The 70,585-nt window shown below is 44.2% G+C and overlaps 20 non-coding genes across 20 annotated transcripts in view; 12 read left to right on the forward strand and 8 right to left on the reverse strand.

Annotated features, from left to right (window-relative positions):
- Positions 1-14,647: 14,647 nt before the first annotated feature.
- Positions 14,648-14,719, reverse strand: trnag-ucc (transfer RNA glycine (anticodon UCC)). Its single transcript has one exon. It is a non-coding gene; the product is annotated as a tRNA-Gly (tRNA).
- A 2,246-nt stretch (positions 14,720-16,965) lies between these two features.
- Positions 16,966-17,107, forward strand: LOC148633256 (U4 spliceosomal RNA). Its single transcript, XR_015934050.1, has one exon. It is a non-coding gene; the product is annotated as a U4 spliceosomal RNA (small nuclear RNA).
- Positions 17,108-21,703: 4,596 nt separating this feature from the next.
- Positions 21,704-21,774, forward strand: trnag-gcc (transfer RNA glycine (anticodon GCC)). Its single transcript has one exon. It is a non-coding gene; the product is annotated as a tRNA-Gly (tRNA).
- A 561-nt stretch (positions 21,775-22,335) lies between these two features.
- On the forward strand, positions 22,336-22,409 carry trnai-aau (transfer RNA isoleucine (anticodon AAU)). Its single transcript has one exon. It is a non-coding gene; the product is annotated as a tRNA-Ile (tRNA).
- A 4,544-nt stretch (positions 22,410-26,953) lies between these two features.
- Positions 26,954-27,035, forward strand: trnas-uga (transfer RNA serine (anticodon UGA)). The gene has a single exon. It is a non-coding gene; the product is annotated as a tRNA-Ser (tRNA).
- A 1,548-nt stretch (positions 27,036-28,583) lies between these two features.
- Positions 28,584-28,656, reverse strand: trnar-ucg (transfer RNA arginine (anticodon UCG)). The gene has a single exon. It is a non-coding gene; the product is annotated as a tRNA-Arg (tRNA).
- Positions 28,657-29,782: 1,126 nt separating this feature from the next.
- trnan-guu (transfer RNA asparagine (anticodon GUU)) lies at positions 29,783-29,856 on the forward strand. The gene has a single exon. It is a non-coding gene; the product is annotated as a tRNA-Asn (tRNA).
- Positions 29,857-36,299: 6,443 nt separating this feature from the next.
- On the reverse strand, positions 36,300-36,441 carry LOC148633262 (U4 spliceosomal RNA). Its single transcript, XR_015934045.1, has one exon. It is a non-coding gene; the product is annotated as a U4 spliceosomal RNA (small nuclear RNA).
- Positions 36,442-42,255: 5,814 nt separating this feature from the next.
- trnak-cuu (transfer RNA lysine (anticodon CUU)) lies at positions 42,256-42,328 on the reverse strand. Its single transcript has one exon. It is a non-coding gene; the product is annotated as a tRNA-Lys (tRNA).
- A 4,517-nt stretch (positions 42,329-46,845) lies between these two features.
- Positions 46,846-46,919, forward strand: trnat-agu (transfer RNA threonine (anticodon AGU)). The gene has a single exon. It is a non-coding gene; the product is annotated as a tRNA-Thr (tRNA).
- An 11,565-nt stretch (positions 46,920-58,484) lies between these two features.
- On the forward strand, positions 58,485-58,601 carry LOC148633265 (U5 spliceosomal RNA). The gene has a single exon (XR_015934079.1). It is a non-coding gene; the product is annotated as a U5 spliceosomal RNA (small nuclear RNA).
- Positions 58,602-58,831: 230 nt separating this feature from the next.
- LOC148633266 (U4 spliceosomal RNA) lies at positions 58,832-58,973 on the forward strand. The gene has a single exon (XR_015934033.1). It is a non-coding gene; the product is annotated as a U4 spliceosomal RNA (small nuclear RNA).
- A 1,327-nt stretch (positions 58,974-60,300) lies between these two features.
- LOC148633267 (U4 spliceosomal RNA) lies at positions 60,301-60,442 on the forward strand. The gene has a single exon (XR_015934040.1). It is a non-coding gene; the product is annotated as a U4 spliceosomal RNA (small nuclear RNA).
- Positions 60,443-61,462: 1,020 nt separating this feature from the next.
- Positions 61,463-61,535, reverse strand: trnar-acg (transfer RNA arginine (anticodon ACG)). Its single transcript has one exon. It is a non-coding gene; the product is annotated as a tRNA-Arg (tRNA).
- A 1,170-nt stretch (positions 61,536-62,705) lies between these two features.
- On the reverse strand, positions 62,706-62,779 carry trnak-cuu (transfer RNA lysine (anticodon CUU)). Its single transcript has one exon. It is a non-coding gene; the product is annotated as a tRNA-Lys (tRNA).
- Positions 62,780-63,158: 379 nt separating this feature from the next.
- On the forward strand, positions 63,159-63,240 carry trnas-gcu (transfer RNA serine (anticodon GCU)). Its single transcript has one exon. It is a non-coding gene; the product is annotated as a tRNA-Ser (tRNA).
- Positions 63,241-66,227: 2,987 nt separating this feature from the next.
- On the forward strand, positions 66,228-66,369 carry LOC148633271 (U4 spliceosomal RNA). Its single transcript, XR_015934034.1, has one exon. It is a non-coding gene; the product is annotated as a U4 spliceosomal RNA (small nuclear RNA).
- A 545-nt stretch (positions 66,370-66,914) lies between these two features.
- On the forward strand, positions 66,915-66,988 carry trnai-aau (transfer RNA isoleucine (anticodon AAU)). Its single transcript has one exon. It is a non-coding gene; the product is annotated as a tRNA-Ile (tRNA).
- A 3,271-nt stretch (positions 66,989-70,259) lies between these two features.
- trnag-acc (transfer RNA glycine (anticodon ACC)) lies at positions 70,260-70,330 on the reverse strand. The gene has a single exon. It is a non-coding gene; the product is annotated as a tRNA-Gly (tRNA).
- Positions 70,331-70,543: 213 nt separating this feature from the next.
- trnas-aga (transfer RNA serine (anticodon AGA)) overlaps positions 70,544-70,585 on the reverse strand; it is an 82-nt gene continuing 40 nt past the window's right edge. Inside the window, exon 1 of the tRNA in view lies at positions 70,544-70,585. This exon is cut by the window's right edge and continues 40 nt beyond it. This is a non-coding gene — a tRNA (tRNA-Ser).

The raw sequence follows: 70,585 nt of genomic DNA on the forward strand, positions 1-70,585 counted from the left end.
GGCACTCGTACACACTGGCCGTTCCGTGGTTGTCCGGGCTGAGTCTCAGGATGGTCAGGAGGCGCGCTGCGAGAATGTCCTGCCCTTGGGAGCCTTCTGCTCCTGGGCCGTCCTGCCCTGGAATTCTCCTTTGAATTCCCTTTAGAATTGTCCACAGAATCCTCTGAATCCTCCCTTCTGAATCTTACTGAATCTCACAGGCTCTCTGTGTTGCCTGTTTTTACCTGGAGGAACTTCAGCTCATTGATTGGCTGAAAGTTCCATGGGCATCAGAGTCCCACGTGGGTTACTCGGCCCTACCAGTCCCTGATTGATTGATCAAGGTGAGATATGAGTCACTTAGTCCTGACACTTAGTAATGCAGTCCAGATGTCCAACTGGCACTCCCTAGACAGATAGGCGCCAATGGATGACCATTGATCATGATAGCCAGGCTTAGCTAAGTGCATCCCCCTTTGGGAGCTGTCCTAGGACCTTAAATCACCCTGCAGAACAGTTTCTCTGTGGCTGCACCACAGAGATGAACAGAGAAATGGGGCCTCATTTGGGAAGGCTCAGAACACTTAATTCTGCCTTATTAATAAGCCTCGCCGCTACATATCCCCCCTTTTTGAAGGTCATGAGGTCCTGAGGCGTTGTTGCCTTCAAAACAAAACAGAGTTAAGTGATGTCCCTTGCCATTAGAACATTAATCTTAAATGTCCACATTACTCCTCGAGAATTCATACCGGAACCAGCGTTGGATACAAACAGGATGAATAACATCTGGAGTATGTATAAACACGGTAGGAGACATTATCTAAGTCTAGGAATTACACATCAGGAAGTTCACTGTCAATATCTGATACCTCTGTAGTACATATTTGGGGAGAAATCACTTCCTTTCTTTTGACATGCTACCTTTGACTCATTCATGCTACCCAGATTACATTTTGATGCAAGAGTACAGCATTCAGAGTACACTGTCAGTCATGATCCAGCTTCCCAGCAGCAGTGTTACAATAACAACAGTTCCTGTTCCCAGCCCCGCGATAAACCACAACACCTGTGTTGGGTATCTGCTTGGGTGGTTTGGAGGTTTGTTCCATTAAAGCAAACTAACTACCTGTACCTCTTCAGGGCTTACTGTTTCTTGGATTTCTATCCAATTCAATAGTGTGGCACCTGAAGGCATCCATGACCTCAAGTTTGGTCTTATGTTGTCTGGTTCCAGACCGTACAGTGTTAAGTTACCATGCTGTACTATGGCCTCCTCGGGAACTTGCAGGAAAACTGTTTGATTAGGTAGCTGCATTGTGGTAGCTGTATCATGCCTGTCACAAGTCATAGTGTCAGTTAAATGTGGTGTGCTGACCAGCCATTTACTTCCTACCTGCTCTTCATGGGGTTCATTAACCTCCCTCTGCTCGTTAGTAGCTTTACACCCTTCATTGGTGAATCGTTTAGACACAGCCAATGGATAGCTTTGGTGGCCATACCCATCTCAAGATTTGGAACCAAATTCAATCTTGGATTGCCTTCTGGGTGAGCTATGAGCGATGGGGTTAATGTCACATACTCCTCTACTGAGAAGAGTGGAATCAAGTGGGTTGGGAATCGTGCCGTGGTTAGACTAGCTACAGTGGCACTAAGCTCCCTTAATAGGTCTTGTGTCAACATTCTGGCCTGTTGCACACAAGCATAAACCCACTGTATAACACCAACAATCATGTCCACTGGTTGGGGAATAAGGTTTAACCCTGTTGCATAGGAAATTGCCTGTAGGGTTTTCCCTAAGCTTTCCAACTTTTGCTGCTGTCGATACAGTCTGTCACTACCCTCCGGCATCTCTGACCCCTGCCTTCTTGGGGCAGTCAGGGTGAGAGTGCCAGTAGCACACAAACCTACCAGAAAAAAGCAAACGTGCAACAGTGGCGGCAGCAATCAGTCCTCCCAAAAGTCTTTTCGGGTGGCTGATCCCAGTCATCTCCTTCTGAGTGACTGTCGCCTTTCTAAGCTGGCGCAGCGTGTACATGGTGTCTTTCTCAGTATGCCCTGTGGCATCTTGGGCACCAACATCCTGGAAATATGGGGAGATCTGACGCAGCTGCTGATGCTGCTCCTCCTTTTCCAGGGCATCTGCTTTTTCGATTTGTTCATGCCTGTGCTCTAGGAACCCTGCAGGGGGTGGTGCAGCGGTAGAGCATGCCTGACCCTCGGCTGAGTGGTCATCTGGAGCACCTGAGTGATCTGGGATTGTTACCCCATTCTCACTGTTCAGGTCCACCCTGCACACTTCCTGATTGAGGAATCCCTCTATCGGCATGTTTACAATCGTTCGCTGGGCGTGGGTGTAGGACACCTGCTCGCTCCCCCCTTCCCTTGCTAGGGGTTCAGGGAGCTGCCCCAGCACTGGGATAGCTAGTTCACTGTCTTTGAACTTACTATCACTCACCAGGCCCATGTCAGTGCAGGCGGGGATTCTGACACCCCTCTTTGCGATGTCCTGCACTGGCAGGCGGGTGACTTGACCATCCAGCTCCAGTCTGGCTGAACCACTGTTGGTCAGACTCAGACTGACAGACTGAGCTGGTGGCTGTAAGAAAACCGGCTCGGCTTTCATTCCCTGTCCCTTCTGGGGGACTGGGTGTGTTGGCAACCCTGCCGTTGAGGCAGGAACAATCAGGTCAGTCTCACTCACTACCTGGTAGTTGTGAGAAATAATGTTACCTGACTGCAGGTTCCCTGGGTCACAGCAGAGGGAATCGGCATCTGGGATCAGGTGTGTCCACAGCGCAGTAGTCTCAGCGTCCAGCTGGACCTCCTGTCTAACCTGTGAATGTTGCACCAGGGGCACCTGGCGGTGGCCCTGTGACAGCTGCTCAAGCAGATCCTTACTAATAGAGGACCTCTCAGGGCTAAGGGTGAGGGCTACATCACCAACCTGCTCTCCTGCCATCTGGATCCCTTCCACCACTGCAGGGTGGTGTTCCTGACCCCTCTTGGGTGCCAGGGTGCACAGGGAAAGCTCCTTTTCATCGCCAGGTGGGGAGATCTGCTCCTCTTTAGGGATGTAAAAGGTGTGTGCTTTACCTGGTGGATCAGGCGGCTGCTTGGAGCACCGCTCCTGTGGCATGGAGGCTGTTGGGACCTTGGCCGGGACACGACTTCCCTGTACAGTGCCTTGCGAAAGTATTCGGCCCCCTTGAACTTTTCAACCTTTTGCCACATTTCAGGCTTCAAACATAAAGATATAAATTTTTTATTTTATGTGAAGAATCACCAACAAGTGGGACACAATTGTGAAGTGGAACGAAATCTATTGGATTTTTGAAACTTTTTTAACTAATAAAAAAATGAAAAGTGGGGCGTGCAAAATTATTCGGCCCCCTTGCGTTAATACTTTGTAGAGCCACCTTTTGCTGCGATTACAGCTGCAAGTCGCTTGGGGTATGTCTCTATCAGTTTTGCACATCGAGAGACTGAAATTCTTGCCCATTCTTCCTTGCAAAACAGCTCGAGCTCAGTGAGGTTGGATGGAGAGCGTTTGTGAACAGCAGTTTTCAGCTCTTTCCACAGATTCTCGATTGGATTCAGGTCTGGACTTTGACTTGGCCATTCAAACACCTGGATACGTTTATTTGTGAACCATTCCTTTGTAGATTTTGCTGTATGTTTGGGATCATTGTCTTGTTGGAAGATAAATCTCCGTCCCAGTTTCAGGTCTTTTGCAGACTCCAACAGGTTTTCATCCAGAATGGTCCTGTATTTGGCTGCATCCATCTTCCCCTCAATTTTAACCATCTTCCCTGTCCCTGCTGAAGAAAAGCAGGCCCAAACCATGATGCTGCCACCACCATGTTTGACAGTGGGGATGGTGTGTTGAGGGTGATGAGCTGTGTTGCTTTTACGCCAAACATATCGTTTTGCATTGTGGGCAAAAAGTTCGATTTTGGTTTCATCTGACCAGAGCACCTTCTTCCACATGTTTGGGGTGTCTCCCAGGTGGCTTGTGGCAAACTTTAGACGAGACTTTTTATGGATATCTTTGAGAAATGGCTTTCTTCTTGCCACTCTTCCATAAAGGCCAGATTTGTGCAGTGTAAGACTGATTGTTGTCCTATGGACAGACTCTCCCACCTCAGCTGTAGTTCTCTGCAGTTCATCCAGAGTGATCATGGGCCTCTTGGCTGCATCTCTGATCAGTCTTCTCCTTGTCTGAGCTGAAAGTTTAGAGGGACGGCCAGGTCTTGGTAGATTTGCAGTGGTCTGATACTCCTTCCATTTCAAGATGATCGCTTGCACAGTGCTCCTTGGGATGTTTGAAGCTTGGGAAATCTTTTTGTATCCAAATCCGGCTTTAAACTTCTCCACAACAGTATTACGGACCTGCCTGGTGTGTTCCTTGGTCTTCATGATGCTCTCTGCGCTTTCAACAGAACCTTGAGACTATCACAGAGCAGGTGCATTTATACAGAGACTTGATTACACACAGGTGGATTCTATTTATCACCATCAGTCATTTAGGACAACATTGGATCATTCAGAGATCCTCGCTGAACTTCTGGAGTGAGTTTGCTGCACTGAAAGTAAAGGGGCCGAATAATTTTGCACGCCCCACTTTTCATTTTTTTATTAGTTAAAAAAGTTTCAAAAATCCAATAGATTTTGTTCCACTTCACAATTGTGTCCCACTTGTTGGTGATTCTTCACATAAAATAAAAAATTTATATCTTTATGTTTGAAGCCTGAAATGTGGCAAAAGGTTGAAAAGTTCAAGGGGGCCGAATACCTTCGCAAGGCACTGTATATCCGGAGAACAAGGAAATATTTTTATTTCTTGTCCAGAGGGAACAGAAGGAATCTCCACATAGGCTTCTGTGTTCGGTGGGCACTGTGTGAGCACAGTCTGCCTCTTGGCCCCCCTTTCCTTCTGTACAGAAGGCTTAGGAGCCTTGACCTGTTTCCACACTTTGCCTTTCTGGTGATCCACCAAAGGTTCCTCTCTGAGTCGCATGCCCTTTTCTTTTTCAACCCGTTTGAGCTTGCCGTGTGACATCAAACACCTTTCAACCTCAGTGTCAATCAGTGTCTCACAGTGTAAGACATCTCCCATGGCAGCCTTGAGGTAAAAGCTTCTTGCTTTTCCTCTGTGTTTTACTGCCTGCTCTGTGACTTCAGGGGTGGAGTCAGCACTCACTTGGGAGTGGCTGAATTCATCCAGGCAGGAACCCTTCTGCTCAATCAGATAGACTGAGGGAGGGAGAGGGGGCGGGTCTCCGCCTCCTCATGGAGAGTATCAGCTCATTCACGCTTCCGGCAGCCTTGGGGAGCGGTTGTCCCTGTCCTAATAAAGCTTGTTCAAGCCTGGCCAGGCGGGTGGCTACTGAATCCTTTTGTTCAGCTTTATCTAGCCCTTTCCCTCCCCCGGTGTTCTCATGGCACTTAGGACGCTGGGTGTGGTCCTGTGTGCATGCTTTGGAACGGGGCTTAGCCAGCTCAGGAGCCTGTGCTCCTTCGAGCAGGGGGGAATTAACCCTGCTGGCTCTGACGGCAAACACAGTCACTTTAACAGCTTTTTGCTCAGAGCGACTTTGGACATCATACTCCCAGGCTTTCTGCACGAATCTCTTAATATCAGTCATTTTCATGGTCTGTGCATCTGTATGCATTAAGATCATCTTTCTGACTGACGGGTGGAGATTCGCAATGAATAAACCCTTGAAATGTGTGTTCTCTTCGCAACCCTCATCATTTCGCCCTGCAAAATAAGTTCGTCTAAGTCTCTCGTAATATTCGCGAGGGGACTCTGCTCTCTTGTGCTTAATGTTAAGAGCGGCGGCTATCGCAGCAGTCGGGTCAATAAACGCACTGTTTTCTTCGATAAGTGCTTGACAAAGCTGCTCAAAATCATTACAGACTTCTTTCATCTGCCTAGCCATCCACTCATGTACAGCTCTGCTGGTAGTTTTCCTGACCAGAAACACTTTCTCCTGTTCTGTGGCGTTTGGCAGATACTGCAGGGTATACCTGAGGTCCTGAATATAACTCTCGATATTATTCTTTGACACTGCGGGGTCAAATCTCTCTATGTCCTTCGCTAGCTCTCTCAGAGAATGGAGATTTATCCTTCTAGCTTCTCCGCTGACGGAGATATGGAAGAGATCGTGGTCAGACCTGTCGCTGCTAGAGAGAGTGCTTAATAGCGACTCGAATTCAGACCTTTTAGCAACCATCGTTAAACTTAAAGAGTATTACTTTTAAGTACGAAATCACAGTTTTACCACAGAAAACCACAAGATCAAGTATGCAATCAACCCGGTAGATCGCAAAAGATCACAAAACAATCAAGCACTGCTTAAAGAGCAAGGGGAACTTTTTTTTCTTTCGGCTTTCAGCACACCGTATTGTTGTGTATGAAACCCGCGGCGTTTTATATTGAATTATTCCGCTTGGTTGACTCATTTCAGTCTTGCCACGCCCACCCAGGGACGCCAAATAATGTAAGAAAACCGGTTCAGGGACGCCAAATATGTAATGTTGCCATAGCAAAATTAAATGTAGGGGGTCTCTGAAGGCACCAGTTCTGTAGGGTTTGGGCATTTACTGAGACAATTATTAATTGTAGCAGTAAATCACAAAGTTGATTCTTTTGATAGCTTTAGAATCCAACCATGTGACATAACTCAAACAACGCGCACACACAGGTACTAATACACGAGGATACATTTATTAATACATAAAATATGCATGTAAACCTAACAGATCTTATCAAGAGGGTTATCAGAATACAAAAGATATATATTCAGTCAGTTACGAAGTGTTACACATATCAAGAGGACATACGTTCAGTATATCATTCATTAAGACCGTTTCGTTAATGAACTTGGTTATAACTTCTACATTAGATACTCAAACAAGTACATAACTCTTAGGAATTAAATTGATATCAACTGGTTGGGATAACAATTGAATTCTCGAGCTGTAATGCATTGAAGTTGAATACTCATCCAATCTTTGGGGATTCAGATCTTCCTGCGGGTACAAAGAAACAGTTGCAGGCTGTTGCTGTCCAATCCGCGCTCTCTGGCTCCGTGCCAGGCTGTGCTGTGCGGCTTGCGACGCTGCACTGCTGATGCTCACTGTGGGCTTTAACTAGCAAAGTTTGTGCACAGGAGAAAAGATGACTGTGGGTCCCAGCAAGTCAGGAAGAGGACCGGTTCGTTTCTGATGAAGAGCTAGTTCTGAATAGTGATTCAGCTGTCCACAGTTCCGACCTGTTCACAAGGCCTGCTGCTGGTGCTAACCTCGGGTGGATCCTCTGGTTATTCTCTGGCAACCTCCGCTCTAGACTCTTAGAACAAAGGAAAGTTCTGGCACTCGTACACACTGGCCGTTCCGTGGTTGTCCGGGCTGAGTCTCAGGATGGTCAGGAGGCGCGCTGCGAGAATGTCCTGCCCTTGGGAGCCTTCTGCTCCTGGGCCGTCCTGCCCTGGAATTCTCCTTTGAATTCCCTTTAGAATTGTCCACAGAATCCTCTGAATCCTCCCTTCTGAATCTTACTGAATCTCACAGGCTCTCTGTGTTGCCTGTTTTTACCTGGAGGAACTTCAGCTCATTGATTGGCTGAAAGTTCCATGGGCATCAGAGTCCCACGTGGGTTACTCGGCCCTACCAGTCCCTGATTGATTGATCAAGGTGAGATATGAGTCACTTAGTCCTGACACTTAGTAATGCAGTCCAGATGTCCAACTGGCACTCCCTAGACAGATAGGCGCCAATGGATGACCATTGATCATGATAGCCAGGCTTAGCTAAGTGCATCCCCCTTTGGGAGCTGTCCTAGGACCTTAAATCACCCTGCAGAACAGTTTCTCTGTGGCTGCACCACAGAGATGAACAGAGAAATGGGGCCTCATTTGGGAAGGCTCAGAACACTTAATTCTGCCTTATTAATAAGCCTCGCCGCTACACACATATATTAATGTAATAAATGATTGCTTATGCTTTATAAATAAATCTAATTAAAATAAAAGCTTAAGTTTTGTATTTATCTTGTACCATAGAACATGATTTTCTTTGTATTTCAAGCCCACAAAGTGTCCAAATGTTCTATGATCATTTCTTTCATCATTAGGGACTAAATATACCAAACGTATGATGCTAAAATCCTGAAAAAAGGATAGGCTCCATTTCGTCAGTAGATTGGAGTCCAAAACTGATTTGGGTCAATATACATTACCTTTGAAGATAAGGTACAGTCTACTGTAGGGAACCATCAACTTAGAAAGCATTGGCCTTCCCTGGGGGTCAGGTAGGTGCAAAAGATAAACCTTTATCCTATCTTTATCTTAAGATAAGTGTCCAAGCAGTATTTTTCCAAGTTTCACCAAGCTCATCATGTTGCCATAGTAGACAAAGTTCTATAAAATGTTAAATAACTTTAGAAAAAAGCATCTTGGTCTTTCAGTACTGTACAAGGTGAATTAAACTGTCCCTGGTAATAAAAAGTAATTAGAAGCATCCCAGAAACATCCCAGCATCCCAGAAACATTCTAGAAACATTCTATCTCTAGAAACATTAGCTGTTTTATATCATGTAATTTAGTGTGATGTTGTCAGAATTCAAGGACATTATCACACACAGAAATTGGTTCAGTTAAATCTAAAAAACACAGCTAAACATGGGTTTAAATGTAAAATAGAAGTCTTACCTCTTGTCAAAAGATTTAATTCAAGAAGCGATGTAATAAATGATTGCTTATGCTTTATAAACAAATCTAATTAAAATAAAAGATTAAGTTTTGTATTTATCTTGTACCATATAACATGGTTTTCTTTGTATTTCAATCCCACAAAGTGTCCAAATGACGCACTACATGATATAAGGAAGATTATCACATGCATATCGGTATTATCTTTCTTATGAAAATGCATTCCTTTCATTACATTTTACTTTTTAAAATGAACTCAAATTGTGTATAATGTAATAATGTAAGTAGAATAGATTCTAATAATATAATGATCCAGTGTGTTGCACTACTTCACTGCTTCACCGCTCTATGCCGTCTGGAAATAAATCCTCAGACTGCTCACTGCCCTGGGCTTGTACCAATAAATTACAGGAGCACATCTATATATCACTGCGTTGAAGCAGGAGACACACAATCACTTCAAACACATCCTAAATACAGTGTTCCAGCACCTTTGACCTCATCCAGAGCGTATCATTTCTTGAAAGGGATTCCTGTCCGAATGCACATCTGAATCCCAAACAGAATCTCTAGTAAAATACGATCATTTGTGAAACAGGCAAATGACTGTCTCAGGGGCCCATTCCTCATTGTCAGACACATGTATGCAATGCTTTCACCGTGCATTGAGCAATAGGGATTAAAAACACCGCAGGTAAAGTTAGATGTCATGTTCTATGATCATTTCTTTCAGCATTAGGGACTAAATATACTAAACGTATGATGCTAAAATGTTATTTTCACATATATTAATGTAATAAATGATTGCTTATGCTTTATAAACAAATCTAATTAAAATAAAAGCTTAAGTTTTGTATTTATCTTGTACCATAGAACATGATTTTCTTTGTATTTCAAGCCCACAAAGTGTCCAAATGTTCTATGATCATTTCTTTCCAGCATTAGGGACTAAATATACCAAACGTATGATGCTAAAATCCTGAAAAAAGGATGTGCTCCATCTCGTCAGTAGACTGGATTCCAAAACTGATTTGGGTCAATATACATTACCTTTGAAATTAAAGTACAGTCTACTGTAGGGAACCATCAACTTAGAAAGCATTGGCCTTCCCTGGGGGTCAGGTAGGTGCAAAAGATAAACCTTTATCCTATCTTTATCTTAAGATAAGTGGCCAAGCAGTATTTTTCCAAGTTTCACCAAGCTCATCATGTTGCCATAGTAGACAAAGTTCTATAAAATGTTAAATAACTTTAAAAAAAAGCATCTTGGTCTTACAGTACTGTACAAGGTGAATTAAACTGTCCCTGGTAATAAAAAGTAATTAGAAGCATCTCAGAAACTTTATCTCTAGAAACATTAGTTGTTTTATATCATGTAATTTAGTGTGATGTTGTCAGAATTCAAGGACATTATCACACACAGAAATTGGTTCAGTTAAATCTAAAAAACACAGCTAAACATGGGTTTAAATGTAACAGAAGTCTTACCTCTTGTCAAAAGATTTAATTCAAGAAGCGATGTAATAAATGATTGCTTATGCTTTATAAAGAAATCGAATTAAAATAAAAGCTTAAGTTTTGTATTTATCTTGTACCATAGAACATGATTTTCTTTGTATTTCAAGCCCACAAAGTGTCCAAATGTTCTATGATCATTTCTTTCATCATTAGGGACTAAATATACCAAACGTATGATGCTAAAATCCTGAAAAAAGGATAGGCTCCATTTCGTCAGTAGATTGGAGTCCAAAACTGATTTGGGTCAATATACATTACCTTTGAAATTAAAGTACAGTCTACTGTAGGGAACCATCAACTTAGAAAGCATTGGCCTTCCCTGGGGGTCAGGTAGGTGCAAAAGATAAACCTTTATCCTATCTTTATCTTAAGATAAGTGTCCAAGCAGTATTTTTCCAAGTTTCACCAAGCTCATCATGTTGCCATAGTAGACAAAGTTCTATAAAATGTTAAATAACTTTAGAAAAAAGCATCTTGGTCTTTCAGTACTGTACAAGGTGAATTAAACTGTCCCTGGTAATAAAAAGTAATTAGAAGCATCCCAGAAACATCCCAGCATCCCAGAAACATTCTAGAAACATTCTATCTCTAGAAACATTAGCTGTTTTATATCATGTAATTTAGTGTGATGTTGTCAGAATTCAAGGACATTATCACACACAGAAATTGGTTCAGTTAAATCTAAAAAACACAGCTAAACATGGGTTTAAATGTAAAATAGAAGTCTTACCTCTTGTCAAAAGATTTAATTCAAGAAGCGATGTAATAAATGATTGCTTATGCTTTATAAACAAATCTAATTAAAATAAAAGCTTAAGTTTTGTATTTATCTTGTACCATATAACATGGTTTTCTTTGTATTTCAATCCCACAAAGTGTCCAAATGACACACTACATGATATAAGGAAGATTATCACATGCATATCGGTATTATCTTTCTTATGAAAATGCATTCCTTTCATTACATTTTACTTTTTAAAATGAACTCAAATTGTGTATAATGTAATAATGTAAGTAGAATAGATTCTAACAATATAATGATCCAGTGTGTTGCACTACTTCACTGCTTCACTGCTCTATGCCGTCTGGAAATAAATCCTCAGACTGCTCACTGCCCTGGGCTTGTACCAATAAATTACAGGAGCACGTCTATATATCACTGCGTTGAAGCAGAAGACACACAATCACTGCAAACACATCCTAAATACAGTGTTCCAACACCTTTGACCTCATCCAGAACGTATCATTTATTGAAAGGGATTGCTGTCAGAATGCACATCTGAATCCCAAACAGAATCTCTAGTAAAATACGATCATTTGTGAAACAGGCAAATGACTGTCTCAGGGGCCCATTCCTCATTGTCAGACATATGTATGCAATGCTTTCACCGTGCATTGAGCAATAGGGATTAAAAACACCGCAGGTAAGGTTAGATGTCATGTTCTATGATCATTTCTTTCAGCATTAGGAACTAAATATACTAAATGTATGATACTAAAATGTTATTTTCACATATATTAATGTAATAAATGATTGCTTATGCTTTATAAATAAATCTAATTAAAATAAAAGCTTAAGTTTTGTATTTATCTTGTACCATAGAACAAGATTTTCTTTGTATTTCAAGCCCACAAAGTGTCCTTTGATCTCTTATCTGTGGTAATCCACAATGACCCCGTTCTTCAGGTGATTCATCATGTCCTCCCTCGTCTGTTGAGAGGCCATCCCGATCTCTTCTGCCGTGGCATGCTTCATACACGCTCTCTTGAAGTGAGCAGGAAGCTGATCAAAAGTATTCAGGCACATCTTGCACACCAGGGGAATCCTCGCGGGTTTCCTTTGAAAATAAATAATACCATCTGTGTATAGAAACAAGCTAAGACTGATTTCTTAAATTATCCTTAAAATTCTCTCTCATAGTTTGAGCATAATGATTTTATTGCATTTATATAAGAATTGCTCATTGCTCCAAAATAAATAATGGTTTCATAAAAAAGTGAACACTTACTTGGTCTCAGTCACAGACTTTCCAATAGAAGCCATTGTGGAGTTCAGCAACTGCAGGTCCTAGAAGTGGGGAAGGAATTTTAAAAGAGAAATTGAATTACAATACAGAAGGAATGGCTGAGGGTTCACTGAAATATATAAATATACAAATTCCAAAGACTGAGTCCATATAGAAACAACTACTTTTCATTTTCAGTATAAGAAAAAAAAAACATTATCTTCCAAAGCATCATAAAATTGTCCCTTCTTCCAGACTCTACTTCTCTCTTGTAGTAGTACAGCAGACCTTTCCAGGTGAGCAGATCACAGAGTCCGAAATAAGCTTCCTCCATCAAACAAAGTACCTGAACATGACTCTGTCTTCATAAAAGCGCCCCTGTAATAAAGAGATTAAATCCAAAATCAAGAGGGCAGTTGCCTACTGAAATACAAGAAGTCATCAATTTTAACCTAGCAACACATTAAAGGCTGCATCTATACAAGTGCGATTCTAGAAATGCTCACCAGATTACGTTTTAAGAAGGAACTGCACCTCAGGTTCCGCTGAGATCTTAACTCGGATGGCAGGATTCAGAGTCCGGAGTGCGGACTGATGGCGAACGGAGGGTCCACATACTGTGGATCCCTCAGTGATCTTCCGCGTATTCAAACCGCCAGCGTGTGACTCCCCTGTCCCTGTGACCTCATTGGTCTGCTCTCTCCTCTGTGCAGCCGAGCCCGACTCACGGTAAAGTGAAAAAAAAGATGCCCTCAACGTGAGATTTACTCTGGAGCGAGGATAGATGTTACCTTTTTATCATTGAACAGGATGTATGTGATGTGGCGACTAGGTTCAATTTTGTATCCTCTTTAAAAGATTAAGGACTGGGGTGAGTGTGATTTACCACCCTTTCAGCTAAGAACCCGACTTGCGCATCGTTTAAGCTGCATTGACTCGGTCATTTAACTCTTCTCCATTAGCAGGGTTAAGGTTAAAGAAAAAAACATTGCTGACTTCTTTTTTTTTTGCCAGCCGCTAGCGCTGATTAGCAAGGCTTGTATTTCATGTTTTGCAAGTTGCATCCATTTTAAGAAAAACAAGTCGCGTTAAAGACAGGAAATGAATACTTGCATTTAATTAAGTCTAGCCGTAGGCGGTTGTCTGTAATGACCAGTTCTGTTCGAGAAGACACAACAAAGAAGGCACCGCTGGGATTCGAACCCAGGATATTCTGTTTACTAGGCAGGCGCTTTAACCAACTAAGCCACGGCGCCCCAGGAGTGCTGTTCTTTTGCAGCCACTTGGACACACCACTCAGACACATCTGCATTCGGTGTGTGCTCCGCCTGCTTGCTGAGCAAGTTGCCACCTTTACATACAATAGCAACATCGACACCAAGAGAAAGGATGACAAATGGCTCTTATCTGGAACTTTTCATGTCCAAGGAGCTCAATATGCTTTCTGTGTACAACAGGGCCACTGAACTCCACACTGGCCACTGAACCACAGCAGTGGCTTGCTGGCTTGACATCTCCCAAGGAAAATGTTGAAATCACATGTGGAACAGGAAAATGACCCTCGAGTACGAGGGAAAAAAAAGAAAAAGATCATCTGGAGCGCGCCAACCCATGTCCGGACAGCCCAGTTTCGTCGACAAGGTGGCTGAGTGGTTAAGGTGATGGACTGCTAATTCATTGTGCTCTGCAGTCATGGGTTCAAATCTCATTCTCGTCGCTCTCCATGTCTGACACATGTGCCTGTTTGACGTCGGCCCTCCTGTTGCTTGCTCCGGTGCTAGAGCCGTACATTTTCTAGCGGTGGCTGAACATGGTATAGTAGGCCAACGTCGGTATCGAGCAGTGACAGTAACAGTACTTACTGCGCCCCATAAGAAATCGTTTGTCCCTGTTCAAAAGAGATTGTGCGATGTCCTGCGGCGTTCGTAAAGCAAACCTTTGACAGTTTGAAAAGAGGAATTTATTCTGCTTCCTGTGCGTGCAGTAGTTACAAAGTTGAACGTCTTTACACGATCTGCTGCAGTTTTCAGTGGGCGGGCTTTGTCAGATGGCTTGAAAAAACGCACTGTGTTTCGGCTGAACTCCACACGCATGAGCAGTGTCCTGCATGTTTTCTGTGTATAGCTGTCTTTTAACGCATACAGAATTCATTTGAAATCATTGATTTCTCCAATTAACAAGGGTCCCTTTTTGAACCTGCGAGAAGCATTCTTTCAATGTAACAGATTTACTCCGGGGAAAGCCAGCATGACATTGAGAGTAGCTCAAGCTTTCAGCACCCATATTGGACTGCGTGTATGCAGACACCACTCAGAATCCCCTGTAAGATTCTCCCTCAATTCCGTTTTTCAGTGCTTTAGCTCTTTCAAAAGGCTTCGCTTTGCTAGTCACAATCCAAGGCTCATGATAGCATTTGAAAACATTCACCACTGCGTTGGCCGGGAATCGAACCCGGGTCAACTGCTTGGAAGGCAGCTATGCTCACCACTATACCACCAACGCATGCCCACAGGAAGTCTGCAGGACACCACCAGAGAATGCTTTTTTTAAAAAATTTTTTATTAAACATAGAATTTACAAATACAAATACAACAAGAGGATCAGAGTCATGTACAAGAGAAAAAAAATGCAGCAGAAAAAAGCATTTAACTACCAGAGGTAATTAAGTAATTATGTGATCAAATTGTATATTTTACATGTATCATATTTTCCTTGCTTTAATATTTCTCAATTATTTATAAACTTTAGTTTCAACATGCATGCGTTTCCTGTAAAAAATAAAACTCAGCACACAGTTTTTCTTTTAACAACATTTCGAGTACCTCTGGCATTCATGAAAAAGACATACACAAAAGCAAATAACTAACTCTAAGACTGTCTAAACTATTGAGTTTTTCAAAGAACCAGAACTATAACAGTCCTTAACACTTAACTACACCATTCCAAACTAACACTAAAGAAACACTAGTATATACTGGTATAACAAATAAAACCAAACATAATCATTAACTGAGCAGTCACTGGGAGCAAATCTCCTTCCCGTCCACAAAGGCCCTCGCTCCCACAAAGTAGGCTCTCCTCCCCTCTCTTCTGGCAGCTTCAACCTGGGGCCACAGCTGGTTCCTGGTACTCCTGTCCGCAGCAGACAGGTCCTCTGCAAACCTCAGTTTGTTCCCATTCAAATACTCATTCCCCCTCGCCGCTTGCCACAGCATGTCCCTCGCCGTCCTCTTGGTGAACTGTATTATAATCGATCTGGGGAGCACTTGCCCAGACATGTTCGCTCTCCCGAGCTTGTGAACAAAGTCAATGGCCGATATTACGTCCTCCTGGTCCGGCAGGGTCCTTTTACAGATACCCTTCACTGTTGCAACAAGGTCCTTATCACGTTCCTCTTTAACTCCAAATAATTTTAAATTCCATCATCGACGGTATCTATCTACATCGTTCACTTTCAATTCAAGTTCTTTAATATGCTTTTCTTGTTTGGTATTTACTTGTTTAAGAACTTTTACTTCACTCTTTAAGTCTTCAACCTCTTTAAACACACAGTCCATGGACTTTTTAAGACTTTCGATTGCGACTGTATTAGATCAAGTCATTTCCTTCAGCTCACCCATGCTCTGTGCCATCATGTTGAAGATGTTGGTCTGGAGCTCCTCCAGCGTCAGGTTGCCCCTTCCTCTCTTGGCTGCCGGGGTTTTCACAGGTGTGCTGGGCAGGGACTCCGGCTCTTCCTCTGGCAGCTGAGTCTCACTTGGGCTGCGAGCGCTCGCGTACGAGCGCATCTCCAGCACTCTTTCCACGTCCCCTCCAGCTGCTTCACTTTTCCCTTTAGTTGCCATCAATTTTCTTGTAGTGCTATACATATACGATTGAGGTATCTTAGAGTTCTCCTTCGAAGACCCAGCACTCTCTTTTCTTTTCCCAGTGTTACTCATATCGAAATTCTTAAACCTAAAAAAAATAGTTTTTTTTTCTTTCAATTATAACTGAAGTTTAAACAAGTAGTGTTAAGTCCTTATTTTTCTGTAGTCAAAAAAAGCAAAAATTAACATTCAGGTCATGAAAAACTCAAAAAAAATCCTCAACCACTAAACTTTACCTCCCACCTGAGCGCCATCTTGAACGCCCCTACCACCAGAGAATGCTCAAGATTTCGGAAGCTGTCTCCGGGACGTGCTGATTCCACACATCCTGAATAAATCATGATATTGTTAGTTGCTGTAGCTAGACGTTCAAATGAGTTTCATGGCCAGATGGACTGTTTCCTCCAGCGGTATAGTATTGCAGTGAGACAGCACGATGCCTGCAAGACTATGTCACGCTAAACGCCACAGATTGTGTTTGTCCGTTCGTGTCAGTCATCCTGCAGCCACGGGAAGTGGGACACAAACATGCCTCAATGCTTTCAAGACGTTAGGATTTGTTTGTGCAACATCCGAGAAGAGTACTTGTGGCTTGAATGTGAACTGTACGTGCCCACCCCCTTTCCTCTGTAGTGCATGAGTTCCTCCCGGCATGCCCTTCGTCATTGTTCTGTCATCTTGTATTTAAAGGGTTGTATTTCTGCTGCTGAAAAGAATCAACGGGTTTCTTTGTTCCCAACGGAGCCCTTGTCTGTCATGAAATTCTTCAAAACCTCAAGCTAGAAGAAGACGACAAATATGAAGCGTTACAGCAACGACATGCCATGAGACGATTGATAACGATTTCCATAGGATCCCCGCGGTTGCCTGGCAACCGTCAGCTTTGCGCAGTGGCAGTATCGTAGCCTGTGAGGTTTAGCCGAGGCGGGATTATTGCTAGTTGAAAACTTTTCCCAATACCCCGCTTCCGCCGGTTTGCAATACAATCAGCGAAAGCTATTTTTGACAGTCTCGTTAGAGACTGAGCAAGGTGTTTAAAGACAGATTTGGTCATGGTGACATCATGGTAGAAAGAAGCGAGCTTGTTCCCAGTGGGCATTGATTCGTCGAATATACGTATATTTACGGCGAAATTACGGCTATACGTATATATACGTCGCCTCGACGTATAATCAACGTCGAATTGCAACCGTAAAATTGACGACATTAACAAACGCATATATAACGTCGAAAACACATCTAACACAGTGCATGAGGCTTTTTACTGTATGTATCGTGTGTGCCGCAACTAGGAGTATACGGCACTCTGCACAGTGTACGAAGTAAATTATTTTCGCAGCAATTAATTTACATGTGTATAATAAATATAGTAAATATAATAAATTAATTACTGCGAAAATAATTTACTTCGTACACTGTGCAGAGTGCCGTATACTCCTAGTTGCGGCACACACGATACATACAGTAAAAAGCCTCAGGCACTGTGTTAGATGTGTTTTCGACGTTATATATGCGTTTATTCATGTCGTCGATTTTACGGTTGCAATTCGACGTTGATTATACGTCGAGGCGACGTATATATACGTATAGCCGTAATTTCGCCGTAAATATACGTATATTCGACGAATCAATGCCCACAGCTTAGCATACAAGGGTTTTGCTGAGGGGTCTTGCCACCTGCCTGAAAAAAAACAGTAAAATGTTTGAGTGCCTATAGAGTTTCTATTTTTATTTTCTTGACAAAAGTTGATACCATTTCCTGGACACCCCGTCCCCCATCAGTGTGCGGTGCCCGAGGAAAAATCTGTAGGGGGGCGTCTGAAATTCTGAGGGGGGAGTGATATTTCGGTTGAAACGGAGCTGTTCGGTGCAGCTACCCAAATGAAATCTCGCAGCTATGCCATTGATTAGTGCTTCATGATAGAAGATAACGACTAGCAATCTGGTATTTGCGATGAAGTTCAGTTTCACATTTTTCGTCACTCTCACGGTTTGTATTGCCTGGAGCAAAAAGTACCATAAGCGTTCATTTTTGCAGCTACATGGACGTTCTGAATCGTTAAGAAAAAAATGTTGTAAAACCAACAGAAAGCACAGACTGCTATAACTAGTCCTAGTTATATAACAATTTTAAGTATTAAATCGTTACTGCAAGGAACTACTGCAAGGAATCGGTCCACCTGAGCAAACAGGATCGTAATGTTGACACTCAATAATATGTGCAGTTCCTGGACGGATAGCCCTCCTGCCCATCAAACAGACTGAGTGACTGTTCGTGTCATTTAGTGTTGTCTGACCATTGACAAAGTACAACTATTTTTTTAGGGCGCAAATTAAGTTAGGTAAAACTTTTTGCCCAAAACTGAAGGGGCGACATTCCCCCCTCCCCCCGTGATGCCAGGCCTGTCCCCATCCTATTCCATAATGTAATTATATATAATACCATACAACAGTGACCGATCCTTACTAACTGCATGCGTTAAAATTGCACATCAGCTCATAGCAGGGGGCACATAGCCGCGATGTATTATCAATGTTAAATTTCAACCATAATATCGACAACATTAATAAACGCATACGTTGAGAAAATATCGAACCCAGCATATTTTCCGGTTATATACCACAATGCATTGCTAGTATTCGTTGGTCACCATTTTGGACACGTTTTTCAAACGTAGAAGTATATCCGCAAATATCTCAGCAATCCTCTTTTGACGAGTAAGTATGAACAATAATAATACTATCTGAATACATACAGATCTTTCTTAATATTATTTTGATTAAAATAGTATGTGAATAAGCAAAAAAATGGCACATAAAATAGTGTGAATGGGGAAGATGACACAAAATCGTTTTGCCATTTCTCTTATTCTTATTCTATGTTGTACTTTCAAACTTTGGGTACTCTTTAATTAGGATAGACTTTATTGCTCAACTGCTATGATGCAAGCCAAATTTTATACATTGATTTCAGCTTTGAGCTTAGTAAACCGTTCATTTTTTAGATTATACTAAAGAAGATATTAATCATCATTTATTTGGGAAGTAATATTATATAATTTTCTCCTAGCTGCGGTGCTGAAGTCCCACCCTACATCAACAGAAAAAGAAATAAAGGAGCACACAATGTGTTACTTGAAGAATGCATATGCAAGGCAGGGGGCCAGGAGATCTGGACTCTGAAAATAATAGGTTTTTGGTTCTAACAGGACAATTAGACAGGGTTTGCAAATAGTGGACAAAAATCGTCTTAACTTCCATTGTAATATTTTTTTTTCTTGGAAATATAGAAGTTGTACATTTTAAAATGTATATTTGAATCAAAATGTGGTTTTGAGTTAGTGTGTTAATGTAATTAGTTTTGTGTTTGTCATTACTATACTGTATATTGCCATGTTACCAGAATTTGTAGGTGAAGTTTAAGACTAGTTGTGTTTTTTATGATTATTGCCCATATGTTGATTGTTGATTGATTGTATACAATGTATAATTTGAAATACATATGTTTCAGGTGTGAATGTGTATTTTCAGAATAAATTTCTAAACCTAATCATTGGCTTGGTTTACTTGTTTCTACACCTATAAAATCTATCTTTGATGTATAATAGACCTCTACCCATATACGTATAATAGACCTCTAAAATTATCCGTATAAAAGACCTCTAACCATATACGTATAATAGACCTCTAAAGTTATGCGTATAATAGACCTCTAACCATATACGTATAATAGACCTCTAAAGTTATCCGTATAATAGACCTCTAACCATATACGTATAATAGACCTCTAAAGTTATACGTATAATAGACCTCTAACCATATACGTATAATAGACCTCTAAAGTTATACGTATAATAGACCTCTAACCATATACGTATAATAGTCCTCTAAAGTTATCCGTATAATAGACCTCTAAAGTTATCCGGAACTCCAACCATATATGTATAATAGTCCTCTAAATTTATCCGTATAATAGAACTCCAACCATTTATGTATAATGAACGTCTAAACATAGACGTATAACTTTAGACGTACATTAGAATTTCATTCTAGACGAATTGTAGACCACATTTAGACGTCTAAGGTATGCGTTTAATAGACGTATATTATACGTCTTTTGCCCACTGGGTTACGTCTCAACAGAAACGCTCTTTAGCTCTTTCAGCGTTATGCAGAGAACAGCGTCTGTCGAGATCACTTTTGAGTCAGCGCGAAACGTCGTGTGCTGTCAGTTTGATTTCATATTGCTCGTAGCGGCGCCCGGCTTTTGTCTGTCAAACGTTAGGTTGCGCTTCTTCATGCTGCATCGTCGGCATGAGTGGAGCTTTATAAACGTCTGTACTTACTGCGCCCCATAAGAAATCGTTTGTCCCCGTTCAAAAGAGATTGTGCGATGTCCTGCAGCAAACCTTTGACAGTTTGAAAAGAGGAATTGATTCTGCTTCCTGTGCGTGCAGTAGTTACAAAGTTGAACGCCTTTACACGATCTGCTGCAGTTTTCAGTGGGCGGGCTTTGTCAAATGGCTTGGAAAAACGCACTGTGTTTCGGCTCGGGAAACATCATGAGCAGTGTCCTGCATGTTTTCTGTGTATAGCTGTCTTTTAACGCATACAGAATTCATTCGAAATCATTGATTTCTCCAATTAACAAGGGTCCCTTAAAGGATGAGTCAAAGTAACGTCTAATCGGATTAGTTTCCTTAGAGCTGGTTCAGAGTTTGCGCAAGAGTTTACCTTTCACAGATGCGCAAAGAAGAACGTTGGGGGTGCACGCTTCAAGGCGCCTTACAGCTGTAGGGAGTGATTCGAGGCGATTCATGGCGTGTGCTCGTTCCCTTATACCGTACGCCCCGGGGTGCAGTGCTACGATGACGTACAATACCGCTTGGGCACGTAACGGCGTTATATGCGAGTGCGGGACGTGAGGGTTTTCGTTTGTTCGTTTTGTTTTGCTCTGCTTTGCTTTGTTTTGCTTTCCATCGCGTTGGTAAGAGCGTAAATAAAAAGGCGATTCCTGCATCTACCACTAATGTAAGAGCTATTTCAAGTGCGACGTGGTGCGGCTTTCAAATGCTTGTGGGCATTTCTCTGTTGTTGATTCTTTTTTTGTGTGTAACAAAGTGGCATTTTCATGTCCGGACGGGGAGACTTTATCATTCCGACATGAAGCCACCCTTAAGTCCTCTGAGGCGTGTCTGTCTGCAAGGCTTGTATTGTGGAAATGTTTTTTTGAAACGGAGAACGACTTTGAAATAGGCTTCCGCCGGCGCCTCGCGATCCAGGTAAGATTGTAGCAAGAACGCAGCGGCAGCGGGGCTTGCTGTAGTCGTGGCCGAGTGGTTAAGGCGATGGACTAGAAATCCGTTGGGGTCTCCCCGCGCAAGCTCGAATCCTGCCGACTACGTTGTCCGCCTCCAGTTGGTGTGTTCCGGCGCAAGCAAAGAAGCGCGCCTCTTTGCTGTTTCTGGTGGTTTTAAAACACCCAATCGCTTGTACCCGCTGCCTTGGAAATAAATTCTTCAGCGTCCGTGAATGGCATTTTGCAGCTGGAAGCAGATGTCGACGCGTTTTGCACAGAGCACCAAAAAAGCGTCTTTTTTGAAGTCCCAGGCACTAAGCATTGGTGGTTCAGTGGTAGAATTCTCGCCTGCCATGCGGGAGGCTCGGGTTCGATTCCCGGCCAATGCAGTGGCTTTTGCAGCAAGCGGCTCCATCACTTGCATCCCCTTGCAACTCGCAACTCAAAAAACCCACTGAAGCTAAGCAGGTGTGAGCCAGGTCAGTACCCGGATGAGGGTGAGCTACAGGAAAAAACAAAGCTTTCAGCTGGAAGCGGTGTTAATGGTGCCGGCGGGGGGGGGCGCTCACCCTGAGGTCTGTGCGGGTCCCAATGCCCCAGTATAGTGACGGAGATGCTGTGTTGTAAGAGGGCGCTGTCTTTTGGATGAGATGTAAAACCGAGATCACAGCGCTCTGTGGTCATTAAAAATGACCACCAAAACCTTTGACAAAAGCTTTTGGTAATTGATGGTCTTCAATAATGCTTCTCCTTTAGGTACATTTTAAATCAGCTGAAAAATGCTGTGAAATGGGGGGGCAATTCAGGCCAGTGTAGGATTTGGGTTACAAGAACCATGAAAATGCACGAGAAAGCCCGTACACTGAATTACACGGCTTTCTATTCAAAGGAGGGCAAAAGAAATTCCCTGAGATCGATTTTTTGCAGCACAGAGAGGATTACTGTCGTGAGGCCGGTTAGCTCAGCTGGTTAGAGCGTGGTGCTAATAACGCCAAGGTCACGGGTTCGAGCCCCGTACGGGCCAGGTCCTTTTCTCCTCTCTTACCAAAGCTGTTAGGTTCCTTTCCGTGGTGAGATGGGTTGTCATGCAACGCTGCCACATAGTGCCGACAGACAAGAGTGTTGCGGGAGAAGAGAAAAGTGTTTGAAGATTTAAGAGTGTCTTAGGTGGAGCCAAAATCAAGTGTCACAAATGCAAGTGGTTGGATTTCCAATGTTTAATATGGTAAAAATAAGCAGAAGTTATCTGCCGGTCATGGCACAATCTGCCATGCTTTTGTCAGATACTGTAAAGTGGTGTCGAACTGGAGCCTCACCATTTGCATATGTGAGGCTCCAGTTATACATCGAGTGTCACATTAAATGACAAAAATGAAGAGAGTTAAAGCAGCTAGAGAGGTTTTCTTACAAATTTTGAGTTGACACAGTTTTGGAAAATGTTTCCTTCACGCTGCACTGTACAACATAGGCAGCCAAGAGTCTCCAAAACAAAACAGAATTGACAGATAGGAGAAAATTCCCACTCGTCCTGAAGTTCCCAAAATCCAGCAGGTGGATTTTGGGAATGGCATACAGACCCCTGGCACAAGTGGTCTGTGCCAGGGGTCTGTATGCCGTTAACCATGCCGCTTAACCCAGTAGCACCACCACAGTCTTAAAGGAAACCGGTGTAACAACATGTCCGGGTAACTTTTTCCATTCACCCGCAGCCCTTTGTGTAAGGATGTGCCACATATGTGGCGTTTTTATCATAGTTATCATAGTTTTCTGATTTTGACCATTTAGATTTAATTGATTGTTGTGTTGAAAAGTCTTTTATTTTTATCACAGTGTAGTTTTCTGATTTTGAGATATGGAGCATTGGCGTTATTCACACAGCAGCTGTATCGACGAGCGGTGAAAAAAGTGTGGTGGAAACGTCGGACCCTAAGGTGGTGACTGCATCGGAGACGGCTGTTAAGACGCTGATCAAAACCAAACGTGTCAAGCCTTCGGAGAGAAATAATAACACGCCTAAAGACTTGGTGTTTGGTGATGTGGGAGACTCAGTGCGGTATATTGCACAGTTAGTATCAAAGGTGGGCACTAATGAGGTGGATAAAAAGCGGGGTTTAGAGAATCTAAGAGCCGCTTTAGCAAGTGTACATTCAGTGTTTCCAAAACTGATCCAGGTTTACGCCGCTAGACTCTTAGACGTTTTTTTCTAAAGAAGATGCTGATCTAACCTCTGGATTTCGTTACCTGATAATGCTATTTCATGGTGCACTGGCGAAGACCCACCGGGATAAATGACTAAACATGTGCATGGTGCAGTCCAGAGAATATTGGATGAACTTTCTCCAAACATCGGGGCGAATGATTTTGTACAGCTGCGTTTGACTGCGGGTGGTTTTAACAAACCCTTGTTCTCACGCAGGAGACAACCCGGAGAATTAAATGCTGCTGATTTTTTAAGCCACATCTCAGACCTCTTACAGAGCCACACAGAAATTCTCACCGATGACAGCCTCCGATTAGTGGTGACGATAGTTAGGAATATGCAGGGGGGTGCCCGTCGAAGATTTAAATCCGTTCTGGGTAATTGCTCAGAAAAAAGCGCACCTTATCGACTTACATTACACGGGCGGTAATCTGTGTTTCACTGGGAGTGTGTACGGTTTGTTGAATGAAGGTTGTACCAATGGGGAAATGTTACAGGGCGCTAAACGAATGCACAAAGAGTTGGGTTTTTCAGAGAATCAGAAAATTAGTTTGTCAGACATTACTGCTTTTGAAAAACATTTAAAGGTGGTCATTAAAATTTTGTACCATGACCAGGGTGATTGGAAATATTTTACAACGGGGCCCACACCACCTAATTCTAAAATACTTTTTGTTCTACTGCATGAAGAGCATTTTTATGGGGTTTTAAATTTTAAAGCTTTTGTGGGGGCGGCATATTTTTGCACTAACTACCATGCGGCGTATAGCCACAAGAACGCACACGCCTGTGTTAAAACTTGTAAAACCTGTTTAGATCCCCAGTGTTGCGAAATTGATGCAGAAATTCAGAATTGTCCGGCCTGTAAGGTCTTTTGTCGTAGCTCTCAATGTTTGGCGAGACACTTTCGGAATGCAGCGACGGGTGTTAGTAAGTGTGAGCGCAGGGTCTTTTGTGAGAAATGTGAGGTTTATAACCTCTCTAGTCACAAATGTAAAGAGAAACTGTGCTCGCATTGTAACAACGTGATCGACACCCCTGACACACATTTGTGCTACATACTGCCTTTGGACAACCCCAAAATTTCAAACAAGTACATTTTTTTCGACTTTGAATGCATGCAAGAAACGGGGACACACATACCAAATTACATCCATGCCCTTCATATTAACAATAAACGAAGCTGGGAATTTTATGGTGAAACTTGTCTAAAGGATTTTGTGTGTAAATTTATCGATAGACGTTTCAAAAACCATACATTCATATCGCACAATGGCAAGGGATATGACAATTACCTAGTAATCAGACAGTTGTAAGATGAAAAGATGGACGTTGAACTAATTAATCAGGGTGGTAAGATAATGTGTATGACCGTAAAAGCTCTGAACATCAGATTTATCGATTCTTTAAACTTTCTACCTATGAAATTAAGCAAACTGTCGGCCGCCATGGGGTTCCCCGGGGGTAAGGGTCATTTTCCACACTTGATGAACACTTCAGAAAACCAAAATTATGTCAGCCCGATGCCGCCGCCAGAACTTTACGGCGTTAACTACATGCTGCAGAGGGAGAAAGCCGAGTTTTTGGTTTGGTATGAAGAATGCAAGGGAAGTGTGTTTAACTTACAGAGAGAGTTGAAACGTTACTGCCAGTTGGATGTGGCAATTCTAAGAGAAGGCTGTGTCAGGTTTTGGGACAAGGTCATGAATATGACCAGACAGACACGCGTGACTGAGTCAGGGGCCGCCTGCGTTGTGTGCATCGACCCCTTTCAGTTTGTGACCATCGCTAGTGTCTGCATGGCCATGTTCAGACTTATGTTTTTACAGGAAGAGACGATAGCGTTGCTACCCCATGACAATTACCACCACCAGCAAAAACGATTTTCTACACCCAGCATTCAGTGGCTTATGTACATCGAACACACAGAGCCCGTTAAAATCCAACACGTGTTAACCACGGCCGGTGAGTTCAAGGTTGGACAAAGCTGAAAGCTCAAAGCTGAAATAAATGTATAAAATTTGGCTTGCATCATAGCAGTTGAGCAATAAAGTCTGTCCTAATTAAAGAGTACCTAAAGTTTGAAAGTACAACATAGAATAAGAATAGAGAAATGGCAAAACGATTTTGTGCCATCTTCCCCATTCACACTATTTTTATGTACCATTTTTTGCTTATTCACGTACTATTTTAATCAAAATAATATTAAGAAAGATCTGTGTGTATTCAGATAGTATTATTATTGTTCATACTTACTCGTCAAAAGAGGATTGCTGAGATATTTGCGGATATACTTCTACGTTTGAAAAACGTGTCCAAAATGGTGACCAACGAATACTAGCAATGCATTGTGGTATATAACCGGAAAATATGCTGGGTTCGATATTTTCTCAACGTATGCGTTTATTAATGTTGTCGATATTATGGTTGAAATTTAACATTGATAATACATCGCGGCTATGTGCCCCCTGCTATGTGCTGATGTGCAATTTTAACGCATGCAGTTAGTAAGGATCGTACTGTTGTATGGTATTATATATAATGACATTATGGAATAGGATAAACGAAGTAATACTAAGACATGTTCTTATGGATTTGTCTTACCTTGAGATATGTAATTGGATTTCAGGATTAACTTCCTCATTCAATGTAGTGGTGATTCTTTGCCTGGTCAGTACCTGGGTGGGAGACCTCCAGCGAACAATTAAGCTTGCTGCTGGAAGTGGTGTTAAGAGACTCTTAGGATCTTCCAGAGGTCTCTATCCAATAGCACTAGTTGCCTTAGAGCTGGCTCAAACATTGCTCAAGAGTCTACCTTTCACAGATGCGCAAAGATGAATGATGGGGGTGCACGCTTCAAGGAGCCTTCCAACTGTAGGGACCGATTAGAGACGATCCGTAGCATGTGTTCGTTTCCATATACGCCCCGTGTCTCAACAGTAGGACAGAGTCAAATACTGCCTCGACACGTAACAGCGTTATATTAAACCGCAGGACTTGAGGGCTGTTTTGTTTGAATGTTCAAGGCATTGGTAAGAGCGTAGGTCAAGGGCCATTGGTGCATCTCCTGTAACTGGAGCAAAAATGCTATTCAAAGTGCAGTGACTAAAATCGTCGTCCACATGTCTCCGTTGTTGATTGCTTTCTGTCTAAGAACGTTCTGTTTTCATGTCCGAACGGGGAGACTTTATCATTCCAACTTGAAGCCACCCTTAAGTCCTCTGAGGTGTGTGTGTGTGTGCTTGCACGTATGGCGTAAAAGGTTTCTTAAACGGAGAGCGAACTTGAAAAAAGTTGCCTCCGCTGCCGCCGCCGCCTCGCACTCCCTGTTCGATTGTAGCAAGAAGGCAGCGGCCACGGCGCTCGCTGTAGTCGTGGCCGAGTGGTTAAGGTGACGGACTTGAAATCTGTTGGGGTCTCCCCGCGCAGGTTCAAATCCTGCCGACTACAGCGTCCTTTGCATTTGGTTGCGTGCGTGCGTGTAAAAGGACCAGCGCCGTTTCGTTTTCGCTGGGACCTTTAACACTCTAAATCGCCTGGACCCGCAGCCTGTGAAATCGATTCTTCAGCACCCACGAAGGACGCTTTGCCGCTGGACACAGATACCGATGCTTTTCTGCAACGAGCTTTCCAGCTGAATTTTCTCGGCAGCTCCGTACTGAACCTGTTCTCCATTGCAACATAGCGGAGGCTCGTCACGTCTATAGCAAGGCTGTGTAGGACCGCATACGCCACAGTGACTTGTACACAGACCACATGAAAGGCAAGCAAAATACACTTTTAAAATTCCAAAGACTCACAAGGTCAGAGGAACAGCGATGACCTGAACAGATCTGTTACAGAAGTCTAGGTTGACCTTTTTAGAGCTGTAATTGCATTTTTGTTTAATAGAAGATCAAATCTACTCGCATGTACCAGCACCTTACAGTTTATTGATGTTAATTCTGTTTAAGTAATAAGATTGCTAACGATGTTGGACTTTAGCCGGTGTTTTTTAGAACAAATTGCTTACACTTCTGTAAGGAATACGCAGTACGTGCCTTTGTCAGTCATTGCTCACCATACCTGTAACTTTCTTATCTAACTCACTTCCTCAAATAGTGAAGGTCCACAAACATAAATGAAAAAAAACCCTTGTTGTAGATGAGGTGCACAAAAAAGCAGCCCCTGATAGTGTATAACACATTTGTACTATTGCAGAGACACATGTAACATATATATATATACTGTATATATTTATATATGAAACAGAAATAGAAACAGAAACAGGAATCGCGTACTCACCTGGAGAATCTCTGTAGGAATATCTAGCATTTATCAATGGAAATAAAAGCTGCTTTAATACAGTGCATGTTCAAACTCAAACCCTCAGCTGCTGTTCTTGTTTGTTTTGGGACAAATTGCAACTGAGCATCGCATGAGCCGTTACGTACCCTTATCTGTTAGGGAATTTCAAGGGAGGAGTTAGGTCAGAATGGGTAGGCTGCAAAACAACAAGTAAAGATTTATTCCAAGATGAAACGTTGTGGCGGTTTTCTTATCTTTTTAGCATGGACTAAACTTTTACGTGTTCCTTATATGCTATATATGTATATATTAGCACCAATGTCGTTCTTAAAAACTAACATGAAATTGTCAGGGACATTCAGCTATATACAAAGACGAGACAGACAAAGTAATAATTCTGTATTAACGTGCCCTACATATTGACGCAATGATCGAACTAACTGACATGTTCTGATTCAGATCCCCTGCAGTTCATGCCAATTAGAACAATAGCAATGCTGAGTCCTCCCCACCCTACCGAGCACAAATTCAGCTGCTCTGCATGTTTTTTCATTGCAATTGAGCTCGGAGCTGGAGATGATCTCCATACAGTTCTGTGTTCACTAGCCCGCACTTGCGTGCTAATTTACGGGTTGTGGCAAATGCTTTTCTATAGTTCATATACATGACGGCAACCTGTTACCGAGGAACCTGAGAGGTTTAAAAGCCTCACGAGCCAGGCAGGACTCGAACCTACAATCTTCTGATCCGAAGTCAGACGCGTTATCCATTACGCCACTGGCCCATAGAACATGCGCTTGCACTCCACCACAGAGAGCTCTACACTGCTACTAGTAGTACACTTCCCCATCTAAATTTTCACAGCAAGAAACTTGTGTTTCCTACTATTTTTATCAGGTTTAAAATATCATCTCCTTAAAACAGAAAAAGTGTTGATGTGTCGTGCTGAAATTCCGATTGATTTTGAATTCAAAGAAAAAAGGTTTTCTTCCAAAACACCATGAAATTGTCACATCTTGCAGACAATAGGTGTATTCCATGTTGAAAAGAGAAGAAAGAAAACCATGGAGCCTTTTACAGGTGTGAGAAGACCTCACAGTCGAAACGCTGTTTCCGTTCTTCTCTTTTCAGCATGCAATAAACCCATTGCTTGTTCCTTTGCAGCCGAGGCATGCTGACGTAGCTACCCAGCTGAACATCTTGCAGACTCTACAGTACTTCTCTCCTGTAGAAGTAAAGCAGGGCTTGCTGGGTGAGCTTTTGCTCCGGTAAATTAGGTCACGTGTCATGTTAAATCACTTCTTCTAAACACAACATTTGCTGGTGCTAGCTTTCCCCATTAAAAAAAAGAGACATTTCCCTTACAGTACATGACATATCGTTTTTATTCTATCAATAAGTATAGAAATTAAACAAAAGAAAAAATGGTGTTGCCAAAGAATGCACAGCTTGGACATGAAAAGTGCCCGATAAATGCCATTTCTCATCATTTCTCTTGGCGTCAGTTCTGCTATTAAATGGGACGGAGGCAACGGGCTCAGAGAGCATGTTAAGTGCACACCGAACGCAGATGTGTCCAAGTGTCTGTAAAAGTGCGGTGCTCCCTAGTGGCTTAAAGTGCCCGCCTAGTAAGCAGGCGATCGTGGGTCTGAATACCAGTGGTGCCTCTCTCCGTGTCTTGTTGTGCCGAATGTCTCATTTCAGACAAACATGTACAGCTTGGTTCAGTTTAATGCAAGAATTCATTTCCTTTCTGGAATAACTTGTTTTTGAAGAAATCCATACAGCTTGTGAAAGATGAAATCCATTTCTTGGTTGTCAGTGGAAAAAGATTGCCGGCTGCAAGAAGCGCAAGTGATTGTTTTCTTTGACCATAAACCTGCAAATGTAGGGAGCACAAGCGGCCGTCAGTCTCTGTGGCGCAATCGGTTAGCGCGTTCGGCTGTTAACCGAAAGGTTGGTGGTTCAAGCCCACCCAGAGACGCATGTCTCAGTTTTTCCAATGTAAACATCATCACCGCTAAAGAAGATGGCGCAGAAGGCTCCACAGTCGAAACGTTGTGCTTCTTTTCTTCTCTTTTCAGCATGGAGTAAACCTTTGTTTGATCCTTTGCAGCCTAAGCATGCTGACGCAGCTACCTTTCTCTTAACGCGCCTCAATCATTATTCACCAAAACGATCAGCAGAATAAGTCACTTTGTGGTGATGTCACTCCTCTGCTTCACAAATGTCCTTAGTGACGGGCCATTTCTTTCTGCCATTTTTCCGGAGCGGTTATGGATTGCTCCATCATTTCCCTCTTACTTTCCATCACTAGATTGAAAAAAAAAACAGAAACAGGCTGACAGGACGACAATCAAATTGCAAAAACTCATCAAAGCACTCGATAAAGTATTTGAATCCACAAGTAGCTACAGATGTAGCCATTCAAAATGGGTGAGGTATTTCACGGCATACCGCGACACGCCCACCGGGGTATCACGCGGTATCACGTGTGTCACGTGACTAGCTATCCGGCGTCGCCTTGTAAAACCGCCAGGGGGAGCTTAACCTCTCATGTACAGCATTCGAGCCTTTAATTTTGAACTGTGTATCACAGCATGTTAATCATCAGTCATTCAAATGTTGGTATATTTTATGAAAGCAAGATTGCTCAGTTGGACAAAAGTACACAACCTACCTTTATCAGAAATATTTATGCATCAAAGCCTTTACTGAAGATATTACTAATAGTATTAATAATGGATGACTTTGGACAAGCTGTATACTCAAAGTATAATTTCTTTAGCACATTTGTACAAGCACTTGGAATCTGTCCAAGCCATACTTTGTCAGGCATTTTGTTTTACTTCAACGGGGCATAAAACCTTCCTTGCTTTTAACAGGGCGTTTCATAATTTCTACTACGAGAATGATTTAAAATGCGACACCTATCATTCAACTAGAGCTTAAAATATCACAAGGAAAAATACACACCGGTATTCCATTTCTCCCTAAACATTGTAAGCTTCGAAGTCTTTAACTAACGTGATACCGGATACGTCAACAAGCATACTTTTAGAATTTGATTAAAAGGGAATATAATATGGAATCGCGTATCTCAAGAATTTAATAACGGTATGATTATATCCGTGTACTGCGGCAGAACTGTGTAGGGCTGTTTCGCCTGCCTGATCATGCGAGCTGTCTTGTAGCCTCCTGGTCTGGGTGCGTGACTACCAACTGGCAGGTTGTGTGTTCAAATCCAGCTGCTGCTGGACCTTCCAGTTTTATTTATTTATTTTTTAATCGCGTAACATAAACATATTACCGTATGCAAACTGTACTGTATACAATATGTATATGTATATTTAATGTCTTAACTGTGCCCGTTTAAGTATTGAATATTCATATCTAATTTTACCACTGAAGGGAAATCTTAACATAAACATACAGTATATGGCTGGTCTCGGTACTTTAAAGAAAAAAATACACACCAGTATTCCATTTCTCCCTAAACATTGTAAGCTTCGAATGAAACCACTAAATAAAGACATAAATATAGAAATCTTAAGATTTGTTTTATTTAATGTTGGTAGCAGGATGAACTGTCAGAGTGTATATTTTGTCGCAAAGTTGCTACAAGATGTTAACAGTGAAAAAGGTATTTAGAAATGAGTTATTTCAAGATGAAAAAGAAAACATACACGAAACATGGTTTCATTACGACCAGAATCGGTCTTGAGATATTTTTAACTTGATTTACAGTATTTGAGAGGTATGTCTTAACACCGATACTACAGTGCTTAAGTACTGCTCACGTATATGTTTCTAGGTTTATATTATGCATTTCATACGGTCAAATTACTTTTGAGCAACTAATAAGAAGCGCGAAACGGTATGCGTTTTAGTTTCGTTTTGTGCTGGAACCCGTGGATTGATTAGAGATATCAAGTACATACAAGTCATTTTTTAAATGTTGTAGTTCGTCTTGAAAAAATGTTATGAGTACATCATCTATCAACAATTACACAGGTTCTGTTTCCATATTGCGGATTTTGGTTAGGTACAGTATTATCAAATCCAGTGGCGCTGTGTGTTACTTTACTGAGTCCCAATCTGTGATTGAAACCTGTAAAACCGGTTTAATTCGTCACAGCCAGCACTCTTCAGGTGTGAGGGTCTTCTGCTCAGAATGAAACGCTAAAATGTTTGTGTATATTCTAATGGTAGTGGGGGCAGGGTGTGTGGGAACAGGTTTGTTCTTCACACCTGAAACATTTTCTCTGAAAGGATTTTCTTCGAAGTTTAACCGATCTTGTTACAGCATGTTACAGTTTACTATTATTAACCATATTAATTTTAAGTGCTTAATGTAAAATCTTGTAAAAATATATTTTCATTGTTCAAATATACATTAATATACATTAAGTCTGACTATCATATAATAAGTTAAATACAAAACTAAAGAAAAAATAGGGTTAAATATAATTCAAAATATTTTGCTAACAATGTTAACTGTTTATGAATAATAAAATGTATTAACTAAGGAGTAGGATGGCACAGTTGTTAGTATGTTTTTTGTTTTGTTTCTTTTTCATAAATACAACAGTAGTACCTGATGTCTCAGTGGCTTTCAAAATTAAATTATGCATGCAAACCTGTGAACTAGAAAGATAACTAAGATTTTAATACTAATTAAATGACCGCGGGCACTTCCCACCCCCTCTACATTCTCAGAGTAGAACAGACTAACCTTCTAATGAAAGACGGTCCACCCCCCACGGACAGGAAAAGTGCCCACAGGCACTTAAACTTAATATGGTCAGTAACGGTAAACAGTAACATGGTAAGAAGGAGCACGTACAAACGTTTTCGAAATAACCACATGTAAGACTCTGATCCTAAAAATGTTTAGGGAGAAAGTGGAATACTGGTGTGCTTCCAGAAGAATCAGTATGGCTCAGAGATTAAATAAAACTTCACAGACATTAACGAAGAGCATAACGCGTGTACTGTATACACTGCAAGTACTGTACAACCCAACTCTCTGCAGGAGTGCTGGCTGTGACGAATTGAACCGGTTTCACGGGTATTTTCAAAGTAAGAGGCGAGATTTCCAGCGAAAGACACCCCCTCAAAAACCCAGTAAATACAGTACTTACTAGTTAAAGGCTAGGCTCCCGACTACGGCGAAAGGAACCCTTCTTTCATTAGAAGACAATGAACATATTTTAGCCCTGAATGAATTAATAGCAAACATGGTTTACATAAAAGACATTTTTCCAAGAAAGTTTAGCCTTTGTCACTAATGAAACCACTAAATAAAGACATAAATAGAAAAATCTTAAGATTTTTAAAATACATGACTTTGCTAAAATTTATTTGAAAATAAAAACAATTACAACCGCCAGGGGAAAGAGAGAACAGGGGAGGGATGTTGGTTTTGCATAAGGGGCGGGGCTATGGAAAGTAGGTATGTTTGGGAATGTGTAGTTACATGTTCTGGCTGTTTGTGAATTATCGTTGTTGAGTATGGAGTGTTGAGGTATTGATTTTGTGTAATGTTTTATGTTGAAAATTGAGGTGGATTTTGTTTATGATAAACAGGATAAACTGGGATGGGAGGAAGGTTTGGTTTTGCATAAGGGGCGGGATTATGATAATTGGAGGACTTTGCGAGTGTAAAATGGTTTGATTATTTGATTTTGTATTGTGGTTGTTATCTATGTTTTTGGTTGGTATTATGTTTATATGGTTGTTTTTGTTGGTTGGTTGTTATTATGGTTATTAATAATACGATCTATAGTTGAAATCTGAGCCTAAATAAAAAGAAAAAGCAAGTGATTAGGTTTATGAGCAATCTAATTACTTATTCGTTTAAAAAGCTATATAAAATAAAGTTTATTATTAATTTGCTGGACAGAGCGGTGAACATTATTATGCATAAGACAAAGATAACGATCCTGATCAGTTTAGAAATCTGTGTACGCTGTAAGGTTTTTACTTCTTAAACTTTTAAAATACACGTTTTGAATAGAAAGAAATCCTCTTCCTGGTATAGCACACCAGCACGTCTTTTTTCTCCAATCAGAGGGGTGTCAGATGGTGTCAGCCAATCACCATTCTGCGTTGGGTAGCAACGGGTGACTGTTCTCAGGCGGAAGATGTAAACAGCTTAATGTTCGTGTTAAATAATTTTTTTTTTAATTCAATTAAACGGGCACAGTTAAGACATTAAATATACATATACATACTGTATACAGTACAGTTTGCATACGGTAATATGTTTATGTTACGCGATTAAAAAATAAATAAATAAAAATGAAAAGTCCAGCAGCAGCTGGATTCGAACACACAACCTGCCAGTTGGTAGTCACGCACCTAGACCAGTAGGCTACAAGAAAGCTCGCATGATCAGGCAGGCGAAACAGCCCTACATAGCTCTGCCACAGTACACGGATATAATCATACCGTTATTAAATTCTTTAGATACGCGATTCCATATTATATTCCCTTTTAATCAAATTCTAAAAGTATGCTTGTTGACTCCGGTATCACGTTAGTTAAAGACTTCGAAGCTTACAATGTTTAGGGAGAAATGGAATACTGGTGTGTATTTTTTTCTTTAAAGTACCAAGACCAGCTATATACTGTATGTTTACGTTCCAAAATTAATATCGTTTATGGCCTTCACACGCGTTACAGTATGCTCCTATTCTTTTTATGCTCAGCTACTAAGATTTCCCTTCAGTGGTAAAATTCAATATCTACAACGGGCACAGTAAAGACGTTTACAGTAAGTCTTTCTACGACAGACCAACGGACCACGAGTGCCCCTGTCGGTCAACCAATCACGCACCCCGGTATCGCGTGTCATCTTACCTGCGGTACGTGTCTGTACCGCTTACTTTGAATGGCTGCATCTGTACGAGCAACTTTGTCCTGGCTTGCATGAAAGTCGGAAAATGTCAAAAAGAAAAAGATGGTGGCTTTTTCATATTCGTTCTTTTATTTTTAGTTCGTTGGCTCTTCTGTCCACTGTCCTCCTGCCTGGCTCTTGACCTGTGACTGTCTGAACGCACACAGTAAAATTTCATGTGGGGGATTTGTCCTGAGCCTCTGTGAAAGACCCACCCACCCCTATAAATAACTGCTCTAGAAACACATGAATGCAAAACTAAACCACAGCTTAAAGAGGAGCTTGTCATGACCGCCAGGCAGTTAAGACCAACTCATAAGCGATCTAATCAGCACCAGCAGTGGGTGATTATTAACAAACGCCGCCGCACGAGTTAACCCACCTGCACACACTCCACCGTGCGGTACGCAGTGCTATTTTTACCATCTTTACCTGCTTCCCGCTGCTCGGTATTGAGTCTACTCCTTGAGAGCTCTACCTGGCGTTTTTCCATTACCTCGTTTATTCTGGATATTGGACTCCCCTTCTGCCTTTTCGACTTTGGACCTCGCCTCTCACCTCGGACTGTTTGCCACCAGTGTTCTCCCTGGATTACGACTTACCTTACGCCTCTTGACCACGAAACAAAGCAAAGCAGAGCAAAACAAAACGAACAAACGAAAACCCTCACGTCCCGCACTTGCATATAACGCCGTTACGTGCCCAAGCGGTATTGTATGTCATCCTAGCACTGCACCCCGGGGCGTACGGTATATGGGAACGAGCACACGCCATGAATCGTCTCGAATCACTCCCTACAGCTGTAAGGCGCTTTGAAGCGTGCACCCCCAACATTCTTCTTTGCGCATCTGTGAAAGGTAAACTCTTGAGCAAACTCTGAACCAGCTCTAAGGAAACTAATCCGATTAGACGTTACTTTGACTCATCCTTTAAGGGACCCTTGTTAATTGGAGAAATCAATGATTTCGAATGAATTCTGTATGCGTTAAAAGACAGCTATACACAGAAAACATGCAGGACACTGCTCATGATGTTTCCCGAGCCGAAACACAGTGCGTTTTTCCAAGCCATTTGACAAAGCCCGCCCACTGAAAACTGCAGCAGATCGTGTAAAGGCGTTCAACTTTGTAACTACTGCACGCACAGGAAGCAGAATAAATTCCTCTTTTCAAACTGTCAAAGGTATGCTGCAGGACATCGCACAATCTCTTTTGAACGGGGACAAACGATTTCTTATGGGGCGCAGTAAGTACAGACGTTTATAAAGCTCCACTCATGCCGACGATGCAGCATGAAGAAGCGCAACCTAACGTTTGACAGACAAAAGCCGGGGGCCGCTACGAGCAATATGAAATCAAACTGACAGCACACGGCGTTTCGCGCTGACTCAAAAGTGATCTCGACAGACGCTGTTCTCTGCATAACGCTGAAAGAGCTAAAGAGCGTTTCTGTTGAAACGTAACAAGCTCGTTTCTTTCTATCATGATGTCACCATGACAAAATCTGTCTTTAAACACCTTGCTCAGTCTCTGACGAGACTGTCAAAAATTGCTTTCGCCGATTGTATTGCAAACCGGCGGAAGGGGGGTATTGGGAAAAGTTTTCAACTAGTAATAATCGCGCCTCGGCTAAACCTCACAGGCTACGATACTGCCACTGCGCAAAGCTGACGGTTGCCAGGAAACCGCGGGGATCCTACGGAAATCGTTATCAATCGTCTCATGGCATGTCGTTGCTGTAACGCTTCATATTTGTCGTCTTCTTCTTCTAGCTTGAGGTTTTGAAGAATTTCATGACAGACAAGGGCAACGTCGGAAACAAAGGCCGTTGTGAGAAAACCGTTGCTTATTTTCAGCAGCAGGAATACAACCCTTTAAATACAAGATGACAGAACAATGACGAAGGGCATGCCGGGAGGAACTCATGCACTACAGAGGAAAGGGGGCGGGCACGTACAGTTCACATTCAAGCCACAAGTACTCTTCTCGGATGTTGCATAAACAAATCCTAACGTCCTGAAAGCATTGCAGCATGTTTGTGTCCCACTTCCCGTGGTTGCACGACGACTGACACGAACGGACAAACACAATCTGTGGCGTTTAGAGTGACATAGTCTTGCAGGCATCGTGCTGTCTCACTGCAATACTATACCGCTGGAGGAAACAGCCCGGGTTCGATGAGCCTTGGAATGTGACTTGGAAAGTGAAGCCTTTTGAAAGAGGTAAAACACTGCTCAAAGGAACTGAGGGAGAATCTTACAGGGGATTCTGAGCAGTGTCTAAATAAATAAATTCTTCAGCGTCCGCGGATGGCATTTTGCAGCTGGAAACAGATGTCGACGCTTTTTGAACAGAGCACCAAAAAAGCGTCTTTTTTGAAGGTACAGGTATTGAGCATTGGTGGTTCAGTGGAAGAATTCTTGCCTGCCAAGTAAGAGGCTCGGGTTCGATTCCTGGCCAATGCAGTGGCTTTTGCATGCTCACCACTATACCACCAACACACGCCCACAGGATCCCAGCAGGACACCACCAGAGAATGATCACGATTTCGGAAGCTGTCTCCGGGACGTTCTGATTCCACACATCCTGAATAAATCATGATATTGTTAGTTGCTGTAGCTAGACGTTCAAATGAGTTTCATGGCCAGATGGACTGTTTCCTCCAGCGGTATAGTATTGCAGTGAGACAGCACGATGCCTGCAAGACTATGTCACGCTAAACGCCACAGATTGTGTTTGTCCGAATTTGAACTTTCACAAAATCATGCTAGCAGACAAATGCGCCTCAGAGGACTTAAGGCTGGCTTCAAGTTGGAATGATAAAGTCTCCCCGTCCGGTTAGGAAAAGGGAACTTTGTTAGACAGAAAGAAGGAAGTAACAATAACGGAGAATTGTGTGCAAGGATTTTAGAAGCTGCGCAGCCCTGCAGTTTCAATAGCCCTTTTATTCGTGTTAGATGCTGGAATTGCCTATTTTTGACGCTCTTACGAATGCGATGTCAACGAAAACAGAACAAAGCACAAAAAAACCCTCAAGCCCTGCAGTTGGATAGAATGCCGTTACACGTCCAAGCCGTATTTGACTTCATCCTACCATTGCAACACGGGGCGTATATGGAAACGAACACACGCTACGAATTGTCTCTAATCAGTCCCTACAGTTGTAAGGCGCCTGGAAGCATGCACCCCCATCATTAATCTTTGCGCATCTGTGCAAGGTAAACTCTGGAGCAGTCTTTGAAACGGCTCAAAGGAAACACGTGATTGATTCCATGTGCATCTGGTGTTCATTTCTTATTTACATTTAATTCAAGGGAAAGGCTTGGGTCAGTTTCAGACGGCCTCCAACAGCGAGATTCAAGCGCCCCACCTTCAGCCCAATCTGCGCCACCAGAACGCCAACGGCTCCTCTGCTCTCCGGGGTGCGGTTGTGACCCCGTAACCGAAAGTGTTGGTGGCAGACAAATGGAGACTAACAGGTAACGTCCTAGGACATGACTACATTGTGACACTCGGTGGGGATGGTGACCATTGCTTGGAAAAGAGTGCGAGGCCCCTTTAGAAAAACATTTTGTTAACAGGCATTCTGCCTCAGCCTAAACACCTATAGCTTGAAAAGCGCATGCTATTAGACAGGCACCTCTGCAAGACCTTAAGAGTCTCTTAAACTAGTGATAGTAAGGTGTTCCCAATGGGCGATGTTCGGCTTTCAAATCATCTCTCCTTGGAAGCGCCGAGATGCAGCTGTTTAAGGCTTAGAAGCAGCTGACTGTTTCACTACCTAGCTGATCACTGTCAGTCAGGGAGCTCAGAGGTGAAAAGCCTGTCTGAGAGACAATTCGCCGTCGATCAGTTCAATATGTTCCGTACCAGCTCGGCGCACCTGAGATCATCTTGGTAGCCGTGTAGCTCAGATGAGCGAGAGCGTGTGTGTGTGTACCACCGTGATTGGATGCCGGTCCTTCTCAGGTCACAGTAAACCTTCTGCTGCCTAACTTCCCTTATTTTTGGGGATCCCTTTGAAAAAGCAAAGGAAAAAAAAACTGGCTCTTCATCAGCGTGATCAACCTCACCCAGTGTGGCGCAGTGGCCTAATGGCTAAGGCACTGGCACTCTAAGCCAGGGATTGTGGGTTCGAGTCCCATCTGGGTTGCTCCTGTCCCCTTTTGAGAGTACAAATGTCCTTGCAATTTGCGAAGCTGCAACCCCACCTTACTCAGTGAGCGTCTCTGCTTTTCTCTCACATACAGTTGGGAGAAAAACTTTTGTAAACAGCCCTTCGGAATGATGTGGATTTCTGCATGAATGGCTCCTAACATGTGATCTTATCTTTATCTTAGTCATAATAATCAATAAAGAGAGTCTGATTTAACAAACAACACACGCCCAACATTTGACATTGCTGTTTTAACAAATGTTTTAAACAATCAAGGTCATTGATGGAAAAAGTACGTGAACCCTTATATTAAGGAGCTAGTGGAACCTCCTTTATTGACAAAAACCTCAACCCCCACTTTCTGTAGCGGCTGGTCAGACCTGAGCAGCGGTTAGGAGGTATTTTGGCCTATTCCTCTATGCAAAACTTTCAGTTCATGTATATTTTTGGGATGTCTTGCGCTGAACGGCCTGCTTCAGATCATGCCACAGCACTTCAATGGGATTGGGGTCAGGACTCTTACTTGGCCATCCCAAAATACGGAATTTCTTCTGTTTCAGCCACTCTGTTGTTGATGTACTCCTTTGTTTTTGTCATGCTGCATGACCCAGCGTCTTTCGAGTTTTAGATCACAGGCAGACACCCTGAAATTCTGCTGTAGAATTTCCTGATACATCTTGGAATTCATCGGTCCCTCGATGATTGCAAGCCCTACAGCCTCCGCCATGCTTCCCAGGTGGGATGAGGTTTTGGAGTTGGTATGCAGTGTTTTGTTATCTCCAAACATAACGCTGTGCACATTTACCAACAAGTTCAACTTTTGTCACGTCTGTCCACAGAACATTGTTCCAGGAGTTGCTGTGGAACATCCATGTGGTCTTTAGCAAACTTGAGAGGGGCAGTGGTGGTTTTTTTGTTGGGGAGATCAGTGGTTTCCTCCGTGGTGACCTCGGATGATCACCACTCCTGTTCAGATTTCTTCTTATGGTGGACTCATGAACACAGACGTAAGACAAAGTCAACCACCTGTTCGCTAGATCCCATCCCCACTCAGCTAGTCAAAGATTCCCTCGAAGGACTGGCAGGACCTATAATTAGTATGATGAATGCATCGCTTGCGTCAGGCGTTGTACCTGATCAATTTAAGGTAGCAGTTGTTAGACCGCTCCTTAAGAAGTCAAATTTGGATCCACAAGTTCTTAACAACTACAGGCCTGTCTCAAAGGTCCCATTTCAATCTAAAAGTCTTGAGAGAATAGTTGTTGCCCAACGTCAATCGTATCTGGATTCAAATAATATAATTGAGAAATTTCAGTCTGGTTTCTGAAACTGCATTAACGAGAGTCGTAAATGATATTCTCTTAGCTACTGATGCAGGGAATGCAACAGTGCTTGTGCTTCTAGATCTTAGAGCTGCCTTTGACACGGTTGACCTCTCTGTTTTGTTACACAGGCTTGAGTTTGAGGTTGGCTTATCTGGAACCGTCCTTCAGTGGTTTACTTCACATTTTACTCATCGTTTTCATTATGTTCAAATATCTAATAATTGTACTGCTTCATCAACGTCACCAGTTCAATTTGGGGTACCAGACGGATCAGTGCCGGGACCAATATTGCTCTCTCTCTCTACATGCTGCTGCTAGGTAGGATAATACGAAAAAATAATATGAACTTCCATTCATATGCTGATGACACTCAAATAAACATTTTGTTTACACCAAACGACAACTCTTCTATTATCACTTTAGTTAAATGCATTAATGAAGGAAAGACTTGGATGTGTGAAAACTTTTTGTTACTCAACTCTGAGAAAACTGAGGATCTGTTGATCGGAGGCAACAATACTGATAGGACTACTATAACTTCAGCACTTAACTCAGAGGATTTAAACATTTGCCTCAAAGAGACAGCACGTAACCTAGGCGGCATATTAGACACAAGGCTCTTAACAACTTGCATTGTTAAGTGCCTTGGGACAACCTTGTTGTGAAAGGCGCTATATAGAAATACATTGATTTGAACTGAATTGACAATGTAAAATGTTGTGTGTTGTTTGTTAAACAAGACTGTCTTTATTTATTATTATGCGTCAGATGAAGATCAGATCACATTTTAAGAGCCATTCATTTAGAAATCCAGATCATTCGTGTTTTAAAAGTCGCGGGAAAAGCGAAACGGGTGCTTTTCCTTTGTTGCGCAGACACACGACGACACCGTAGGCGGCAGGACTTGAAGCTTCGCGGGGAGACCCCGACGGCTTTCTAATCCATCGCCCTAACCACTCGGCCACGGCTGCAGCACGCGCTGCCTTCTTGATACAGTCTAACATAGAGTGCCGGGCGGCGGCAGAACCCTTTTTCAAAGTCGCTTTCGGTTTAACAACAACAAAAAAAAATTTCACAAAATGCATGCTAGCAGACAAATGCGCCTCGGAGAACTTAAGGCTGGCTTCAAGTTGGAATGATAGTCTCCCCGTCCGGTCAGGAAAAGGGAACTTTGTTAGACAGAAAGAAGGAAGTAACAATAACGGAGAATTGTGTGCAAGGATTTTAGAAGCTGCGCAGCCCTGCAGTTTCAATAGCCCTTTTATTCGTGTTAGATGCTGGAATTGCCTTTTTTTGACGCTCTTACGAATGCGATGTCAACGAAAACAGAACAAAGCACAAAAAACCCTCAAGTCCTGCAGTTGGATAGTTGGATAGAATGCCGTTACGCGTCCAAGCCGTATTTTCAAGACGTGATTCCCTGAGTCAAAAAAATTTGTAAGTTCTTTGGATGATCTGTGGACCGATCTTTCACGATGAAGAATTCCTTAAGAAGAATAGATCTCGGCCCACCATCCCAATGCCTCCATCTCAAAACAGCAACCTCCCACTGCCCTTAGTCTGCAAGGCAGTCCTTTCAAGTGCGATGATGACGCCGGGACCTTCGTTGCCTATTGTACGAGCTGAACTTTTGTGCTCATCAATTCAACGCTCTTTCCATCAACTCATCTTGTCTTTTGACGTTTCGTGTTTTGTGCTCCTTTGACTATCGGCATATCGGGTGACTGCAAACACTGAAGTTCTTGCTTACGGAGTGTGGAACAGTGTTTTCAAGTGATCGCTGTTCTGTCATGTTGACGCCGAGTGAATCTTTCTTTGGCAACATGGGCAGGCTGACAGCAAAAGTAATGGCAAATTTCTTGACTTATTTCTGAATGTGAATGTTCTTTAGAAAAGGGATGCGGCGTTGCTTCTCCCCCGTGTAAAGGTCACGCATTCCAGACGTGGTTATGAGCGAACAGTTGCCGCAAGTGTTTGAAAAGAGCAAGAGAGGAAGCAGCCCTGCCCCGTGTGAGGATCAAACTCAGGACCTTCAGATGAAGAGACTGACACGCTACCAACTACGCCAACGAGGCCAGCTGCAGTGCACAGCCGGAAAGTTTGCCTCATATGGATTTCAGTCGCCCGTTCCCTAATCTTTAGACGCCCTCTGCTGGATGTTGCATTTGCCTTTTGATCTCACCGATACTTTTTTGGTCTGTTTCTGTTGCGAGTCCGTTTTTCAGATCTCACCTAGCACAAGTCTCTCTGGCTGAAGTGGCCTCTCTGCTTCAGCATCGTGCCCTCACTCAGCCATTAAAAACGTCACTCGGACTTCTGACATGCTGACATGAAATGTCAAGAGAGAGTGGCGGAGACGCTTAAGGCAGAGAGAAGATGAAGAGGGGGCGTGGCTGCGAAATGATTGACAGCTGCATGACCCTCTCCATGCAAGGTGTGACCACAGGCTAAAGGACACCTTTCGGCACATCAAGCTCTAAGCACACACCTGGAGGACGTGGGAAACGATCCCGCTACCTCTCGCATGCAAAGCGAGCGCTGTACCATGCAAGCTAACCCCCCTTGCTGGGGCTCATGCCTCAGTGTCGCCTAGTGCCGCTTGTTCCCCTCTTACCGGGTGCAGTTCACTGCCCTTCGTCTGCAAGGCAGTCGTGTAATTGCGGCTTTCTTGACTTATTGATGAAGGTCTGACTGGACGAGCGAATGACGCCTCTCCCCCATCCTCAAGCTCGCTGACAGGATAAAATAGAAAGTGCTGCTGTGGCTCATTGGTTTAGGGGTATGATTCTCGCTTAGGGTGTGGGAGGTCCCGGGTTCAACTCCCGGCTGAGCCCTTGTGTGCTCTTTCTGTCCTCGTCCACAAGACTGGGAACTGATATCCACATCACCTTGCAGCATCTGCTTATGGCAAACAATGGAATGTGACTAATGACTGAACGAGCCTGGTGAATACTCATCACGTGGCACAATGAGAGCGTGCAGTCAGCTGTCCAAGGCAGCAACCTCATTGCTCGTTCAAAAGAACACGTACTGAAAACTCATCACCACTATGTCGTAAATGAGCACCGCGATCGCTTGTTGTCATGCGTCCTTACTTGGGAAATGCAGAAGCAAAAACTGCCCTCTCTCAGCCACCGAAACGTGTGCGGCTCGCCTTGCACTCTCTGCGCCTCGCATATTTATGGAGCTGTCTGCTCTTCTTTCTGTTGAAGTACGCAAGTTACGGGGCGTACTGCAGACTATGATGTGCTCAATGACAGCTTTCAAGATTTGAAAACTATGAGCTTGATGGCTCAAGTCGAACGAATGTGGTTGTTACGCAATTGATGATCAAACGCACATATTCTAACGATTCGTGAGAGTATGTTCTAAAGGTCCTTGGCTCGATCCCGGGTTTCGGCATTTTGTTTCATCGCTCCCTTTGTTCCTCTCTCCAGCGCCCCCTGCCTAAAATGACGCGTCCCTTTCTCAGCCCGAAACGCAAGCGATACACCAGCAACAAACCCTACAGGTTTCCGTAGTGTAGTGGTTATCACGTTTGCCTAACATGTGAAAGGTCCCAGGTTCGAGACCGGGTGCAAACAGCCTCTTCTTGCACGCTCCTGCACTTCACAGAGGTCTTGAACCACCAGTCATTTGTTCCCAATGTATTTCCGGTGCCTTCATGCACTCTTGTACCAAACGCACGTTTTTTCTGTACCTGGAGCCGATCATTTGCAATTGGGCTGTCCCGACAGACCAAGACGAGCTCTGTCGGCTCAAAAGCAGCGCAACACCTGCGAGAACAACAGAAAGATTAGTACCCAGCGGGGGCCTCTTAGTGAGCCCAAGATCTAATCAAGAATCGACTCCAGCAACAGGGCTGGGCGCATTGTTCCATACTCCGACCACTCTTGGTGTAAACAGGTCCCTCCTGGTCTCTGCATGAAATGCACTTTCCTGCGTTTGCTATGGTGTAACTGGCTTCCCCTGCATGGGCGAATGTGAAGAAGATCCTTAGTAAGTCATTGAAGAAACCCCGAGAAGAGGTCGGAGTGGCCTCTGTCGTTCATCAACGATCCAGTCAGGCAGTACTCCTCTGTAAAGCGCCGTTCGTTCACATCGATTGGCTTTTTTTTGCCTTCATTCATGCAAGTAGTAAAAGCAAACACCCCTATTCTGCCGTGACCCAGATTTGAACCAGGGTTGTTGCGGCCACAACGCAAAGTACTGACCACTATACGATCACGTCGAGTTACCGATACACACGTGGCAGGGCGGAAAAGGCTGTGCTCTCTTCGTGTGACATAAACGGAAAAGTCCTGACGTTGCATTTCAACTGAGTCCCCGTATACATCGACCCTTCGACACTCTGAGTGACAACTCTCTTGCGTGTTTTCTCATATTTATGTAGTTTGCTTGCATGATGCCGGGAACAGCAGGGTTGTTCGCTGCCATATGGTCTAGTGGTTAGGATTCCTGCTTTTCACCCAGGCGGCCCTGGTTCGACTCCTGGTATGGGAACGTGTCAGTTTTGCCTCCTGCTTTCCAAAAGATCAGCACCGTGTACGAAGGAGCCGCATTAAAACTACTCGAACGTGCAAAACGTGCGAGAAGAGGGGGCGCTTGTTTCCAGCCGAAACTTCTCGCGTGTGAGACCAGCTGACCATCGCTGCAGGAGGTGGGAGGGTTACTCTGGTAGACAGGGCTGACCTTCGGCAATAGGATTTATACTCTCCAAGATGATATTTGCACTTTCTGGAGAGGCGATTTTCTCCACGTCAGTAGCCCGATTTCGTCGATTGCGTGGAGAGGGCTGTAGAATGTGACGCCGCCTTTCCTGCTCCGTCCATGAGAGGCGTGCTGGTCTCTGGAGAGAGAGCACGGTCCATCAGCGCACTCCAATAAAGGCACTGGAAGCAGCTGAATCGCATTGGCGAAGCTCAGCACTGGGCCGCTGGGCATGTCTTACCACAGTTTCCGTAGTGTAGTGGTTATCACGTTCGCCTCACACGCGAAAGGTCCCCAGTTCGAAACCGGGCGAAAAACAAACAGATTTCTTTTGTCGCCACGCACAAAAGGGGATTGGGGATTCGCCTAGCGCTGTGATCGAACAGACCCACTCACCTCTTAGTGTGGCAGGATCTGCACAGTGCATGTCGCAGCGCATCCTGCTTTCACTTCAATGCGCGTCCTGATGTACCCCTTGCTCCCGCGTGACAGGTGGGGACAGGTGACAGGTCCTATACTAACGAGGAAGACATCGCTCTCTCCGACCCCCCGGCATCGTGTCCTGACCCACCGTGCTGGAAGCCGACGCGTGCTGTGATTCCTTTACGGAGCAGAAATGACAACCGAGGAGCCGAGAGATCATTTCAGCATTTCGCGTCTGAACGGAAAACACAAACGACCAACTCAGAATGACTTGCCTTTGACGCTTTTCAAAGCGTTCTTTGTGCACGACGACTGCGCCGCCTAGCAGATACAAATGGGTTGTACAACTTTGAAGTAGCAAATGGAAGAGGGCTAAGCCCCCTCTCTTTTAGCCCAGGTTCGATCTGTCTCCCAGAATCACCAGGGCGCACACACACACACCCGTGCCGTTGAAGTGCTTTGCTTCATTTCTAAGGGCAACTCAACATTCACTCCTACCCCGAGTGCAGAAAAGACAGCGTCCGCAGCAACAACAGCTCAGGTCTCTGCACAGGAGCTAAGCTGCCCCCATCTCCTCTGCTCTGCGGCTCCTGCAGAGCGGAGTCCTGCCTGGAGCCGTGTTTGCAGGCGGCAGCTCCCCACGCTCTGTCTGTGCGTCGTGAAATTAATTAATAACGTTAATAAATTTATAAAGTTAATAAAGTTATAAATTTGAAATTAATAACGATATAATTATATTCATGTACCACAACACAAGAATAGTACACGCTGTACATTGTCTGTCGATAATGTTTCTGTAGTGCTTTAGTGGGTTAGGTTCCTGACTTCCATGTCACACGGTCTATGATTGAATCCCATGGAACTATGACTTTATTTTTTAACAAACATTTCTTTGAAAAAATGAAACGTTTCCCTTGGTCAGAGATTAAATAAAACCTCACTTTTTTAGGTTTTACTGTGCAGAGTGAGGTTTTACCTCACTTTTTTTGAGCAGAAGGTTTACTGTGACCTGAGAAGGGCCGGCATCCAATCACGGTGGTAAATACACACAAGCTCTCACTCATCTGAGCTACACGGCTACCAAGATGATCTCGGGTGCGCCGAGCTGGTACGGAGCATATTGAACTGATCGACGGCGAATTGTCTCTCAGACAGGCTTTTCACCTCTAAGCTCCCTGACTGACAGTGATCAGCTAGGTAGTGAAACAGTCAGCTGCTTCTAAGCCTTAAACAGCTGCATCTCGGCGCTTCCACGGAGAGATGATTTGAAAGCCGAACATCACCCATTGGGAACACCTTACTATCACTAGTTTAAGAGACTCTTAAGGTCTTGCAGAGGTGCCTGTCTAATAGCATGCGCTTTGCAAGCTATAGGTGTTTAGGCTGAGGCAGAATGCCTGTTAACAAAATGTTTTTCTAAAGGTGTGTCCAAGTGGCTGCAAAAGGACAACACTCCTGGGGTGCTGTGGCTTAGTTGGTTAAAGTGCCTGTCTAGTAAACAGGAGATCCTGGGTTCGAATCCCAGCGGTGCCTTCCTTGTTCTGTCTTCTTGAACAGTACTGGTCATTATGGACAACCGCCTACAGCTAGACTTAATTAAATGCAAGTATTCATTTCCTGTCTTTAACGCGACTTGTTTTTCTTAAAATGGATGCAACTTGCAAAACATGAAATACAAACCTTGCTAATCAGCGCTAGCGGCTGGCAAAAAAAAAAATAAGTCAGCAATGTTTTTTTCTTTAACCTTAACCCTACTAATGGAGAAGAGTTAAACGACCAAGTCTATGCAGCTTAAACGGTGCGCACGTCGGGTTCTTAGCTGGTAAATCACGCTCACCCCAGTCCTTAATCTTTTAAAGAGGATACAAAATTGAACCTAATCGCCACATCACATACATCCTGTTCAATGATAAAAAGGTAACATCTATCCTCGCTCCAGACTAAATCTCACGTTGAGGGCATATTTTTTTTCACTTTACCATGAGCCGGGCTCGGCTGCACAGAGGAGAGAGCAGAGCAATGAGGTCACGGGGACAGGGGAGTCACACGCTGGCGGTTTGAATACGCGGAAGATCACTGAGGGATCCACAGTATATGGACCCTCCGTGCGCCATCAGTCCGCACTCCGGACTCTGAATCCTGCCATCCGAGTTAAGATCTCGGCGGAACCTGAGGCACAGTTCCTTCTTAAAACGTAATCTGGTGAGCATTTCTAGAATCGTACTTGTATAGATGCAGCCTTTAATGTGTTGCTAGGTTAAAATTGATGACTTCTTGTATTTCAGTAGGCAACTGCCCTCTTGATTTCGGATTTAATTTCTTTATTACAGGGGCGCTTTTATGATGACAGAGTCATGTTCAGGTACTTTGCTTGATGGAGGAAGCTCATTTCGGACTCTGTGATCTGCTCACCTGGAAAGGTCTGCTGTACTACTACAAGAGAGAAGTAGAGTCTGGAAGAAGGGACAATTTTATGATGCTTTGGAAGGTAATGTTTTTTTTTTCTTTGAAATCGAAATGAATCAGAATAGCAGTGCAAAAGACAAACTCTTGGTTTGGTTTAAAGAGATATGGTTTTAAAACAGACAACATGTAGAAAACAGGTGTTTCTCACTTTTGGAAAAGAATGGACCGGGGGTAATATTTTACTAGTTGCAGGGCTGAGCTCACTGGGTTACAGTCCTGCAGTGTCACACCAGGTCCAGTGGTGCAATGGATAACGCGTCTGATTACGAATCAGGAGATTGTAGGTTCGACTCCTGTCTGGCTCAGGTCATTTTTAAACGCACCGGGCTGCTCCCTAAGTAGTCTGTGCTACTTACTGCATTGTAATTGCACCCAGTAAGAGATTTCCTTCATGTAAATGAACTGCACCTGACAGCTTTAGAAAAACACCTGGGCTCAGTACGGTGCTGAGAACTCAGCGTTGCTGTTCTAATTAGCACGCACTGCATCGGCTATGAACCCGAACTTTTCAATTATTCCGACCAGTAAGTCAACACGTAGTCCACATGAAAGGAAGAAATATTCTCTTGTCTGTCTCTTGTTTTTATAGAACTGAATGTCCCTGACAATGTACTGTTAGTTTTAATTGAAGAACGGCATTTGTTTTCAAATATACCAGACAAGTTTACGTAACTGCTCGTGCGACACTCAGTTGTAATTAGTCAAGAAATAAAGTCAAACAACAGCTGCGGGTTTGATTCTGAACGTACAGATGCAGCCATTCAAAATGGGTGAGGTATTTCGCGGCATACCGCGACACGCCCACCGGGGTATCACGCGGTTCACGTGTGTCACGTGACTAACTATCCGGCGTCGCCTTGTAAAACCGCCAGGGGGAGCTTAACCTCTCATGTACAGCATTTGAGCCTTTAATTTTGAACTGTGTATTACAGCATGTTAATCATCAGTCATTAAAATGTTGGTATATTTTATGAAAGCAAGATTGCTCAGTTGGACAAAACCAACTGAGCTGTGCATCACACAGCTGCCAGCGCACCTCACCGTACCAGGCCACCACTGCGTCATATAGCTGCAAGCGCACCTCACCGTGCCAGGCCACCACTGCATCATACAGCTGCCAGGGCACCTCACCGTGCCAGGCCACCACTGCGTCACAACACACAGCTGCCAGTGCACCTCTACATACCCGACCACCACTGCATCACACAGCTGCCAGCGCACCTCACCGTGCCAGGCCACCACTGTGTCACAACACACAGCTGCCAGTGCACCTCTACATACCCGACCACCACTGCATCACACAGCTGCCAGCGCACCTCACCGTGCCAGGCCACCACTGCGTCACAACACACAGCTGCCAGTGCACCTCTACATACCCGACCACCACTGCATCACACAGCTGCCAGCGCACCTCACCGTGCCAGGCCACCACTGTGTCACAACACACAGCTGCCAGTGCACCTCTACATACCCGACCACCACTGCATCACACAGCTGCCAGCGCACCTCACCGTGCCAGGCCACCACTGCGTCACAACACACAGCTGCCAGTGCACCTCTACATACCCGACCACCACTGCATCACACAGCTGCCAGCGCACCTCACCGTGCCAGGCCACCACTGCGTCACAACACACAGCTGCCAGTGCACCTCTACATACCCGACCACCACTGCATCACACAGCTCCAGCGCACCTCACCGTGCCAGGCCACCACTGCGTCACAACACACAGCTGCCAGTGCACCTCTACATACCCGACCACCACTGCATCACACAGCTCCAGCGCACCTCACCGTGCCAGGCCACCACTGCGTCACAACACACAGCTGCCAGTGCACCTCTACATACCCGACCACCACTGCATCACACAGCTCCAGCGCACCTCACCGTGCCAGGCCACCACTGCGTCACAACACACAGCTGCCAGTGCACCTCTACATACCCGACCACCACTGCATCACACAGCTCCAGCGCACCTCACCGTGCCAGGCCACCACTGCGTCACAACACACAGCTGCCAGTGCACCTCTACATACCCGACCACCACTGCATCACACAGCTGCCAGCGCACCTCACCGTGCCAGGCCACCACTGCGTCACAACACACAGCTGCCAGTGCACCTCTACATACCCGACCACCACTGCATCACACAGCTGCCAGCGCACCTCACCGTGCCAGGCCACCACTGCGTCACAACACACAGCTGCCAGTGCACCTCTACATACCCGACCACCACTGCATCACACAGCTGCCAGGGCACCTCACCGTGTCAGGCCACCACTGCGTCACACATATTTCAGCGCCATATATTTCATGGATATTATGGAATATAATGGATGGATATCTTAGTTATCTTTCAAGTTCACAGGTTTGCATGCATAATTTAATTTTGAAAGCCACTGAGACATCAGGTACTACTGTTGTATTTATGAAAAAGAAACAAAACAAAAAACATACTAACAACTGTGCCATCCTACTCCTTAGTTAATACATTTTACTATTCATAAACAGTTAACATTGTTAGCAAAATATTTTGAATTATATTTAACCCTATTTTATCTTTAGTTTTGTATTTAACTTATTATATGATAGTCAGACTTAATGTATATTTGAACAATGAAAATATATTTTTACAAGATTTTACATTCACTTTAATGCACTTAAAATTAATATGGTTAATAATAGTAAACTGTAACATGCTGTAACAAGATCGGTTAAACTGCGAAGAAAATGCTTTCAGAGAAAATGTTTCAGGTGTGAAGAACATAGATGTCCAATGCAATTTCAACCAAACCTGTTCCCACACACCCTGCCCCCACTACCATTAGAATAAACACAAACATTTTAGCGTTTCATTCTGAGCAGAAGACCCTCACACCTGAAGAGTGCTGGCTGTGACGAATTAAACCGGTTTTACAGGTTTCAATCACAGACCATGTGACATGGGACTCAGTAAACTAACACACAGCGCCACTGGATTTGATAATACCTAACCAAAATCCGCAATATGGAAACAGAACCTGTGTAATTGTTGATAGATGATGTACTCGTAACATTTTTTCAAGACGAACTACAACATTTAAAAAATGACTTGTATGTACTTGATATCTCTAATCAATCCACGGGTCCCAGCACAAAACGAAACTAAAACGCATACCGTTTCGCGCTTCTTATTAGTTGCTCAAAAGTAATTTGACCGTATGAAATGCATAATATAAACCTAGAAACATATACGTGAGCAGTACTTAAGCACTGTAGTATCGGTGTTAAGACATACCTCTCAAATACTGTAAATCAAGTTAAAAATATCTCAAGACCGATTCTGGTCGTTATGAAACCATGTTTCGTGTATGTTTTCTTTTTCATCTTGAAATAACTCATTTCTAAATACCTTTTTCACTGTTAACATCTTGCAGCAACTTTGTGACAAAATATACACTCTGACAGTTCATCCTGCTACCAACATTAAATAAAACAAATCTTAAGATTTCTATATTTATGTCTTTATTTAGTGGTTTCATTAGTGACAAAGGCTAAACTTTCTTGGAAAAATGTATTTTATGTGTTGCGGAAAAAACTGACTTGCTTTAACAAAATATGTTTACAAATCCTTTCACCTGGCATTTTCGTAGTTAGAAATTATGGAACGCTCTGTTAAAAGCAAGGGAGTTTTTATGTCCGTTGCAGTTCTTTTGCAACATGAATATAATTATATCGTTATTAATTTCTTGAGATACGTGATTCCATATTATATTCCCTTTTAATCAAATTCTAAAAGTATGCTTGTTGACTCCGGTATCACGTTAGTTAAAGACTTCGAAGCTTACAATGGTTAGGGAGAAATGGAATACTGGTGTGTATTTTTTTCTTTAAAGTACCAAGACCAGCTATATACTGTATGTTTACGTTCCAAAATTAATATCGTTTATGGCCTTCACACGCGTTACAGTATGCTCCTATTCTTTTTATGCTCAGGTACTAAGATTTCCCTTCAGTGGCAAAATTCAATATCTACAACGGGCACAGTAAAGACGTTTACAGTAAGTCTTTCTACGACAGACCAATGGACCACGAGTGCCCCTGTCGGTCAACCAATCACGCACCGCCTACCGGTCAAAGGCCTTTTCTAGGTCTACACTTAAAATGCACAGAGGGAGGGAGCGATCCTCTGAGTACAGACAGACATCCCTCAACAAGGCCAGGTTGTCGCTCATCAGGCGTCCTGCTATCCCACAAGTCTGTTCTTTCCCTACCAGTGAGGCCACTACATTTTGTAGGCGCAGGAAAAGGGCTTTGGAGAGGATCTTAGTGTCCACGCCTAACAGGCTGAGGGGTCTCCAGTTCTTTATGTTATTCTTTGCTCCTTTCTTAAACAAGAGAGAGATAGTGCCTTCTCTTAAGGAGTCAGGCAGCAATTCTGTCTTATAGCTTTCCACGAATAGGAGCAGTAGCGGATCCTGAAGCAGATCCCAAAAGGTGCAATAAAATTCTTTAGGGAGCCCGTCAGCACCCGGAGTTTTCCCCTGCTGTAAGCTCTCCATAGCCTGTCTCAGCTCTTCTACTGTCAAATCCCTCTCAAGTACTTCCCTATCTTCTTCACTCAAAACGTTTTCTAGCTTTGAGGTAAAAAAATGAATTTCTTCATCCTTTACCTCTGTAGAGCTGTACAGTCTTGAGTAGAAGGCCTCGGTGCAGGAGAGAATAGCACTCGGCTCTGTTCTCTCTCGTCCCTCCTCATCAACTACACTTTCCATGACAGACTTGGAGCCTACCACTTTCCTGAAAAAGAAGCGAGTACACTTCTCATTTTCTTCCAAGAACTGCACTCTGCTTCTTAACAGCACTCCTCGACTACTTTCTTCGGCTATGCTCCGGATGTCCTTTTTTAAAAGGGCGATATCCTCGAGCACATCGAAGCCACTGTGCAGCATCGTGTAGAGACGCTGCAGCTGCCTCTGTTTCCTGACTAGCACTCCTCTCTGTCTGGCAGCAGCCTTCCTTCCCTCAGCCATGAAAAAGGCCTTTGTCCTCACCTTCACCTCCTCCCACCACTCTCCTACTGACCCGTACAGACACTGCAAGGACAGCCACTGTGATAGTTTCTCCTTGTAGCGGGATACTACCCCCTCGTTCTCTAGCAGCTTTGTGTTGAGTTTCCAGAGGCCTGGGCCAAAAACAGTCCCGCCCTGGAGTTCCACTCTACACCCTAAAGCCTGATGATCTGAGAAGAAGACAGGCTGAAGAGTGACCCCAACAACTTTCACTCTCTCTGAGACAAAGCAATAGTCAATTCTGGAGCTGCTATTCCTCCCTGACCATGTATATCCTGCTGTTGTGGGATATATACATCTATATGTGTCTGAGAGTTTAAAGTCTTTTCTGTCTCACTAGTTACCTTCTTCTTTTTCTTTTTCTTCTTACCAATTTCCTGCCAGCCATCCTCTGAATGAGCCTTCATCAGGGTGGCAGCAGTAAAAGCATTCACGGAGTCCATTTCAAGGAAGGGGGTAGAGGGAGGGGTGGAGGGGTTCCAGCTGTCCCCATCGCCATGCTCTCCTTCCTCCTCGCTCGGGGAGAAAACAGAGTCATTTTTCCTTTTCCTCAAGTCCAGCTCCTGGGAGCACTGAGGGGAAAGGGGTGCAGCCAATGCACCAGTCTCCTCTTCCCCCTCACCCAGCAGCTGCTGCAGATCCTCCGTGATGGACTGGATGGAGGAGAGGAGGGCATCTGTAGCACTTGCAGAGTCTGAGAAAAGCAGCTCCGCTGAATCCTGGGTCTCCTCGCTGGACCCGCTCCACCGGGGGGCCCCACACTGGCCCTCGTTCTGAGGAGCAGGAATGGGGGAGGGGTCCTCGCTGTTCTCGGGGGTTTTCAAACCCTCGTGCTTGTCTGGTGCAGTCTGCGGTTGTGGGGGCGTAGTGGATTTCTCTTCCACCGGCCCCAGCGCCACAGCAGGACTGATCCTGGCTGGAGCCTGAGACTCTTTGTCCAACAAGGGTTCTTTGTTTGACTTGTTGTTTGCTTTGGCTTTTCGGGCCGGTTTGGCTGAAACAAGCACTGCCTCATCCTTTCTCATTTTGAGTTTATTGGCGTAGGCGTGAGGGCAGTTCTTAAAAACGTGTCCTTCCGAGCCACATAAATTGCACTTTGGCAGCATTGAACAGTCAGAGGCTAAATGTCCCTGTTTGCCACAGGTCTTGCAGCATTTCACAGTGCAGGACGATGCCAGGTGTCCCACAGCACCACAGCGCCGACACACCTTTGGTTGTCCCACATAAAAAACATAGCCATTGCAGGCGCCCAGCCGGATTGTAGAGGGCAGGTGCCTTAAGCCTCCATTTACATTGTCCGGTAGCAAGCAAACCTCGAATTTCCTTGCTCCTGTTTTTATACCGTCAACATCTCTAACCTCAGTTCCATGGTGGACGATGCAGTACTGGTTAAGCCAGGTGTGAATGTCCTCCGTCTTTGCCAGTTCCGAGAACACAACAACATGCACCGTTTTCCTCTCTCTCCGTGTCAGAGGCTGCAAGATGATCTTCTCAAGGGCAGGAACTTTCCCTCTTTTTGCCTCAAACACATCCACACATTGTTCAAACAGAGAATAGGTAGCAAAAACAACCTCAGATGCTTTCTGACCTGGGAGAGCGAAGATGAAATCCAAGTGCCGAGGTTCAAAGCCAAGTTCCTTCTGTAACACTTTTCTGCTGAACTGCATACGATCCAATTACTGCATACGCCAGTAATTCAAGATGGCGCCATGTTAGTGGCAGCCTGCTACAGCAGCTCCGTGTCTTTTTGTTGTCTTTTTGTTTCTTTCAGTTAGTAAATGCTAGTGTGTTAGTGTTTTTTCTTCATACCTTTGCCGGCAACTAGATTTGCGATCACAACATGATGGATACTAGGAAGCTGAGAAACTTTTTCTTGTTTTTTCTGATACTCGGACCTCTGTGGCTATCGAGTTGCAATGCCGATAGCCACAGAGGCATTGTCTACACGCGGGACCAGCTGATCGCGCTAGCGCGTCCGCCTCTACTCACTGGAGAGAAGCCATCGGTGCCGGAGGAGCTGAGGAGGAGAAGCCGAGGCTGTAGGGCTGGTGCGACGCGAAAGGCGAAGAGAAGGAGATTTAAACCCTACCTTCCTTCGATCATCATGGGAAATGTGCGGTCCTTAGCGAACAAGATGGACGAACTGGGAGCATTGGTGAGAAGCCAGAGGGAGTATCGTGAATGCAGTATCATGTGTTTCACCGAGACGTGGCTGCAGGAACTTATTCCGGACTCGAACGTTACCATCGGCGGCTTTCAGACGGTGCGGGCGGACAGAAATACCGAAAGCGGTAAGAGGAAAGGAGGGGGGCTCGCGGTGCTTGTAAACAACAGATGGTGTAATCCTGGACATATTCATGTTAAGGAGCGCGTCTGTAACCCGGACATTGAACTGGTAGCCGTAGGACTGCGTCCGTACTATCTGCCGCGGGAGTTTACATGCGCCATCTTTGTTGTTGTTTACATTCCACCTACGGCAAATGCAGAGGTAGCGTGTGACGTCATAAACACAGTCACAGCCAGGCTACAAACAAAGCACCCAAGCGCTTTTATAGCTATTTCAGGAGACTTTAACCACGTATCTATTTCCACCACTCTGCCTACTTTCCACCAGTTTGTTAAGTGCCCGACCAGGGAAAACAAAACACTGGACTTATTATATGCCAATGCTAAGGATGCATATAGTTCCACAGCCCTTCCCCCCCTTGGCAGATCAGATCACAATCTTGTCTTGCTTACACCACTATACAAGCCTATTGTCCAGCGCCAACCTGTGACCATGAGGACCGTGAGGAGATGGTCTCAGGAGGCTATGGAGGATCTACGTGGTGCTTTGGAGGCCACCAACTGGGATGTGCTGTGCGAACCACATGGGGAGGACATAGACAGCATGGTGGACTGTGTCACTGACTATATTAACTTCTGCGTAGACAACACCATCCCCACCAAAGACGTACACTGCTTTTCAAATAACAAACCCTGGATCACCAGCGACCTGAAGGCTCTTCTGAATGACAAGAAGAGAGCCTTTAGGAGGGGAGATAAGGAAGAGGTCAAGCGTGTACAGAGGGAGCTAAAGCAGAAGTTAAGAGAGAGCAAGGATGCCTACAGGAGGAAGGTAGAGGACAAGCTGCAAAGGAATAGGGTGAGAGATGTATGGAGCAGCATGAGAGAGATCACTGGCTTCAAACAGGCTGGGGTTGCAACAGAAGGGAACCTGGAGATGGCCAACAAGTTGAACCAGTTCTTTAACAGGTTTGATTCTGGGTCCTCTGTGGCGCAACACCCATCCCCCCACAGCCACACGCTCCCTAACCCTTCACAGCTGCAACTGCCCAACACCTCCTCCATCCCCCCACAAACATGGCCGCCTACAGCTACAACCCCCGACGGCTGCTCACCCACCCATCCCCCACAGCTGCCACTCTCCAACACCTCTGCCATTAACACCTCCGGCACTGAAAGCACTATGAGCATCATCCCCCGGGCCAGGCTGACCATCACAGCTGACCAGGTGAAGAAGGAGCTGAAGAGGCTGCACGGGGGTAAGGCCACAGGACCAGATAACATCTGTCCCAGAGTTCTGAGGGCCTGTGCTGATCAGCTGAGCGGAGTGCTCCAGCGACTGTTCAACCTGAGCCTGCGCTTGGAGAGAGTCCCGGTGCTCTGGAAGACATCATGCCTGGTCCCGGTACCAAAGAAAGGGCGCCCCTCTGTCCTCAACGACTACAGACCAGTTGCACTGACTTCTCACATCATGAAGACACTGGAGAGACTGGTCTTATCCCACCTGAGACCCATGGTCAGCTCATCACTGGACACCCTACAGTTTGCCTACCAGCCCAGTGTTGGTGTGGAGGATGCGATCATCTACATGCTGCAAAGGGCCTACTCACACCTGGACAGGGCTGGCAACACTGTAAGGATCATGTTTTTCGACTTCTCCAGTGCCTTCAATACCATCCAGCCCTTACTTCTAAGGAGGAAGCTGGAGGAGATGCAAGTCGATGCCTCCATGACCTCGTGGATCACTGACTACCTGACGGGCAGACCACAGTCTGTGAGACTTCAGAACTGCGTGTCTGAACTGGTAGTGAGTAACACAGGGGCACCTCAAGGGACAGTTCTTTCTCCATTCCTCTTCACCCTCTATACTTCGGACTTTAAGTACAACTCAAAGTCATGCCACCTGCAAAAGTTCTCAGATGACTCTGCGATTGTGGGGTGTATCAAGGGTGAGCAGGAGGAGGAGTACAGAGGACTGGTCAGCAGCTTTGTGGAGTGGTGTGGGGTGAACCACTTGGAACTGAATGTTACAAAGACAAAGGAACTGGTGGTAGATTTCAGGAGGAAAAAGGTCAAACCTACTCCTGTCTACATCCATGGGAGTGGCGTGGAGATGGTGGACTCGTACAAGTACCTGGGAGTGCACATCGACGATAGACTGGAATGGTCTAAGAACATCGAGGCCATCTATAAGAACGGACAGAGCCGACTTTACTTCTTGAGGAGGCTCAGGTCCTTCAATGTGTGTAGTAAGATGCTACACATGTTTTATCAGTCGGTGGTAGCGAGTGCCATTTTCTACGCAGTGGTGTGCTGGGGCTCTGGGATTAGAGCAGTAGATTCCAAAAGGCTGAACAAGCTCATCAGGAGAGCGAGCTCTGTCATTGGGTCTGACCTGGACCCCTTGGAGGTAGTGGCTGAGAGGAGAATGATGTCCAAACTGGAGGCCATCATGGACAACTTCTCCCATCCCCTCTATGACAGGCTTGCAGGAATGAAGAGCATGTTCAGCAATAGACTGATTCACCCACGGTGCGACAGGGAGCGCTACAGGAGGTCATTCTTGCCGTCTGCCATAAGACTGTACAACGCATCCACCTTGCGTCTTGGCAGAGGCAACAGCGACAGTGACCTGTTTCTGGACTAAACGCATATACACATATACTGCTACATCTGTTCTCTTTCTTTTTCTTTTTCTTTTTCCCGTTTACAACCACTTTTGTGCAATATATGCCAGGGACCTGTGCAATACATTTATATTTATATTTATATCTATGGTTACATCTATATTTATATTCATACGTGTGATACGATTTTCTGTGTACTGTTCTGTTCTAGTTTCCTCTTGTGTGTCCGGACTGTGAGTAACTCTTGTATTGTATTGTATGTATTGTACTATTAGTATATAATTCGTTACACTGTGGCTGTGTTGTGTGTGTTAAGCTGCTGTTGCACTGCAATTTCCCTCACGGGATCAATAAAGTATCTATCTATCTATCTATGAAGAGGTCACCCAAAAGCTCAAAACGTACAGCATTCTTGCGGGATCCAAAGGTTGCCATCTCAAACTGCAAAACAAACACTGCTTCCACAAAACAAGAAAACAATCCAACTACTCCAACTACAGGCTGATCAAGGTATCTCCCCTGCCAGGTAAGCCGAGAGCCACAGGCGATGAGCCCGGAGCTGAACGGGCCCCACTGGCTCGTTTGTAAGGCCAGGTGCATTACCAACCACGACCGGCAGGGCAGAGGCCTTGAAGGCGGCCTGGGCTCCTGCAGCTGTCCAGCCACGCACTCTGGTTTCTCTTCATCTCGTACAAATCTTTTGCCTTTTACTAAAGATTTCCATGGAGAGGAGCATGAATGAGTTCCATACAATTTTTGTGCTTCCCTGCCTTCGGGTGGGGCGCAGCTGGGCTGGTCAAAGAGAGAAAACAAAACCGCTCACAATCGCTCTTATTACGGCGACTGTGGCCGTCTGCTCTGCGAGTCCTCGGTCTCCGCCTGTCTGATTGGCGCTCTTTTCTTTGGGAGGCGGGAAGTGTCCGGCCGCAAATATGAAGCGTTACAGCAACGACATGCCATGAGACGATTGACAACGATTTCCATAGGATCCCCGCGGTTGCCTGGCAACCGTCAGCTTTGCGCAGTGGCAGTATCGTAGCCTGTGAGGTTTAGCCGAGGCGCGATTATTGCTAGTTGAAAACTTTTCCCAATACCCCGCTTCCGCCGGTTTGCAATACAATCGGCGAAAGCAATTTTTGACAGTCTCGTCAGAGACTGAGCAAGGTGTTTAAAGACAGATTTTGTCATGGTAACATCATGGTAGAAAGAAACAAGCTTGTTACGTCTCAACAGAAACGCTCTTTAGCTCTTTCAGCGTTATGCAGAGAACAGCGTCTGTCGAGATCACTTTTGAGTCAGCGCGAAACGCCGTGTGCTGTCAGTTTGATTTCATATTGCTCATAGCGGCGCCCGGCCTTTGTCTGTCAAACGTTAGGTTGCGCTTCTTCATGCTGCATCGTCGGCATGAGTGGAGCTTTTTAAACGTCTGTACTTACTGCGCCCCATAAGAAATTGTTTGTCCCCGTTCAAAAGAGATTGTGCGATGTCCTGCAGCGTTCGCAAAGCAAACCTTTGACAGTTTGAAAAGAGGAATTTATTCTGCTTCCTGTGCGTGCAGTAGTTACAAAGTTGAACGTCTTTACACGATCTGCTGCAGTTTTCAGTGGGCGGGCTTTGTCAGATGGCTTGGAAAAACGCACTGTGTTTCGGCTCGGGAAACATCATGAGCAGTGTCCTGCATGTTTTCTGTGTATAGCTGTCTTTTAACGCATACAGAATTCATTCGAAATCATTGATTTCTCCAATTAACAAAGGTCCCTTTTTGAACCTGCCAGAAGCATTCTTTCAATGTAACAGATTTACTCCGAGGAAAGGCAGCATGACATTGAGAGTAGCTCAAGCTTTCAGCACCCGTATCGGACTGCGTGTATGCAGACACCGCTCAGAATCCCCTGTAAGATTCTCCCTCAGTTCCGTTGTGCAGTGCTTTACCTCTTTCAAAAGGCTTCACTTTCCTAGTCACATTCCAATGCTCATCGAACCCGGGCTGTTTCCTCCAGCGGTATAGTATTGCAGTGAGACAGCACGATGCCTGCAAGACTATGTCACGCTAAACGCCACAGATTGTGTTTGTCCCTTCGTGTCAGTCGTCCTGCAGCCACGGGAAGTGGGACACAAACATGCTGCAATGCTTTCAGGACGTTAGGATTTGTTTGTGCAACATCCGAGAAGAGTACTTGTGGCTTGAATGTGAACTGTACGTGCCCACCCCCTTTCCTCTGTAGTGCATGAGTTCCTCCCGGCATGCCCTTCGTCATTGTTCTGTCATCTTGTATTTAAAGGGTTGTATTTCTGCTGCTGAAAATAAGCAACGGTTTTCTCACAACGCCCTTTGTTCCCGACGGAGCCCTTGTCTGTCATGACATTCTTCAAAACCTCAAGCTAGAAGAAGACGACAAATATGAAGCGTTACAGCAACGACATGCCATGAGACGATTGATGACGATTTCCATAGGATCCCCGCGGTTGCCTGGCAACCGTCAGCTTTGCGCATTGGCAGTATCGTAGCCTGTGAGGTTTAGCCGAGGCGCGATTATTGCTAGTTGAAAACTTTTCCCAATACCCCGCTTCCGCCGGTTTGCAATACAATCGGCGAAAGCAATTTTTGACAGTCTCGTCAGAGCGTGACATAGTCTTGCAGGCATCGTGCTGTCTAACTGCAATACTATACCGCTGGAGGAAACAGCCCGGGTTCAATGAGCCTTGTAATGTGACTAGGAAAGTGAAGCCTTTTGAAAGAGGTAATGTCGACGCTTTTTTAACAGAGCACCAAAAAAGCGTCTTTTTTGAAGGCCTGGGTACTGAGCATTGGTGGTTCAGTGGTAGAATTCTCGCTTACCATGTGGGAGGCTCTGGTTCGATTCCCAGCCAAAGCAGTAGCTTTTGCAGCGAGCGGCTCCATCACTTGCATCCCCTTGCAACTCGCAACTGAAAACCCACTGAAGCAAAGCATTTGTTAGCCAGGTCAGTACCCGGATGAGGGTGAGCTACAGGGAAAAACAAAGTTTCCAGCTGGAAGCGGTGTTAATGGTGCCGGTGGGGGGGCGCTCACCCTGCATCACGCTTTCATGTATGCTATTGCAGACACCAACGTTGCCTAGATAGAAAACCGAAATAGCCGTGGGTTTGCTTGCTGGTCTGAAGGATCTCTCTTCGAATATCTATCATTTGTCAATGGAAGTAAAAAGCGCTGCAATCTCATACGTTCACAATCAAACTCGCAGCTGTTGTTCGACTTTATTTCTTGACTAATTACAACTGAGTGTCGCATGAGCAGTTACATAAACTTGTCTGGTATATTTGAACACAAATGCCGTTCTTCAATTAAAACTAACAGTACATTGTCAGGGACATTCAGTTCTATACAAACAAGAGACAGACAAGAGAATATTTCTACCGTTCATGTGGACTACGTGTTGACTTACTGATCGGAATAATTGAAAAGTTCGGGCTCATAGTCGATGCAGTGCGTGCTAATTAGAACAGCAACGCTGAGCTCTCAGCACCGTACTGAGCCCAGGTGTTTTTCTAAAGCTGTCAGGTGCAGTTCATTTACATGAAGGAAATCTCTTACTGGGTTCGATTACAATGCAGTAAGTAGCACAGACTACTTAGGGAGTAGCCCGATGCGTTTAAAAACGACCCGAGCCAGGCAGGAGTCGAACCTGCAATCTCCTGAGCCGTAGTCAGACGCGTTATCCATTGCGCCACTGGCCCTGGTGTGACACTGCAGGACTGTAACCCAGTGAGATCAGCACTGCAACTAGTAAAATATTACCCCCGGTCCATTCTTTTCCAAAAGTGAGAAACACCTGTTTTCTACATTTTGTCTGTTTTAAAACCATATCTCTTTAAACCAAACCAAGAGTTTGTCTTTTGCACTGATATTCTGATTCATTTCGATTTCAAAGAAAAAAAAACATTATCTTCCAAAGCATCATAAAATTGTCCATTCTTCCAGACTCTACTTCTCTCTTGTAGTAGTACAGCAGACCTTTCCAGGTGAGCAGATCACAGAGTCCGAAATATGCTTCCTCCATCAAGCAAAGTACCTGAACATGACTCTGTCTTCATAAAAGCGCCCCTGTAATAAAGAAATTAAATCCGAAATCAAGAGGGCAGTTGCCTACTGAAGTTCAAGAAGTCATCAATTTTAACCTAGCAACACATTAAGGGCTGCATCTATAGAAGTACGATTCTAGAAATGCTCACCAGATTACGTTTTAAGAAGGAACTGCGCCTCAGGTTCCGCCGAGATCTTAACTTGGATGGCAGGATTCAGAGTCCGGAGTGCGGACTGATGGCGCACGGAGGGTCCACATACTGTGGATCCCTCAGTTTTCTTCCGCGTGTTTAAACCGCCAGCGTGTGACTCCCCTGTCCCCGTGACCTCATTGCTCTGCTCTCGCCTCTGTGCAGCTGAGCCTGACTCATGGTAAAGTGGAAAAAAATATGCCCTCAACGTGAGATTTACTCTGGATCGAGGATAGATGTCACCTTTTTATCGTTGAACAGGATGTATGTGATGTGGCGACTAGGTTCAATTTTGTATCCTTTTAAAAGATTAAGGACTGCGGTGAGCGTGATTTACCACCGTTTCAGCTAAGAACCCGACGTGAGCACCGTTTAAGCTGCATAGACTCGGTCGTTTAACTCTTCTCCATTAGCAGGGTTAAGGTTAAAGAAAAAAAACATTGCTGACTTCTTTTTTTTTGCCAGCCGCTAGCGCTGATTAGCAATGTTTGTATTTCATGTTTTGCAAGTTCCATCCATTTTAAGAAAAACAAGTCGCGTTAAAGACAGGAAATGAATACTTGCATCTAATTAAGTCTAGCCATAGGCGGTTGTCTGTAAGGACCAGTTCTGTTCGAGAAGACAGAACAAAGAAGGCACCACTGGGATTCGGACCCAGGATCTCCTGTTTAAGAGACAAGCGCTTTAACCAACTAAGCCACGGTGCCCCGGGAGTCTTGTCCTTTTGCAGCCACTTGGACACACCACTCAGACACATCTGCATTCGGTGTGTGCTCCGCCTGCTCGCTGAGCAAGTTGCCACCTTTACATACAATAGCAACATCGACACCAAGAGAAAGGATGACAAATGGCTTTTATCTGGAACTTTTCATGTCCAAGGAGCTCAATGTGCTTTCTGTGTACAACAGGGCCACTGAACTCCACACTGGCCACTGAACCACAGCAGTGGCTTGCTGGCTTGACATCTCCCAAGGAAAATGTTGAAATCGCATGTGGAACAGGAAAAGGACCCTCGAGTACGAGGGAAAAAAAAGAAAAAGATCATCTGGAGCGCGCCAACCCATGTCTGGACAGCTCAGTTTTGTCGACGAGGTGGCTGAGTGGTTAAGGCGATGGACTGCTAATCCATTGTGCTCTGCACGCATGGGTTTGAGTCCCATCTTCGTTGCTCTCTACGTGTGCCCGTTCGACGTTGGCCCTCCCTTTGTTTGCTCCAGTACTAGAGCCTTACATTTTCTAGCGGTGGCTGAACATGGTATAGTAAGCTAACGTCGGTATCGAGCAGTGGCAGTAACAGTATTTACGTGCCGCTGCTGCCAAGTGGCTCTGGGTTGAGACCGCGTTTTCACTTACTTGCAGCACAAACGGAGAAAGCGATTTTTGACAGTCTCTCGAGAGACTGCGCTAGGTGTTTAGGGATAGACTTTGTCAGTTCCCCCTGGGATGATGGCCTCTCAAATAGTTTGTGATTCCTCTAGACGTTTATACAGTAGAAGCCTGCTTCGTGGCTTAAATCCAAGCTAAGGAAACGAGTTAGAGGTCTGATGCAGAACTGCGAATTCAATGAAGGGGAACACTACAGTACATTGCGCTGTATGTTGAGGAAAGCTGCCCCCTTCTGTTCCTTGTCGACCGAACAGAGGACTGTAAAGGATACCGCCAAGAAACTTTAGGATGTTGGTTGGAATCCAGCTCCAAAGAAGCCCCTTTGGGTGTTATGTCATCAAAAAGTAAGAACAGAGAATCTCCCTTTGATCAAAAGCGCAACAGAACTGTTTTCCGTGGAGCAGGTTTCAGATCCGTAGACCTGTTTTATTTGTAGGGCAGGGCGCATTCCCTGCACTGCACTTTCAAAAGCATTTACATTCGTGTTAGACGCAAGAATTGCCTTTGATTTGCGTGCTTACGAACGCCATGGAAAACGAAACAAAACAAAAGCCCTCAGCTCCTGCACTTGATTATAATGCTTTTTTTTATTTTTATTAAACATGTAGAATTTACAAATACAAATACAACAAGAGGATCAGAGTCATGTACAAGAGAAAAAAAACGCAGCAGAAAAAAAAAACATTTAACTACCAGAGGTAATTAAGTAATTATGTGATCAAATTGTATATTTTACATGTATCATATTTTCCTTGCTTTAATATTTCTCAATTATAAACTTTAGTTTCAACATGCATGCGTTTCCTGTAAAAAAATAAAACTCAGCACAGTTTTTTACAAAACAAAAAAAACGTTTTTCTTTTAACAACATTTCGAGTACCTCTGGCATTCATGAAAAAGACATACACAAAAGCAAATAACTAACTCTAAGACTGTCTAAACTATTGAGTTTTTCAAAGAACCAGAACTATAACAGTCCTTAACACTTAACTACAGCATTCCAAACTAACACTAAAGAAACACTAGTATATACTGGTATAACAAATAAAACCAAACATAATCATTAACTGAGCAGTCACTGAGAGCAAATCTCCTTCCCGTCCACAAAGGCCCTCGCTCCCACAAAGTAGGCTCTCCTCCCCTCTCTTCTGGCAGCTTCAACCTGGGGCCACAGCTGGTTCCTGGTGCTCCTGCCCGCGGCAGACAGTTCCTCTGCAAACCTCAGTTTGTTCCCATTCAAATACTCATTCCCCCTCGCCGCTCGCCACAGCATGTCCCTCGCCGTCCTCTTGGTGAACTGTATTATAATCGATCTGGGGCGCACTTGCCCAGACATGTTCGCTCTCCCGAGCCTGTGAACAAAGTCAATGGCCGATATTACGTCCTCCTGGTCCGGCAGGGTCCTTTTACAGATACCCTTCACTGTTGCAACAAGGTCCTTATCACGTTCCTCTTTAACTCCAAATAATTTTAAATTCCATCGTCGACAGTATCTATCTACATCGTTCACTTTCAATTCAAGTTCTTTAATATGCTTTTCTTGTTCGGTATTTACTTGTTTAAGAACTTTTACTTCACTCTTTAAGTCTTCAACCTCTTTAAACACACAGTCCATGGACTTTTTAAGACTTTCGATTGCGACTGTATTAAATCGAATCATTTCCTTCAGCTCACCCATCATGTTAAAGATGTTGGTTTGGAGCTCCTCCAGCGTCAGGTCACCCCTTCCTCTCTTGGCCGCCGGGGTTTTCACAGGGGTGCTGGGCAGGGACTCCGGCTCTACCGTACGAGCGCATCTCCAGCACTCTTTCCACGTCCCCTCCAGCTGCTTCACTTTTCCCTGTAGTTCCATCGATTTTCTTGTAGTGCTATACATATACGATTGAGGTATCTTAGATTTCTCCTTCGAGGACCCAGCACTCTCTTTTCTTTTCCCAGTGTTACTCATATCGAAATTCTTAAACCTAAAAAAAATCGTTTTTTTTTCTTTCAATTATAACTGAAGTTTAAACAAGTAGTGTTAAGTCTTTATTTTTCTGTAGTCAAAAAAAGCAAAAATTAACATTCAGGTCATGAAAAACTCAAAAAAACTCCTCAACCACTAAACTTTACCTCCCACCTGAGCGCCATCTTGAACGCCCCTACCACCAGAGAATGCTCACGATTTCGGAAGCTGTCTCCGGGACGTGCTGATTCCACACATCCTGAATAAATCATGATATAGTTAGTTGCTGTAGCTAGACGTTTAAATGAGTTTCATGGCCAGATGGACTGTTTCCTCCAGCGGTATAGTATTGCAGTGAGACAGCACGATGCCTGCAAGACTATGTCACGCTAAACGCCACAGATTGTGTTTGTCCGTTCGTGTCAGTCGTCCTGCAGCCACGGGAAGTGGGACACAAACATGCTGCAATGCTTTCAAGACGTTAGGATTTGTTTGTGCAACATCCGAGAAGAGTACTTGTGGCTTGAATGTGAACTGTACGTGCCCGCCCCCTTTCCTCTGTAGTGCATGAGTTCCTCCCGGCATGCCCTTCGTCATTGTTCTGTCATCTTGTATTTAAAGGGTTGTATTTCTGCTGCTGAAAATAAGCAACGGTTTTCTCACAACGCCCTTTGTTCCCGACGGAGCCCTTGTCTGTCATGAAATTCTTCAAAACCTCAAGCTAGATGAAGAAGAGGACAAATATGAAGCGTTACAGCAACGACATGCCATGAGACGATCGATAACGATTTCCATAGGATCCCCGCGGTTGCCTGGCAACCATCAGCTTTGCGCAGTGGCAGTATCGTAGCCTGTGAGGTTTAGCCGAGGCGCGATTATTGCTAGTTGAAAACTTTTCCCAATACCCCGCTTCCGCCGGTTTGCAATACAATCGGCGAAAGCAATTTTTGACAGTCTCGTCAGAGACTGAGCAAGGTGTTTAAAGACAGATTTTGTCATGGTGACATCATGGTAAAAAGAAACGAGCTTGTTACGTCTCAACAGAAACGCTCTTTAGCTCTTTCAGCGTTATGCAGAGAACAGCGTCTGTCGAGATCACTTTTGAGTAAGCGCGAAACGCTGTGTGCTGTCAGTTTGATTTCATATTGCTCGTAGCGGCGCCCGGCCTTTGTCTGTCAAACGTTAGGTTGCGCTTCTTCATGCTGCATCGTCGGCATGAGTGGAGCTTTTTAATCTTCTGTACTTACTGCGCCCCATAAGAAATCGTTTGTCCCCGTTCAAAAGAGATTGTGCGATGTCCTGCAGCGTTCGCAAAGCAAACCTTTGACAGTTTGAAAAGAGGAATTTATTCTGCTTCCTGTGCGTGCAGTAATTACAAAGTTGAACGTCTTTACACGATCTGCTGCAGTTTTCAGTGGGCGGGCTTTGTCAAATGGCTTGGAAAAACGCACTGTGTTTCGGCTCGGGAAACATCATGAGCAGTGTCAGCACAGAGAGGACCATTGTCGTGAGGCTGGTTAGCTCAGTTGGTTAGAGTGTGGTGCTAATAACGCCAAGGTCGTGGGTTCGAGCCCCGTACGGGCCAGGTCCTTTTCTCCCCTCTTACCAAAGCTGTTAGGTTCCTTTCCGTGGTGAGATGGGTTGTCATGCAACGCTGCCACATAGTGCCGACAGACAAGAGTGTTGCGGGAGAAGAGAAAAGTGTTTGATGATTTAAGAGTGTCTTAGGTGGAGCCAAAATCAAGTGTCACAAATGCAAGTGGGAGGATTTCCAATGTTTAATATGGTAAAAATAAGCAGAAGTTATCTGCCGGTCCGGCACAGTCTGCTATGCTTTTGTCATATACTGTAAAGTGGTGTGGAACTGGGTGTCGAACTGGAGCCTCACCATTTGCATATGTGAGGCTCCAGTTATACATCGAGTGTCACGTTAAATGACAAAAATCAAGAGAGTTAAAGCAGCTGGAGAGGTTTTCTTACAACTTTTGAGCTGACACAGTTTTGGAAAATGTTTCCTTCACGCTGCACTGTACAACATAGGCAGCCAAGAGTCTCCAAAACAAAACAGAATTGACAGATAGGAGAAAATTCCCACTCGTCCTGAAGTTCCCAAAATCAAGCACTGAGCATAAACAAAGTGTCTAAGTAGCGTGGGAATGCTAACCCTAACCCTAGCTGGAGTTTGAGCAATCCAGCACTGAGCGTAAAAAGATGAGTCAAAGTAATGTCTAATCTGATTATTTTCCTTAGAGCTGGTTCAGAGTTTGCTCAAGAATTTCCCTTTCACAGATGCGCAAAGAAGAATGTTGGGGGTGCACGCTTCAAGGTGCCTTACAGCTGTAGGGAGTGATTCGAGACGATTCGTGGCGTGTGCTCGTTCCCATATACCGTACACCGGGGGTGCAGTGCTAGGATGACGTACAATACCGCTTGGGCACGTAATGGCGTTATTTGCAAGTGCGGGACGTGAGGGTTTTTGTTTGTTCGTTGTTTTGCTCTGCTTTGCTTTGTTTTGCTTTCCATCGCGTTGGTAAGAGCGTAAATAAAAAGGCGATTCCTGCGTCTACCACTAATGTAAGAGCTATTTCAAGTGCGGCGTGTTGCGGCTTTTCAAATGCTCAACAGGATGACTTCGCATGCACGCGTGCTTTCATGAAGTCGTGTGTGCAACCATGTCTGCTTACGTGCAAACGGGCGTGGTTTCATGTATGCAAAAAACTTTCCTGGGCTCTTCTGAAGCACATAAAATTATTTGGAGATATAAATTAGGCTCTAGAATTGATAACTTTTTTTTCATTTTTGGCATTTTTCATCATTTTTCAGAAAGTGGTTGCAAGCCCGATATCATGCGAAGAAACTTCAGGATTCGGGGATCAGTCAATGGATTTTAAAACACATCCTAAATACAGTGTTCCTGCACCTTTGACCTCATCCAGAATGTATCGTTTTTTGAAAGGGATTGCTGTCAGAATGCACAACTGAATCCCAAACAGAATCTCTAGTCAAATATGATCATTTGTGAAACAGGCAAATGAGTCTCTCAGGTGCCCATTGCTCATTTTCAGACACATTTATGCAATACTTTCACCATGCGTTGAGCAATAGGGATTAAAGATACCAGAGGTAAGGTTTAAAAGTGATTCTGAGGTGGAATAGATCAGCGATACAGCTAGGCATCTGAAATGCGGGGTTTGAGAGCCCTTCAGGGAACACCGTACCCTAAAGGTACCAGAAGTCCACTAGTATAAGCATTAAGTCACTGTCACCCCTGTTACAATGTGATTGCTACATATCTTCATTTCTTTGGTTTTTAAGGAGTAAGAGTGCAGGGGGTCTAAATCTGCGATCCAGTGTGTTGAAGTATTTCACAACACTACCTGTAGCCCGTCTGGAAATAAATCCTCATTCTGATTATTGACCTGGGCATGTACCAAAAAATCAGTGAGCATATATATATATATATCACTGTGTTGAAGCTAAAGACCTGTATGTAATAATATGATGCTAAAATGTTATTTTCACATATATTAATGTAATAAATGATTGCTTATGCTTTATAAACAAATCTTATTAAAATAAAAGCTTAAGTTTTGTATTTATCTTGTACCATAGAACATGATTTTCTTTGTATTTCATGCCCACAAAGTGTCAAAATGACGCACTACATGATATAAGGAAGATTATCACATGCATATCGGTATTATCTTTCTCATTAATATGCATTCCTTTCATTACCTTTTAATTTTTAAAATGAACTCAAATTGTGTATAATGTTATAATTTAAGTAGAATAGGTTCTAATAATATAATGATAAAGTGTGTTGCACTACTTCACTACTTCACTGCTCTATGCCGTCTGGAAATAAATCCTCAGACTGCTTACTGCCCAGGGCATGTACCAATAAATTACAGGAGCACATCTATATATCACTGCGTTGAAGCAGGAGACACAATCACTGCAAACATCCTAAATACAGCGTTTCAGCACCTTTGACCTCATCCAGAACGTATCATTTCTTGAAAGGGATTGCTGTCCGAATGCACAGCTGAATCCCAAACAGAATCTCTAGTAAAATACGATCATTTGTGAAACAGGCAAATGACTGTCATTCCTCATTGTCAGACACGTATGCAATGCTTTCACCGTGCATTGAGCAATAGGGATTAAAGACGCCACAGGTAAGGTTAGAAGTCATTCTGACTATATTCTAAAATATTGGACTCATATTCTTATGATGGCAGACATGATGCTGCTTTTAAAACCGGGGTTAATGGACATTATATGACTGTCAATTCTGTTTTGTTTTGGAGACTCTTGGCTGCCTATGTGGTACAGTGCAGCGTGAAGGAAACATTTTCCAAAACTGTGTCAGCTCAAAAGTTGTAAGAAAACCTCTCCAGCTGCTTTAACTCTCTTCATTTTTGTCATTTAATGTAACACTACCAGTTCGACACCACTTTACAGTATATGACAAAAGCATGGCAGACTGTGCCGGACCGGTAGATAACTTCAGCTTATTTTTACCATATTAAACAATGGAAATCCAACCACTTGCATTTGTGACACTTTATTTCTGCTGCACCTAAGACACTCTTAAATCTTCAAACACATTTCTCTTCTCCCGCAACACTCTTGTCTGTCACTATGCTGTGGCATTGGGACCAACACAGACCTCAGGGTGAGCGTTAAGGGTGATGTCAGGGTGAGCGCACCATTAACACCGCTTCCAGCTGGAAGCTTTGTTTTTCCCTGTAGCTCACCCTCATCCGGGTACTGACCTGGCTCACACCTGCTTAGCTTCAGTAGGTTTTCAGTTGCGAGTTGCAAGTGATGGAGCCGCTCGCCGCAAAAGCCACTACATTGGCCGGGAATCGAACCCGAGCCTCCCGCGTGGTAGGCGAGAATTCTACCACTGAACCACCAATGCTCAGTGCCTGGGCCTTCAAAAAAGACGCTTTTTTGGTGCTCTGTGCAAAACGCGTCGACATCTGCTTCCAGCTGCAAAATGCCATTCGCGGACGCTGAAGAACTTATTTCCAAGGCAGCGGGTACAAGCGATTGGGCGTTTTAAAACCACCAGGAACAGCAAAGAGGCGCGCTTCTTTGCTTGCGCCGAAACACACCGACTGGAGGCGGATAACGTAGTCGGCAGGATTCGAACCTGCGCGGGGAGACCCCAATG

Source organism: Lepisosteus platostomus, unplaced genomic scaffold (assembly GCF_059453375.1).
Source record: "Lepisosteus platostomus isolate fLepPlt1 unplaced genomic scaffold, fLepPlt1.hap1 Scaffold_48_H1, whole genome shotgun sequence".
NCBI classification, from domain to species: domain Eukaryota; kingdom Metazoa; phylum Chordata; class Actinopteri; order Semionotiformes; family Lepisosteidae; genus Lepisosteus; species Lepisosteus platostomus.